The 69,573-nt window shown below is 35.9% G+C and overlaps 9 protein-coding genes, 1 long non-coding RNA gene, 2 other non-coding genes and 1 pseudogene across 29 annotated transcripts in view; 2 read left to right on the top strand and 11 right to left on the bottom strand.

Annotated features, from left to right (window-relative positions):
* LOC102612622 (chlorophyll a-b binding protein 7, chloroplastic) overlaps nt 1-1,279 on the bottom strand; it is a 4,537-nt gene extending 3,258 nt beyond the window's left edge. For 2 of the 6 annotated variants that reach the window (XM_025092224.2, XM_015534040.3), the window contains exons 1-3: nt 1,003-1,276; nt 723-889; nt 340-486 (exon numbers count right to left, since the gene is read on the bottom strand). In XM_025092224.2, coding sequence (XP_024947992.1) covers nt 340-486; nt 723-889; nt 1,003-1,176 — 488 coding nt within the window. In that variant the 5' untranslated portion in view covers nt 1,177-1,276. Of the gene's footprint in view, nt 1-339; nt 487-722; nt 890-964 lie in introns of all 6 variants that reach the window. The other 4 variants (XM_006490332.4, XM_052434365.1, XM_052434364.1 and 1 more) reach the window with 4 other exon arrangements.
* A 2,304-nt stretch (nt 1,280-3,583) lies between these two features.
* Nucleotides 3,584-11,800, top strand: LOC102611147 (DExH-box ATP-dependent RNA helicase DExH12-like; annotated as a pseudogene).
* Nucleotides 11,801-12,621: 821 nt separating this feature from the next.
* On the bottom strand, nt 12,622-14,666 carry LOC102613323 (hypothetical protein). The gene is made up of 3 exons (XM_006490335.4): nt 14,468-14,666; nt 13,402-13,728; nt 12,622-13,133 (listed from the first exon to the last, which is right to left on the bottom strand). The coding sequence occupies exons 1-3, from the start codon at nt 14,547-14,549 to the stop codon at nt 12,979-12,981; spliced, it is 564 nt and encodes a 187-aa protein (XP_006490398.1). The 5' UTR covers nt 14,550-14,666; the 3' UTR covers nt 12,622-12,978.
* Nucleotides 14,667-24,129: 9,463 nt separating this feature from the next.
* LOC107178627 (uncharacterized) lies at nt 24,130-26,062 on the bottom strand. Of its 2 annotated transcripts, none has more exons than XR_008051567.1 (2): nt 25,455-26,062; nt 24,130-25,210 (listed from the first exon to the last, which is right to left on the bottom strand). It is a non-coding gene; the product is annotated as an uncharacterized LOC107178627 (long non-coding RNA). The 2 variants fall into 2 exon arrangements; XR_001509319.3 differs by having other exon boundaries at nt 24,130-25,191.
* Nucleotides 25,474-25,647, bottom strand: MIR393B (microRNA MIR393b). The gene has a single exon (NR_161526.1). It is a non-coding gene; the product is annotated as a microRNA MIR393b (primary transcript).
* Nucleotides 26,063-30,179: 4,117 nt separating the features above from the next.
* On the bottom strand, nt 30,180-32,716 carry LOC107178625 (uncharacterized). The gene is made up of 2 exons (XM_052433427.1): nt 30,667-32,716; nt 30,180-30,583 (listed from the first exon to the last, which is right to left on the bottom strand). Exons 1-2 carry the CDS (start codon nt 32,714-32,716, stop codon nt 30,180-30,182), a joined length of 2,454 nt encoding a protein of 817 aa, XP_052289387.1.
* Nucleotides 32,717-32,851: 135 nt separating this feature from the next.
* On the bottom strand, nt 32,852-33,703 carry LOC107178626 (uncharacterized). Its single transcript, XM_015534011.2, has one exon. The coding sequence runs from the start codon at nt 33,701-33,703 to the stop codon at nt 32,852-32,854; it is 852 nt and encodes a 283-aa protein (XP_015389497.2).
* Nucleotides 33,704-36,706: 3,003 nt separating this feature from the next.
* On the bottom strand, nt 36,707-36,778 carry TRNAC-GCA (transfer RNA cysteine (anticodon GCA)). Its single transcript has one exon. It is a non-coding gene; the product is annotated as a tRNA-Cys (tRNA).
* LOC102613614 (uncharacterized) lies at nt 36,725-42,080 on the top strand. 3 transcript variants are annotated; one of them, XM_006490337.4, is made up of 14 exons: nt 36,726-36,979; nt 37,069-37,216; nt 37,423-37,541; nt 37,656-37,743; nt 37,865-38,016; nt 39,072-39,218; nt 39,291-39,395; nt 39,510-39,621; nt 40,293-40,391; nt 40,525-40,562; nt 40,663-40,755; nt 40,863-40,946; nt 41,481-41,630; nt 41,885-42,080. In XM_006490337.4, exons 1-14 carry the CDS (start codon nt 36,911-36,913, stop codon nt 42,017-42,019), a joined length of 1,539 nt encoding a protein of 512 aa, XP_006490400.1. In that variant the 5' UTR covers nt 36,726-36,910; the 3' UTR covers nt 42,020-42,080. The 3 variants fall into 3 exon arrangements, with proteins under 3 accessions (XP_006490401.1, XP_006490400.1, XP_006490399.1); XM_006490336.3 differs by having other exon boundaries at nt 36,728-36,979; nt 40,293-40,436; XM_006490338.4 differs by lacking the exon at nt 41,885-42,080 and having other exon boundaries at nt 36,725-36,979; nt 40,293-40,436; nt 40,863-40,980; nt 41,481-41,629.
* A 222-nt stretch (nt 42,081-42,302) lies between these two features.
* LOC112495602 (putative glucan endo-1,3-beta-glucosidase GVI) lies at nt 42,303-43,816 on the bottom strand. The gene is made up of 2 exons (XM_025092178.2): nt 43,698-43,816; nt 42,303-43,471 (listed from the first exon to the last, which is right to left on the bottom strand). The coding sequence occupies exons 1-2, from the start codon at nt 43,744-43,746 to the stop codon at nt 42,423-42,425; spliced, it is 1,098 nt and encodes a 365-aa protein (XP_024947946.2). The 5' UTR covers nt 43,747-43,816; the 3' UTR covers nt 42,303-42,422.
* A 738-nt stretch (nt 43,817-44,554) lies between these two features.
* Nucleotides 44,555-45,570, bottom strand: LOC112495613 (putative glucan endo-1,3-beta-glucosidase GVI). Its single transcript, XM_025092240.2, has one exon. The coding sequence runs from the start codon at nt 45,568-45,570 to the stop codon at nt 44,605-44,607; it is 966 nt and encodes a 321-aa protein (XP_024948008.1). The 3' UTR covers nt 44,555-44,604.
* A 1,576-nt stretch (nt 45,571-47,146) lies between these two features.
* LOC102614312 (uncharacterized) lies at nt 47,147-50,008 on the bottom strand. 10 transcript variants are annotated; one of them, XR_008051896.1, is made up of 4 exons: nt 49,820-50,005; nt 48,273-48,573; nt 48,017-48,143; nt 47,147-47,867 (listed from the first exon to the last, which is right to left on the bottom strand). XR_008051896.1 is itself a non-coding variant. In XM_052434222.1 (4 exons), the coding sequence occupies exons 1-4, from the start codon at nt 49,967-49,969 to the stop codon at nt 47,478-47,480; spliced, it is 540 nt and encodes a 179-aa protein (XP_052290182.1). In that variant the 5' UTR covers nt 49,970-50,005; the 3' UTR covers nt 47,147-47,477. The 10 variants fall into 10 exon arrangements, 4 of the variants coding, with proteins under 4 accessions (XP_052290182.1, XP_052290183.1, XP_006490402.1 ...); XR_003061939.2 differs by having other exon boundaries at nt 48,519-48,573; XM_052434222.1 differs by lacking the exon at nt 48,017-48,143 and having other exon boundaries at nt 47,147-47,554; nt 47,640-47,867; nt 48,519-48,564; nt 49,781-50,005.
* Nucleotides 50,009-63,478: 13,470 nt separating this feature from the next.
* LOC127900067 (uncharacterized) lies at nt 63,479-64,225 on the bottom strand. Its single transcript, XM_052434511.1, has 2 exons — nt 64,082-64,225; nt 63,479-63,981 (listed from the first exon to the last, which is right to left on the bottom strand). Exons 1-2 carry the CDS (start codon nt 64,085-64,087, stop codon nt 63,646-63,648), a joined length of 342 nt encoding a protein of 113 aa, XP_052290471.1. The 5' UTR covers nt 64,088-64,225; the 3' UTR covers nt 63,479-63,645.
* Nucleotides 64,226-69,573: the final 5,348 nt, after the last annotated feature.

The following is a 69,573-nucleotide window of genomic DNA, read 5'->3' as shown; positions in this document are numbered from 1 at the left end:
TCTGGGAAAATTAGGAGCTCTTCCCTACTACTTAGGATCAAATAGGCATGGCATTCCCAAGTTCATGACTGACTGAGATATGCAATCTAGGAAAGCACTCCTTTGGAAATATTCGTCCTTTTAAACAATTGCAGACTACAAAATGGCATCATTATATTTGGCAATATCATTTTCAAGTTATGTGAATTTGAAATCTTAATCATAGATTCATAGTGGTAAAATTCAAAGATGACTTTTGCATCCTCATTAATTCTTCAGGACCATAGACACAGATATTCAATGCAATATCAAATTCCTGACAACAAAAGAAGGTAAAAAGCAGTAGAAGATGCGACGTACTTGAAGTATTTCTGGAAAGCCATAGGATCCTTGCTCAGACCAGCAACATCAAAGCCATAATCCCCAGGTAGCTCTCCGGTAAGATATGAAGGATAGTCATACGGAATGGGACCAAGCCATCGAGGCCTCTCTTCTCCATACCACAAGCTGTAAAGTCAGAGAATTCACCACAATATGAAGCTCGGGGATAAACATGAATAGTAAGTTGCAGCTAAATTATCAAACATTTTATAAATCTGAAAATAAAGACAATTATAATTATGGTCTATACACACATATGCAGGAATTTGCCAGTTTGTGATGACTAAAAGTATTCCAATTTCCTCTGTTTAAAGAACAAAGACATTAAAACAAATGAACTGGGGTTGGCTTAAGGCTTTAACCTTTCATTTCGTGCTTGACGAGCCAAGGCTTTGAACTTGGAAGAGTCTTGGAGAGCAGCTTTCTTGGTCTCCAACATTCTGTTTTGGAGCAATTCTCCGAGAGGGCTATTTGCGATGGCTTTCACAGCCGTGAAGGGTATTGCCGAGAATACTAACACTCCCGCAAGCTGATGAAAATTAAAGTGAACCAAAATTCCAAAATTGAAGTTATACAATTTAATAATCAGGAGAAAGAAAGGAACCTTTAAGTTTAGACTGTTTAGTAGTGTCTATGGTCTACCTCTTGCCACGATGCTTTGCAGACTAAAGAAGACTTGGGTTTAAGGAGAAGATTCTTTCGTGAAGGTTTCAGGGCTAAAATCTTCCTGAGCGAGCATCCTCCACTCCAGCTCGAACAACAACTCCATGAAAGCCAATCCTCCGTTGCATGCGCCTGAAATTGAATTAGAGCCATGGCAGCAATTTTCTTTTTTCACTTATCTAAATTAACGGCCTACAACAAGTAACGCCCCTCGTTTTCAGATAGAAATGAGAAAAGGATTTTCTAACCCTTGTTTCCACCAAAATTACAAATTTATACTCCACTCTCTCATTTTATATGCATTTGTCCTAACAAGTGAGAAAAAAGAAAAATAAACTAAAACACAGTATCTTTCCTCGTATCCTCCTCCAAGCAATTACCATCACCAATATTTTATCCATTTCATCTTTCCCACCACTAATTCTTACCCTCCATTATTATTCGGTAATTAATAATATAAAACATAATTATAATCAACTACACTACAGCTAAAGGAAAACTTATAAAACATACATTTTTTTTTTCATTTTAATGTAGTATTTAATGATTTTTAAAAATTTTTAAAAATAATTTAAAAAACAAGTACTATAAAGTCTAGAAAGTGACTACTATCGAGTAATCCAATTTTTTGATATAATTTTATAAAGAGTGGGGTCTTTTACAATCTAAAAATTACTCTAAGCACCCAAATCTTAATAAAAATATGTGTTTGGGGGATTAATAAAGGAATTAAAATAGAGCGTCATGTGTCGATAAATGGACTTTAATGGCTGAGAGATAACTTCGTGAGGTACCTGACCTGCACCGAGAATACTCTCCAAATAAACTGAGACGCGGGGTACGCCCTGATAGAATTAAAGAAAATACCCAAAAAATGGCTGAGAGATAACTTCGTGAGGTACCTGACCTGCACCGAGACTACTCTCCAAATAAACTGAGACGCGGGGTATGCCCTGACAGAATTAAAGAAAATACCCAAAAATGACCATTACACGTGCTGTCTCAATCGCCCAAAAGGAATATTTAGTTTGATGAAATCAAATCGAACATATTATGTTAGAAAAAAAGAGACAACTAGATCCAAAATCAACGGCAGCCCCCAAAGGACAGTGGTCCTTAGCTGCCACAACCCTCACTGTGCAGACAGCCTCTGCATAAAGAATCTTGGACCACCTGCAGTGTACGCCACAAGCACTAAATGACAGTGCCCGCCAAAAACTATCTCCTTGCTCTCCAAACATATTCCTAATGGCTAGAAAACCGCTATAATGATAAAAGGACGTGAAAATCTCAGCAAAGACAATAAAAAATCTTCAATAAAAATGTGCTACATGGTAAGGTACCCATGCTATACTATATAAAGACCAAAAATGTTTTATCTCTCTCATTACCTTCCACACTTATACTTTCCACGTTTCATCATGAAAGCACACACAAAACCAAGGGACTGAGATTTTCTTCAACCTCCAACCACCACTTTCTAGGGAGTTTGCAAGCTCTCATCACCCGAAAAAGCTCAAGTAGTTGACTTGAGTGTTGGAGGGTGGTCAGGCCACCGCCAGCTCCACCTCTAACCTCATTTCTTTATTTTGCATATTTAGAGGCATTCCTTCAAGATCTCCAACTCTAATCCAGACCCCATGTCGATGCCTTCTCAATCCTCTTTTTCTTTAATTCCTTTGTAAGCCCCAAATAGCCCAGGCTCTACAATCCAGTGAGGTACCCTAAACCCCATAAAATAAATTTATTGTTTTGGTGAGATTTTACCCATTTGTCCTTTAACCCAAAATCCACTAAAAACAATATGTATTACATAAACACCCATCATATGAATTACTATTAAATATAAAGGCAATATATTATAACTTAATCTTATATCATTACTTTGAATACCTATATACCACACTTGTTATTAAATTTATAGTTCTCATACTTTAAACCTTAAAAAATTTTATTTTCTACTTTTTTTTGTTTGTTTTGGCGTTGGCCCTTCTTCATCTCTTTGTCTTCTCATTCTCATTCTCCTTTTTTTTTTTAAGTATTTGTGGAATATTTTTTATTACTATGTTCTTATTGCAACTTGCTCTGGGTGCAAAATTCAATATTGACGTAAAAAAATAATAATAACTAAAATTATGTTAAATAATCTATTTGCAATTTGACTAAATTATATTATTGTAATTATATGTTAAATCTCTCAAACTTAGTGTGTCAAATAATTTTATTAGGGTTTAAAGTAAATAAATTAAATAATTTTAATAATTTAAGTAAAGATATTTTTAAAATTTTAAAGAGTATGTAAAATAAAATATTTTTATAATTATTATATAAGTGCGCAGAATAATAAAATGTTTAATGTAATATTTAGCATGGAAATCGTCTAGGCCTTCTATAAAACTACTGCATGCAATTTGCCAACTAAAAAAGCCCACGAACGTGTCCTTCTCCTAGTTATATATGCCTTCCGTCTCAAGTTTTAACTTGATGAACCGCCCTGGTGAAGGCGACTCTACAAGGAGGCGCGAATAAAATTATAAGAACATCGTGAGTATATATTTTATCTTCGCTCTTTTAAGTTTCCGTTCGTTCAATCCAACTAGTTTTAGGGTTTATTTATTCTCTTTTCTGCATTGTTTAGGATTTCCTTTGCAGACACAACCGTAAGTTATTATAAACTGTAATGCAGTGAAGACCGATAAATCAATTGAATGTTTTTTTTTTTTTGGACAGTCATTGGTTTTTTCTCTAAATCTTTTCCATATAATGGAGAAGAATCTCGGTTGTGGTGATGGTGGTGCCGAGGGACACGCCCGGTCCAGACAATAGGATTACAGAGCAAACTCTAGTTTAGTTTTAACAACCGACTCTCGTCCACGTGATACTCACGAGCTGACCGGTGAGCCGGAGTCTCTATGGGGAAAGATTGATCCCAAAAGTTTTGGTGATCGGGTTTACAGAGGAAGGTCCCCTGAGTTGGAGGAGAGATTGAGGAAATCTAAGAAGCGTGACGCGGATGCCGATGATGATGCTGCGGCCCTTGTTCGTCAGAGCAAAAGACGTCGTCTCCGTCTCCATGAAGAGAGTGTACTTTTGGCGGCGTCTGAAGAAGGAACTTATAAGCCCAAAACCAACGAAACCAGGGCGGCTTATAGGGCTATGCTTAGTGTTATTCAACAACAGTTGGGTGGACAGCCACTTAGCATTGTTAGTGCTGCTGCTGATGAGATTTTGGCTGTTCTTAAGGATGATTCTGTTGAAAAACCTGATAAGAAGAAGGACATTGAGAAGTTGTTGAACCCGATTCCCAATCACGTGTTTGATCAGCTTGTTTCTATTGGGAAGCTTATTACAGATTATAACCAAGATGCGGGTTATGGTAGTACTGAGAATGATACCAGTGAGGTTCTTGATGATGATACGGTTGTGGCTGTTGAGTTTGAAGACAATGGTAATGATGAGGAACAGAGTGATTTGGATATGGTGCCGGAAGATGAAGAAGAAGAGGATGAAGATGTGGTTGAATCCAATGCTTCTGGAGGAGCTATGCAAATGGGTGTTGGGGGTGGGGATGATGATGAGTCACGTGATGCCAATGAGGGCACAGGTCTTAATGTCCAGGATATTGATGCTTATTGGCTTCAGAGGAAAATCTCTCAAGCTTTTGACCAACAGATTGACCCGCAGAGGTGCCAAAAGCTTGCAGAAGAGGTTCTTAAGGTACTTGCTGATGGGGAGGGGGATGACAGGGAACTTGAGAATAAGCTGCTTTATCATTTTCAGTTTGATAAGTTCAGTCTTTTTAAGCTTTTGTTGTCCAACAGGTTCAAGGTTGTATGGTGTACTCGTTTGGCAAGAGCCCAAGACCAAGAGGAGAGAAAGAATATCGAGGAGGAAATGATGGGTTTGGGTCCGGATTTGGCTCCAATATTGGAGCAGTTGCACGCAACAAGGGCTACTGCTAAAGAGAGGCAAAGAACCTGGAAAAGAGTATTAGAGCAGAGGCTCTCAGGCTAAAGGATGAGAGTGCTGCTGCATTGTTGACGGGGATACAAATGCAGAAGATGGTGGTTGGTTTGGCCAGCGTCAGTTGCTCGATCTGGACACCCTTGCTTTTCAACAAGGTGGGCTTTTTATGGCAAATAAAAAGTGTGTTTTTCCTAGTGGGTCTACAACAACAAGATTTACAAGGGGTATGAAGAAATTCAAGTGCCGGCTATGAAGCCTAAGCCTTTAGATCCCAATGAAAAGTTGATTAAGATATCTGAAATGCCAGAATGGGCACAGCCAGCTTTCAAAGGAATGACAGAGTTGAACAGAGTGCAGAGTAGAGTCTATGAGACCGCTCTCTTTTCAGCCGATAACATTCTATTGTGTGCGCCCACTGGGGCAGGGAAAACTAATGTTGCAGTGCTTACCATACTTGAACAGTTATCGTTGAACAAGAACAATGATGGTTCATTCAATCGTAGCAATTATAAGATAATCTATGTGGCACCTATGAAAGCTCTTGTCGCTGAAGTTGTAGGCAATTTGTCTAACCGTTTGCAAATATATGATGTTAAGGTAAGGGAGCTGAGTGGAGACCAGACACTCACTCGCCAACAAATTGAAGAAACGCAAATAATTGTGACAACTCCTGAGAAGTGGGATATTATTACAAGGAAATCTGGGGATCGGGTCTACACACAGCTTGTGAAACTGCTGATTATTGATGAAATTCATCTGCTTCATGATAATAGAGGACCTGTGCTTGAAAGTATTGTCGCCAGAACTGTTAGGCAGATTGAAACCACAGAAGAGCATATCCGGTTGGTTGGTTTATCTGCTACCCTTCCTAATTATGAAGATGTGGCACAGTTTTTACGCGTGAATTTGGAGAAAGGGTTATTCCATTTTGACAATAGTTACAGACCTGTCCCTCTTTCTCAACAATAAATTGGGATCCAAGTTAAGAAGCCACTGGAAAGGTTTAAGTTGATGAGTGAGTTATGTTATGAGAAGGTTATGGCTGTTGCTGAAAAGCATCAAGTTGTTATTTTTGTCCACTCGAGGAAGGAGACAGCAAAAACAGCTCGTGCAATACGAGATTCTGCACTTCAGGATGATGCCCTTGGTAGATTCTTAAAGGAAGACAGTGAGTCACACAGATCTGGTCAAGAGCAACGATCTTAAAGATCTTCTGCCATATGGTTTCGCAATTCATCATGCTGGGATGAAAAGGGGTGACCGTCAACTTGTTGAGGATCTTTTTTGTGATGGGCATGTACAGGTATTAGTTTCCACTGCAAATCTTGCTTGGGGCGTGAACTTGCCTGCTCATACAGTGATCATCAAAGGAACCCAGGTTTACAATCCAGAGAAAGGGGCGTGGACGGAGCTTAGTCCTCTGGATATTATGCAGATGCTTGGTCGTGCTGGAAGGCCTCAGTATGATTCATATGGGGAAGGCATCATCATTACTGGTCACTCTGAACTGCAGTACTATCTTTCTTTAATGAATCAGCAGCTCCCTATTGAAAGTCAGTTCGTGTCCAAGCTTGCTGAACTGTTGAATGCAGAAATAGTCCTTGGAACTGTACAAAATGCTAAAGAAGCCTGCAACTGGATTGAATACACTTACTTATATACTCGTATGTTACGAAATCCTGTGCTCTATGGTTTGTCACCTGAGGTTCTCGACATAACACTGGGGGAGAGGATTACTGATTTGGTAAGAGCATCGAATCTTATAATTATATATATGAATTATGTTTATACAGTTATTTTAGTTTCATTGCCTGTTATCCTGCTTTCTTTGATATGTCCTGATGCATGTAATATTATTATTTATTTTCCTGCAATTAATATATTATTGATTTTGTTATTATATTGCAGGTCTTTATTTTTATTTTTATGTATGGTGGGGGTTTGAGGGGGGGTAGGGTTGATGGTGATTAATAATCTAAATTATTTCCCTCTGTTTGATTATCACGGAATAAGTCAACAATTTTTTCTTCTTTTCAATCGTCAGTCAACCTTCATTGATATGGGCAAAGTATTTTGCTGCAGAAATGTGTAAATTTTTTTTTGTAGTATTTGTCATTTGAGGCAATTTTACACTTCTTTCACTGTCTAGTGTTTTCATAGGCACTGTTAGCAGAAAAGGTTATACAAGGATATATAAAAAGTTTGTGACTACGCATGATAGTTGCTAACCTGGATTAACTTAATCTTTTGCTTTTATTATTTGTTTGTTGAAGATTCTATTGTTTTGATTGTCTTTAGTTCCAAAAAGGATGTTTCTTTGATTCTTCTCTAGTCTGAAACCTATTATTTGTCTTATGATAGATTCATGTCCATCTTCTAGATTCCTGGAGTGGTTTTGTTTATGTTCATCAGGCCTTGTATTTGTTGATTTATTTGGATCATTCCATTTGATGGAAGTTATGTTTGTGACAATTATTTGATGTTTTTCAGATTCATACGGCTGCCAATGTCTTGGACAGAAATAATTTGGTCAAGTATGGTAGGAAAAGTGGGTATTTCCAAGTTACGGACTTGGGTCGTATTGCCAGCTATTACTACATAACTCATGGGACAATATCCACATATAACAAGCATTTGAAGCCAACAATGGGGGACATAGAGCTTTGTCGGTTGTTCTCGCTCAGCGAAGAATTTAAATATGTGACAGTCAGAGAAGATAAAGATGGAGCTGGCAAAGCTTTTAGATCGTGTTCCGATCCCTGTAAAGGAAAGCCTCGAAGAGCCTAGTGCCAAGATTAATGTTTTGCTGCAGACATATATCTCCCAGCTGAAGCTTGAAGGGCTTTCATTGACTTCTGACATGGTGTTATAACGCAGGTTAGTTTTGCTTTTGTTAGCATGTTCTTTAGTTTCTTTCCTTGTTGCTATTTGTTTTTATTTTTTGGTCTCTTAACTCAATTTTTTCCTATCTTGACCAGAGTGCCGGACGCCTTTCGCGAGCGCTTTTTGAGATTGTCTTGAAACGAGGTTGGTCACAACTAGCTGAGAAAGCATTGAAGTTGAGCAAAATGGTTACCAAGAGGATGTGGAGTGTCCAAACACCTCTCCGCCAGTTCAACGGGATCCCAAATGAAATTTTAATGAAGTTGGAGAAGAAAGATTTTTTCCTGGGAAAGGTACTATGATCTCTCATCACAGGAGCTTGGTGAACTCATTCGTTACCGCAAGATGGGCAGAACTCTTCACAAGTTCGTCCACCAATTCCCAAAACTAATACTTGCAGCACATGTCCAGCCAATTACTCGTACTGTTTTGAGGGTTGAACTTACAATAACGCCAGACTTTCAGTGGGATGACAAGGTCCATGGATATGTGGAGCTATTTTGGGTAATTGTGGAGGATAATGATGGTGATTATATTCTTCATCACGAATATTTTCTGCTGAAGAAACAGTATACAGAAGAGGACCACTCTCTGAATTTCACCGTGCCTATCTATGAACCATTGCCGCCTCAGTATTTTATCCATGTTGTTTCAGATTAATGGCTTGGGTCACAAACTCTTTTACCAATCTCATTCAGGCACCTTATTTTACCAGAAAAATTTCCACCTCCTACAGAGCTCTTGGACTTGCAACTTCTACCTGTGACAGCATTGCAAAATCCATCATACGAAGCTCTTTATCAGAACTATAAACTTTTTAATCCTATCCAGACTCAGGTTTTTGCTGTGTTGTATAATACGGAAGATAATGTCTTAGTTGCTGCCCTGTCAAGGAAGCTCATGTTTGCAAGATTACCAGCAAAGCAGAGGATAACAGCAGCAGTCACATGCAGTTACGAGTAGATGACATGGCATGCCAGCTGGAGCCTGGTGGCTAGGTAATTAGTTGTGTATATGTTAATTAGCTAAAGCTGTTATAGTTAGTTAATAGAATCAGTTAATTAGTTGCAGCTAATTACATCTATTAGTGCTGAGCTTCAGCTTAGTATAAATAGCAACAGCTTTGTACATATTAATAAGTTTGTGATTAATGAATTTCTGTTTCTAGAAAATATTCAGATCTAGTTCTTATTTTCTCAGCTGCCAAACATTATTCTCGTTCTTCAACTTGCCCCAACAGGGAGTGGAAAGACCATATGTGCAGAGTTTGCCATTTTGAGGAATCATAAAAAGGCATCTGAAACTGGTGTCATGCGTGCTGTGTATATTGCACCCATTGAAGCTCTTGCCAAACAACGTTACTGTGACTGGGAGAGAAAGTTTGGCAAGGAACTTGGAATGTGTGTGGTTGAATTGACTGTGGAAACAGCTATGGACCTGAAACTTCTTGAGAAAGGTCAAATAATTATTAGCACTCCGGAGAAATGGGATGCTTTATCACGCCGCTGGAAGCAGAGGAAATATGTCCAGCAGGTTAGTCTTTTCATCATTGATGAACTGCACTTGATTGGGGGTCAAGGCGGTCCTGTCTTGGAGGTGATTGTTGCTAGGATGAGATATATTGCCAGTCAGGTTGAGAACAAGATCCGTATTGTGGCTTTGTCAACTTCTCTTGCAAATGCCAAGGACCTTGGTGAATGGATTGGGGCTTCCTCTCACGGCGTTTTCAATTTTCCCCCTGGTGTCCGCCCTGTGCCCCTGGAAATACAGATTCAGGGAGTGGATATAACCAATTTTGAAGCAAGGATGAAAGCTATGACAAAACCCACATACACTGCAATCATGCAACATGCCAAGAATGAAAAGCCCGCTCTTGTATTTGTCCCATCAAGAAAGTATGCTAGACTCACAGCTGTTGATCTGATGATATATTCATGTAAGGACAGTGATCAGAAATCAGCCTTTCTATTGTGTTCAGCTAAAGAGGTGGAGCCACATGTGTCTATCATCCAGGAGGAGATGTTGAGAGCCACTTTACGTCTTGGAGTGGGCTACTTGCATGAGGGTTTAAATAAATCAGATCAAGAGGTTGTATCAACTCTGTTTGAAGCTGGCAAGATTAAGGTTTGTGTTATGAGTAGTTCAATGTGTTGGGAAGTCCCATTGACAGCTCATTTGGCGACGGGCAGGAAAATGCTCATATTGACTACCCTGTTACAGATGATGGGTCACGCTGGTCGACCTCTACTTGATAATTCTGAGAAATGTGTCATCCTCTGCCATGCTCCTCATAAAGAATACTACAAGAAGTTTCTGTACGAAGCTTTTCCAGTGGAAAGTCATTTGCACCATTTCCTGCATGATAATTTTAATGCAGAAATTGTGGCAGGAGTTATTGAAAACAAGCAAGATGCTGTGGACTATCTTACTTGGACGTTCAGGCTCACTCAAAATCCAAATTATTACAACCTCCAAGGTGTAAGTCACAGGCATCTCTCTGATCACCTCTCGGAGCTCGTTGAGAACACAATAAGTGATTTGGAAGCAACCAGGTCTATCATTATGGAAGACGATATGGACCTTTGTCCTTCGAATTACGGCATGATTGCTTCTTACTACTATATCAGTTATAAGACTATTGAATGTTTCAGTTCTTCTCTGACTTCCAAGACAAAGATGAAGGGTCTTCTGGAGGTTCTTGCTTCGGCATCAGAGTATGCACAACTGCCTATACGACCAGGTGAGGAAGAACTGGTTCGTAGGCTAATTAATCATCAGAGGTTCTCATTTGCGAATCCCAAATGCACGGACCCACATGTCAAGGCAAATGCTCTTCTTCAAGCTCACTTCTCTGCGCGGCATGTGGAGGGTAACCTCAAATTGGACCAGGAAAAGGTTCTCCTTTCTGCTAGTAGGTTGCTTCAGGCGATGGTTGATGTAATTTCAAGTAATGGTTGGTTGAGCCTTGCACTTCTAGCAATGGAAGTGAGTCAAATGGTGACACAAGGCATGTGGGAACATGATTCCATGCTTCTGCAGCTCCCACATTTCACAAAAGATTTGGCCAAGAGATGCCAAGAGAACCCTGGTAGAAGTATTGAGACGGTGTTTGATTTGCTGGAAATGGAGGATGATGAGAGGCGTGAACTTTTGCAAATGTCGGATGTACAGTTGCTTGATATTGCCAGGTTTTGCAACCGTTTTCCCAACATTGACATGTCGTACAAGGTGCAGGACAGTGAAAATGTAAGGGCTGGTGGGGAAGACACCACGTTGCAGGTGGTTCTTGAGCGGGATCTAGGAGGAAGGACAGAGTTGGGACCCGTTTATTCCAACAGATATCCTAAAGCCAAAGAGGAAGGCTGGTGGCTTGTTGTAGATGATGCAAAGACTAACCAATTGCTTGCCATCAAGAGGGTGTCTCTCCAAAGAAAGTCCAGGGCAAAGCTTGATTTTGCTGCTCCTGTAGAAGGTGGGAAAAAGACATACACGCTCGATTTCATGTGCGATTCATATATGGGCTGTGACCAGGAATATAGCTTTACTGTTGATGTCAAAGAAGCAGGTGAAGAGTAAAGAAAAGCTTGTCCACCTTTACTACGGAGTCTGCAATTTAATTGCAGAAGACAAAGCACGTTTGTCATTATTATCTTTGTTAGTTTTATTAACTCTTAAGCAGCAAATTAGTCCTTGCTTAAAAGCTCGAATGTCCTGGTATTGTTCTCTGTAGTCCCTTAAGTGATGCAAGTGCAATGCTCTGCTATTAGAGTTAACGGGCTTCATTTTGTATTAAATTTTGTATTAAGAAGCAATGCACAAGACAAGAGCAATGGCTTGAATAGGATGTAATAAACTATCACGGAAGCATCGATGATAGGGGCCTCCACTGGAACTTGTGCTTCAATTTCATTACATCCCCAGTTGCAGAATTTAATACAAATTACATTTATTTCTTTTATAACTTTTAATCGGGTTTCTGCTTGCTCTCGTGCTTTTGAAAACAATTATTTATATTTATAAAGCGAGAATTACTCAATTTCTAACAAATTTAAAGATTAGACTTCCGATAAAAATTAGTTTACATGACTCATGAACGATCAGAAGATATATATGTGTGTGTGTATTTTGTATAATTGCTTTTCGAAGAATTTGCTCACCTCCTTTTGAAGAATGGTTTATTATAGGTAGATTCCATTAGTTCATGAATAAGCGAAAAATTCTTCATTTTTATTAAATTTTATGAAACCTTTGGGGAGGACTTTATTGGTTTTCTTTTGTAGTGTAGTATACTCTGTATCTCATATGCCTAATTACAGTTATTGAGATAGAAATGGTCTGCAGTGTCAAGTTCATTTTTATTTCAGTAACTATTTTTAGGAAAGGAATGGTAGATATTATAATATCTAAATCCCTAATTGAATCCCAACTGATGTGGCATTATTCCATTTGATAGTAGTTTAGTGATTTTATAAACTTGAAATTTATCATTTAATAAATGAGTAACACATAGTATTGAGACTCAAAATGGAACTCAAATAGTGAGATCTCTAACATTATTGTTTTCATGATCATCCAATAACCCTCTTGATTGGAGAGCTATTTATTTTTATTTTTTAAAAAAAATATTTGTTAGTAGATTCAGATGGTTTTAGGAGTCAAAACTTTCAATATACGGGTTTGAGTCGTACTCCAAAACTTCAGTTTATATTGGCCATGATCATTGAACATTAAAATGGAATACATTCATCATAATAAGAACTTTAGTACTATCATTAATCACTTTAAATTTGCAAACCTTCTACAACAAAAAGAACAAAAGGTATAAATCCATACGCCATCATACAATCTTCTAAAACCATGTATATATGAGTTAGCTAGCCGAAAGGCAGCATCATATGAGCAAAATCTCATTGAATTCTCATGTCTCTTCAGCATATGCTCCGACCAGCTCCTCAATTCACCACCCTCCTGCATGCAATCACTATGCACACACCATAGTGACTGTGTGCACTCAAGCTTTCACGTGCATCTAAAAACCTTGGTGCACTTTCTTTATTTATTCTAACAACTACATCTTTTAAAATTATAATAATATATAGAAGCAAATTAGTACGGTGCCATTGGAGGAGCTGACAGTGGAGCTGCCAAGTAAGCCACAGACTTGAGCGGTGCCGGTGCCACATAACCGGAACTTTTGATCTCAGACATTCTCCTCCGTGCACCTTTCCCTTGTGCTTCGCATAATTTAGGAAGAAACACACCTGAAAAAGTAATTCCACCAAAAGAAAAAAAGAAAAATTAAATTCATGTTTTTTGTGCATGCACGTAAAGTACTAAGATTTTGGTTCGATACGGTGACAACGGAAATATATAAAGAACTTAAGACTTGACGGAGGCTTAAAAATAAAATTTTGCATAAGAATAACTTTTTTTTTGGGTTGATAGTGACAGATTCCAGGCCTCAATTACACAGTTCTGCCCCTACGTGAGATGTAAAATGATGTTTAAAAAAATGCACGTTATTAGTACCTTCACCGGCGGCGAGGTTGAAGTAAAGATCGACGATGTTGGGGCAGCTGCCGTAGCAGGGAGAAGAGCAAAGCTTTTGAGTGAAGCCAGACTCGAGGAGAGAGTCGGATGAGATGCCGAGGGATTTTCGGTCAAGGCCGCAGGACTTGATGCACTGATCGGTTTCAATCCAATTGTTTAATTTTTCGGCCTCAATTTCGGAGGTTTTGCATGTGTACGTTTCCTGTCCGCTCCTCTTGACTTGCTTCTCCAGCACGCACCGCTTTCCTGACGCTGATACCGCAAACGCACATGCGTTTTGGTCAAGGCTCTCGCATGTTACTTCTCCTGAGAAGAATCAATTTAATTGGGTCATTCCCCATAAATATGTAACGGAAAGCGCTAATGTAACTTACTAACGATGGTCAAAACTAAATAAATTTTTACGGCTTATTTGACTTTGAATGTGTAAAATTATCATGATTACTAACTAAACATTCAGTTGAGTGGTGTTAGGTAGAGAATTAAGTGATGTGGAAACTCCGACGAATTGGTCAATGACCAAGAATGAATTTAAATTCAACTCCTTTCTCTCTCTCTCTCTCTCTTTGATACCTTTGTCTGTAAATTGAAGGTTTTTTTTTTTTTAAAGTTTCGTTAACTTCAATTTGATGTGTCAAATAATTATTTTTAAATATTACTACTGACGGGTGGTAAAACAATAATATTGGAGTCCCCTAGTTGTAATCAGTAAAATAATATAACTCCTAAAAAAAAAACTCTGATCCATTGTAATAATAAAAATGGAATTAATATTTCTATACTAAGAACTGGAACAAATGTATATATAGAAAAGATATGAACAAATTAGTTATATGTATTATATATGGAAACATTTCTAGTATTATCTATTTAATTATGTTATGTTATTGGTAGTTTAGCAAATTTTAAATTACCTACTGGTATGTGGTACGAACAAGATTTATGAACCTTATATAGAATGACCAGCTAACTAGCTAGCAAGCCAGCAAAGTATTTGATTGAATATGATGAAAAACAAAATAGAAGTATCTTTTCCTTAACTTACCAAGAGTAGCTTGCACACAGAAAGCAATTGCAAGAGCCACCACTGCAAAGATCTTCAAGCCAGAATCAGAAGCCATGGCCATGTTTAATTAATTCTGTTACAAGAATTAAAATAAAAAAATGATGGTGGCAAATTGGCTAAAGCTAACTGTGTGCTGTGGTGGCTTCACTTACAAATGAATGTGTTGTGAGGATTCTGTAGACAGGGAGGGCAATTTATAGCATTTTGCAATCACTACTGTAGGTTGCTAAAGTCGACGGCGAAATAGAAGACTTTGTGCAACGTGTGCCAATTAATTAAAGCCCTACTTTCAGTTGGGTTGTAGTGATGGTCCGGTGACTTGAGTCCACAGTTTTGACAATCTGAGTATATGTTCAGGCATAATATTTTGAATTAAGTGCTAATTTAGCTTCTGTATTTTTTAAAATATATCAATACACTTTATTGTTAAATATATGATACTTTCACCCTTATTTTTTCTTTGTCATTACAACAATAATACCTGTGCTACAATCTTGAGAGCATTAATTAATTTATCTATAAAAAATTAACCAATAATATCAATTTAAAGAACTAATATTTTTCATTTCCATACAATAATTTTCTAATAACTGTTTAAAAGTAAATCAATACCAGCTAAGCTAACATAAAGCTATGTTTACTATCTTGTTGTGTTGTTAATAATTATTTATAATAAATTTAAATTACCAAATTAATCTTAAAAGTAAAACTAACTAAAACATTACTTTAATTTTTATTTAATTTTAGTGTTAATTTGATAAATTGATTTTTTTTTTAATAATTGTTACCAATAATTTTTTGTAAGGCCATTACCGTGAAAGCAAAGAAAAATAAGAATAAAAGTACCACACATCTAATAGTACGAGTGTCTTAAGATATTTCTTAAAATATTAAGAACTAAATAAATATTTAAATTAAAATATTAGAACTAAACGAGTATTTATTCGTTTTAACCCCACCGTATGTGCTTGCTTGATTTCTGGGTAGGTTTATTAATTTTGTTCACAAAAGAAGTTATGTGCTCACTAGTCAAAAGACTCTGCCGCTATCAGCGGCGAATATGCGTACGTTTCTAGTTGCTAGACAGTGCACATGACATTTGAGAAAGCATGCAAAACTAGCTATCATTGCTCACCTAATCTGAAATTTAATTTGATTGTGGGTGTGGTTACGGACACAATAACGATAACGTAAACTTCGGCAATTTTTATTTGAAGATATGAAAGAAAAGAAAAGGAGAGCAAAGGATAAAAGGGAAAGAAATAAAAAAAAATTGAATTCTATATCAAATTAAATAATAAAATTAAGATTTATTATTTTTTCTCTTATTTTCTTTCTCCTCTTTCCTTTCTTTTATTCTTTTTTTTTTTCGTATTTCTTCTAACCAAACACAAGTATATATAATTGAAGTTTTTTTATGGGATATTTGTGGAAGGTGACTATTTCTCTCTAAATTTTTTGTTTATGTCTCAAACTCATAATAATACATTATGTAAATTATCGTAGAATTTGGAGTGTCAGCAACTAAAACTTAGATAATGGGAAGCTTTATACCTAAGATTTTTATTTCTAATAGTCCGTTTGAGAGTGTGGTGAGTTACTAAGGTGTTTGGTAACACTTGTAATTAGGTTTTAACAGTTTAGTAAATTTTTTTTCCTAACTTCTATTGCACAGCTGTAGCTTTTACTCTACAACAGCTGCAGCTTAAAAGTTAAAACACCTCACTCTCAAACATATCCTAAATTTTCGGTGTAGCAATATTAATGAACTTTATTAAATATTGTCATAATGACATGTGAGTATTTATAATCAAATGGCTATACGTTGGAAGTTCGAGACCAACTTTGATTTCAATAAGTCTTGGATCCGACAATATTAACGAACTTTTAAAGACTAACTCACGAATAAATAAATAATTTTCCATAAACATACATGCCTATGAACCGGCCTTAATTTCGTTAAGTACGGCACATGCTTGCTCTATATTGAATGCGGCACCATTGAAAGCATGACAAATGTCTCCATGCTAGTTATTACATGTTACGCATGCTTCTCTCATTGTTTTGATTTTTCTTCCCTATCATGCCGGTAATTAAGGTCCATGGCTCACACTTTCGATTTCCTGAGCACTGATTTTTGTCCCTGATTGATCTTTCAATTCAATGAGAAGCAAATGACCTTGAAATGGACAAAGTTTCCCTGTTTGTTCAGGGCCCTGCAGATTCATGGAATTGCTGAGGAAACTCTTGAGTCTGAGATATCAAGTCACTGCACCAATGGCCTTTTATCACGTGGTCAACAGGTGCGTGTTTTGAACTTTGAACAGAACTCCGGTGGGTGAGAGTTCAATTCAATAGGATGTCGTGACAATAACTTGCAATTTTGTTCTGGTAAAAGTTCAAGTCAAGAGAAGAACTTTGGTCTAACTTCCCTAATCCTCTAGGAATTTATGTGCGATATTCTAGTACAATGACACTTAATTAGGCCTTTAATTTTGTTTTTATAATATCTCATTACATCATTAAGGTAGCGTTTATTTTTTTGTTGAAATCTAAACAGATCTTAATTTTTTTAAAATCTGAATGGGTCTGATTATGAAAATATGAATGACATGTTTGTTTTTCTTTTTTAAATATCTGAATATAAGTGGCATCTTGTTTGTTTTTACAATTAAAAAAATCTTAAAATTATTTGACATTTATGTCCTTGTAAATTAAAACAAAAAAAAAGATAATTAGATTTTATAGTTTAGGAAATAAATTATTTTACAAAGATATTTTTAAAATATAATATTTACTTGTCATTCAGACATTTTTTCATTCAGATAAAAGTCACAAAAATTTATTTTTTTTATTTAAATGTAAATGTCTAAAAATCAGACATAAGTTTCAAAAAACAAACAAACATATTTTAGAAAATGTTTGAAATTAATAAAATTTCAAACTTCAGACATTTAACAAACAACCTCTAAACATTATAATTTTTACATTTCATAATAGTCCATTACATACTTTTTGACAGATATAAAACATTAAATCAATAATAATATGTGTGTGTAATAGTAAAAGAAATTAATTTAATTAATAGCAAGGATGTAACGACGTATTAAAACTACTTTATTAGAGAGCTAAGAGTCATTAGCTCCACAATTAATCACTAAAACTTGGACTAAGATATTGCGTGTTGTGTGAGCGTTGTACTCATTCATTCTGAAGTATTTCTTGGGACAATGCGTTGCCCGTTAATCGTGTTGGGTGGGAGATTAAAAAATTGAACACGTCAGTTATGGAGCCACAAAAATTAGTTACCAAAAGAAACTTTTGTTCCAAGCCTTGTCAACTTTGAATTAAAAAGTCAAGAAAGAGCACTACCTAGATAAAAATATATTTCCACACTTGAATTCCTGATTCTCAGGAGAAGAAGACGACTAATGAAAATATAACAACTTTTTATGAGTAGTTGATTAAGGAGACTAATTCGTTATTGGTGATGTGATATCGAAAATTGTGGGTTAAGTCGGCTAAAATAAATTTTGTACTAGGGTTATTCCCGTGACTTGCGGGGGAATGATTGACTAGAGCTAAAGCGGCGGTCGAAACTTTTGCTATTAATTACTTTAGTCAATCATACTTGCTTTGCTATTAAAAAAAAAAAGTCGTATATTTGCTTTGAAGTTAGGCATTAAGCATGCAGTTCCGTTGGCTTAAGGTACAAACGTTTGATCGAGTTAGGAAGTTGGATGGAATATATGCTTTTTATGAAATTGAGTTCATACTCTTTTAATTTAAATTTCTTATTACTCTATTTTATTATTCAATAAAAAAACAAAATAAAAACTACTACATTTGTTGGAACCCAAATTGAGATTCAAATATTATTATAATTTGTGGCATTACTCAACTTTGTGGAATATAACAAACAATTTAGTTTCATGCTTTTGAAGTATTTTAACTATTTCCATGATAAATCTTGATATTTTCACTTTGTTAAAACTTTATCTTCATTGCTAATAAAATTTTAAGAATAAATATGTAAAATTAAAAGTTCTTAATATATTATGTTTAGATACGAAAAAAAATTTATATGTATATATAATTTTAGATTTATTTGAATTTCAATCAAATTTAAAATCTATTCAAATGGAAAAAAAAAACTAATATTAACGTATGCATTTTTATTAAAGTGGGAGTGGCGGAGTGCCCCTACATGAGAATAATTATTCTTTTTTTTAATTCAAGTTTTGTATTATCAAAACATTAACACATACAAGGTCGACCGAGAAGTAATATATACACAACCTTTTATAAGAAGAATGATTTGGCCCTAAACTTCATGTTGTAGATATTGTTGCGAGGTAATTTAGGGCAGCAAAAAGAAGCCATTGACTAAAGTGACATAATATAATTATGATCATCAATATAATATGTATCTAGGTATAATACAAGTGACATATGATTTGCCATTCAAGAATAAGTTAAAAAATTATCATATTAATATAGATGCGTAGTAAAATCGATCATTTGGGTGGTAGTGATGACTCTTCCCCATATTGAAGGGAATAGTTCGAATTCCCATATTAAATTCTTCCTTATAAATATTTGTTTACAAATGCAAAAACATTTCACTTATTTGCAGACAAGATTTCGAATTATGTTTGATAGACTCTTTGGAAATCTTGATTACATAAATTGAAAAATATATAAATTGAAAAAATATAGAAGTCTTACTTTAATATCCATAGCGATTTGAAAAGGTTTAAATGAAGAAGGTAAAGCCATAAATTGATGTATAAAAATAATTCACTCAGAATCATAAGGCTCTAATCCAAAGCTAGTTAAATAATAAATTAATGAAATTAATTAATGGTGTGTTTACTAATAAATAATTGGAATGGGCTGGAATCAAAATAAAGTGGAATCTAAATGGGCTAGAATCGGAATAGGAAATTAGAATCAGAATAAACTGCTTACTTTAATTGTGGGAATCCAAATAAGAATGAATTGTATTGTGATTGAAGTATTTACTTTATTTTGTAATCGAAATATATTGTTATAAGTTACTAAATTGACCTTAGTTGATTATTGTCATTATTTATTACTGTTGCTAGTAATAATAATAATAAATAATGAAACTTAATAATACTTATTATTAGTATTCCTAATAATAATAATAATAATAATAATAAAAAGAAGGATAAAATGAGAATTTCAAAATTTAAGAAGGAAATTATTATTATTATTATTATTATTATAGTAACAATAATAATGATAATAATTACCATTATAATAATATTAATTATTGATGATGACGACGACGACGACGACGATGATAACAACAATAATAATAAAGAAGGATAAAATGATAATTTTATAAGAAGAATGCTGTGGCCCTAAAATTTATGTTGTAGATATTGTTACGAGGTAATTTAGGGCAGCAAAAAGAAGCTATTGACTAAAGTGACGTAATATAATTATGATCAATATAATATGTATCTAGGTATAATACAAGTGACATATGATTTGCCATTCAAGAATAAGTTAAAAAATTATCATATTAATATAGAAGCGTAGTAAAATCGATCATTTGGGTGGTGGTGATGACTCTTCCCCATATTAAATTCTTCCTTCCCTTATGAATATTTGTTTATAAATGCAAAAAGATTTCACTTATTTTCAGACAAGATTTCGAATTATATTTGATAGACTCTTTGGAAATCTTGATTACATAAATTGAAAAATATATAGAAGTCTTACTTTAATATCCAAGCGACTTGAAAAGGTTTAAATGAAGAAGGTAAAGACATAAACTGGTGTATAAAAATAATTCAATTCACAATCATAAGGCTCTAATCCAAAGCTAGATAAATAATAAATTAATGAAATGAATTAATAGTGTGTTTACCAATCAATAATTAGAATAAGTTGAAATCAAAATAAAGAGAAATATGAATGGGTTGGAATCAAAATGAGAAATTAGAATCAGAATAAATAGTTTACTTTAATCATGGGAATCAGAATCGTAATGAATTGTATTGTCATTGATGTGTTTACTTTATTTTTTTAATCGGAATTGATTATTGCAACTTACTAAACTGACCTTAGTTGATTATTATTATTATTACTAGTAACAATAATAAATAATAATAAATAATGATACTTAATAATAATTATTATTATTCCTAATAATAATAATAAGGATAAAATGAGAATTTTAAAATCTAAATGAGGGCAATATGGTCACTTTAAAGAATGAGATTCTTATTCCCACCTACCCCAAGGGAATAGAAACTCTAGTAATCATTTTCAATTTTAGGTGGGATCCACCACTTTAATTTTCACCACCTCTATTTAAATAAAGAGAAATTATCATTGCACCATCTCTATTTTGTCCTATACTTATCCAACTACCACAAAATTTTAACATGTTTTCTGTACCACATTTATTTTTAAATTTGTATCAACTAACCACTTTTGAACTAATACTGTTAAATAATTTAAACGAAATAATAATTTTACCCTTAAATAAATTAAAAGACCATTTTATTTATAGAAACTTTGAAAAATAAGAAAATTATAATTATAAAAATACTCCTAAATTTAATAAAAAATAAATCTCAAATAGAGGTGCTCCAGCTGATTTTTATTAAATTTAGATTTTACAAAATTTTAATAATTACCTTATTTTTATTAAAAAATTATAATTTTGCAAAATTTTATTAAAATAACTGAATTTATTTATTAAAAAATAAATCCCAAAATTTTAATAATTTAGGGGATTTTTATTAAATCCCAAAATTTTACAATTATTTTTATAATTATAATTTTATTTAGATTTTTATTAAAAATAAAAATTCAAATTTTGAGATTTATTTTTTAATTAAAATTAGGGGTATGTTTATAATTATAATTTTTTATTTTTCAAAGCTTTTATAAGATAAAATGATCTTTTAATTTATTTAGAGATAAAATTATCTTTTCATTTAAATTATTTAACGGTGTTAGTGAAAAAGTGGCTAGTTGATACAAATTTAAAAAGAAATGTGGTGCATAAAACATGTTAGAATTTTGTGGTTGTTGAATGAATATAAGACAAAATAAATGTGGTGCAATAATAATTTTTCTTAAATTAATAAAACGTATCATTCATTTCTATTCTTTGATTCATTTTCCTATTATAATAAGTAAACAAACTATCAAGCTTTACGCTTCACAAACATTGAATGCCCTTCCCGAGTGCAGTAACGACTAACGACCAACGAGCATTTCATATTTGCATTTAATAAATTTTGTTTACGCTAACACCTAACTGTATTATCGTTCATTTGGAATGACGTCTTTGTAGATCATGGCAAATTTATGGTCTTATTGGGCTTTGGCTATGGCTATAAAGTTCTACACAACATGAATATTTGCTGAATTTTATTTTATTGGGATCTCGTCTTTTTAAAACTATATCTCTTAATTATTTATTTGAGTAATTCAATTATAATCGGGCTTTAAATATTCTTCGAATCTCAAATTTGGATCGGCCATGGTCTTAATATAAAAATAGCAAACCTTGTATTCATATCTTAAAATATATTAATCGGAAGTGGGTTAGGGGGTGTAATTATAAATTTACCTAGAAATGAGATAAATTTCAGTTGAACCCTTCTCCTTCCTGATATGATTTTTCCCATCGCTGACATCAAGAATTTTCTTCCAGTTTAAGAAAAAAATCATTAGTATACAAATCAAATATTTTAAGCTCTGGTAACAAATTAATCATGATTTACAAATTTAGTTGTAGACATCGAATTCATAAAACATGAATAAGTCTTCGATCCATACACAACTGAATAAGAGATTTAAATCTCATAATTCTTGTACTTTAAGACTTTAAGGTTACGTTTGGCACGAATGATTGAATTTGACTAATTATTATGATTGGACTTAATTAAATTGGATTATATTATATATTGTACTATGTTTCGTACAAAATCATATTTGACAATGTTAAATTATATTTAAATACAAAAAATATTTATGAATATTTAAGAGTAATAATTAAAATTAATTTAAAAGTAATTAACAAGAGCATTAAATATGTAGTAAATTAGTTATTGGGCAGTCATAATTATATAACCAAATATAAATTAATAAAACTATTTAATTATTTAATTAATTTTTATCAGATATTTTAGATATATTTTATTTTATCAACAAGTTAGCAAATAATGTATATATAAAATCAATTATGTACTTGTATTATTAATTTCCATGATTATTTTTAATATTACATTGGTGATTATTAAATTTAATACAATCAATTATTGTAACAAATTATTAAATAGTTAGTTTTATTAATTGGAGTAAAAGTACCAATTTAATTAGACTACAAAAACAAAATAAAAAATAAATTCAAGTAAATCATGAATAAAATAATTAATTAAGTAATTGAATTTTAAGTTACAAATAAAAAATAGTGTTATTTATGAAAGAAATATGGATAATTTTTTTTTCTCTTATTCTAATCCCATCCAAACCCACTTATAAATTGAGATTGTTAATTCCATGATTTAAGGGCTAAATTTAAATTTAATCCTCCATAATCCAATCCAATCCAATCAAAGTAGCCAAATAAAGGATAAAATATCTAATCCTAAAATTAATCTAATTCCATACTTATTCGAGAACCATTTTATGGTCCCAGGATTATATTCTCTTCTGTTAAAGTTCCATACTCAATTTATCACATTTTCCCACTATAGCTCATATATTTATAATTCATTAAGAGCCCTTTATACAGTGGCTGATGTGCCACATTTAACAGTTGTCATGCCCACAATTAAAGACATAAATCAGCAAGTAGTCCAAATTAAATATCATGTGCCCACAGGAAACTAAGAATCTGACAGCCATGGCCATGGCTGAAAGGTTTGCCACTAAAGAAGCTTACATAATGTTGCATTTTGCCCTAGTGTTTGTCGAAGAATATCTTGGAGTTTTCGAAGATTTTTTTTTCCTGGCTGTAAAATCTCTTTCATTTATATATGCTGTTTTACATTTGTAAGTTGTAAGCCCTAGATATATCAGAAAATAATATGGGGATGAATCAAGCGTCAATTGTGCATAATATGGAAGAATGATATAGGCAAATACAACGTTAATTTCTAATTAAAACGTTTCTTATGTTTATTTGATTCAACCTGTCGAGTGCTTTTACTCACGCAAAATTAAACTAATGTTCAAAAAAAGCAAGGAAAACTTCCAAAAGGCTTTATCATTTGATACAATTATTAAAAGGGATGGTTCTCTCAATTTTTTTAATTAACTTAAAATTATGATTTTATTTTTCATCCCTTCAAGAGATTCATCCAATCTAATTAATGTGTTACATATATGTATGAAAATTTAAATAAATATTATTTTTTAACTTTAAACAGGTCATTGGATTATATAAATCCAGTAATTAAAAAAATTAATAATATCAAGACATACAAATACTTTTACAAGTTTAAGCATATTATAAAGTACATAAAGAAATCTAAGAAAGTTTTGATATTAATTTTTTATTTGTTCATGATTAGACGAGAATCAAGATTCTCTCTTAATATTTTCTTAATTTTTTAATAAGATTATCACACATGACAACTATAATATTATAGGGCTTGGATTCATTTATTTAATTTTTCAGAAATAATCAACAAAGTACACATTTTTCAAAAGCAAATCTAACACCAAACTCACTGGAAAATCTGGCAGCAGATAAGAATCCCAATTTACATAAATTTTTCTTCTTCTTCTTCTTCTTCTTCTTCTATAATCTCTTAAAATTAAAGAAAGCAACTTCAATGCATCCAGGTTCATATAAATTAAACATAAAGCCCATTATAGTTTCAATATTTTCAAGAGTTCTTTTAGATTTGGTTAAAAAAAATTAAGAACACATAGTTTGGATTTGCCAACTTTATTTGTCATCACTTCAACATTAGTAAATCTTCTATTTCCATAGAAGATATTACTCAAAATTTGTTACTGAACTTGTTTTATTCAACTTTGTCTTTTATTAGAGTCCTAGAGGAGAAGAAGAAGAAGAAGCCTTCCTTTGAATAGCATGCATTGACATAAAACAAGTTAATAAAGTAAGCACGATTTTTTTTTTTGTTTCCGTCTAGAAAATCAACGTGGAGAAATAAAATAAAATAAAACTTAAATGTGGAAAGTTAGACATAATTTTGGAAGCAAAAAATTATGTCTTTTAATTTATGATTACCTAATGATTAAAGAGGAAAGTAAATGAATAAATCTCAACAACTAAATCTCACAATTACCATATGTCATGAGATCCTCAGGAGATTAGAAGAAATTAGGTTAGGAAAAGATCCTGTCTGGCCAACATCAAAGCAGCATAAACTTTATTAGTCAAAATAAAACAAAAAAGTAGCATAAACTTGAAAAGAAAAACTAATGTCTGACTAAAACCTACCCTTGATTCTTTTGGTCGAAAGCTTCAAAATTATATATTGTTTTTTTTCAATCTTAATCCAGCACAAATTTAATTTTATTAATAATCTTACATCATCATCCCTCTAATGAAACACAGTAACACACCCCATGAGTATTGAGTTCTCTGATTTATAGATCGATCCTTTCTGATGAAATCTGAGGGAAATTCCTATGGAGAGATGATGTTTTCTAATTTCTAGCAGCCCGAATCAAACCTGATAGTTGGAGATTGTCCTTGAAATTAAAATAATGAATTATAAATGCAATGAATTAACAGAAAATACTCAAATAAATCATTCTAATTCATCAATGTTGCAGTTAACATATGCCGGTACAATTTCTAATATGAATATTCATGGATAGAGTAGGCATAAAACAACTCAAGAGAAAATTAATTCTCAAATTAATTGAAAGACTGTAATAAAATAATTCCTATGAATCAACTACATGCATGAGTATATATGATTTTTTCACCTACCAGTTGGAAGAGAAAACGTATATATAAAAATTTAGAGCCATAGATGGGGAATTCCGAAGGGATCGCATGATCTAAAAATGAAAGAAATCATATATATAATAAAATCAACCCGTTTGAGTGATTAATTTAATGTTATCATCAGATCAATGCGATCCCTTTGGAACTCTCCACCTGCACTAATCAAGAACTCTCAAAGCAGCTTGTAAATTAATCAAGGAGACGTTTTCTGTTGCAGCTTGCTAGGGTTTGCTAGTTGGGTATATATGAAGAAACAGGTAGCTAAGCCAGCTATAGCTGGAGCATGTGAAAATGCAGAAACTGGGGTTTGTGTATTTATCCAAGACAAGAATGAAAGGTTGGCTGTTGTTTTCTTCTTTTGGCCACTGTCGCACTCTTTTCATTTGCTATGTTCACGGATGTGTTGTGTGAAAATATGATATAAAGTTTCAAGTAAGGCAACTAGAAATGTGAAAATCCCTCTTACATATGTGAAATTACTAAACTAGCACTTTCAAAATATTGGGTTAGCTTTAATAATTTGATCGAGTCGCTGGAACTTGCTCATGTGGCAGACGACCATTTCCATTCATAAATAATTAATCACATAAGTGAAAATATCTTCTTTATTGGTTATCATGGACGCACGATTGTTTGAAATTATTGTCATCTGCTTAATTTTATAAGGCAGACTGTCACTTTCCCGTAATGGATCATACATTTAACATTTAACATAATCATTTTCCACAGTTTCATGATAATCTGTTATTAATTAATTGATGTCAAAACCTTAACAGAAAAATTCATCAAAATGATAAAATAATTTTTTTTTTTTTTAGTTTTGATGTTAATGAAGTAACTACTAATATAAAAACTACAAAAAATAAGTGGTAGAAATAAACATGAGTAAGGGTCAAAGCGACAATCTCTTCCTTTTATAAATGTACATGTAATAACTAAAATATTTGGTAAACAATATACTTTTATTTAATAACTAATATTTACTACCCTCTTATTCACTTATATTTGATAGTTTGATTTTATTAGAAAAAAAAAATTGATAGTTAGTTTCCAGTAACTATAGATTAATTAAAAAGTTGTTTTTTAATAATACTAGATAGCATAATTTGTAAATTTTTAAAAAGGTTTCTCACTCGAATCTTTACTAGCAGTGGAAACTTTATAAATTACATATAAAGGCACTTTCATCGTGCAACTAGATCTTTCTCATTGTATGTGCCCCATACAGTTCAGGAAAAGTTGATATTGATGAATGATAAATCAATTTATATAACCAGACAAAACTCATCAACTGACCAATGAAGCAAGGAACGCAAAGCAAAGAACACTAAATAGTTTAACTTTTTTTTTTCTTTTTCAAGTTTCTTCATAGCAGAGTGATAAAGGAGCCAAGGATAAATTACTAATAAAGAAAGATAAGATATTTATGAGAATCTTATAAATTATGATATGGTTTTTAAGGCAGATAAGAGTTACAATCAAACAGCTTATGCTGCTAGGAAGAAACTCAGCACTTTGTCCACTACAGAAAATGACCCATTTAATTAATTTATTCCATTTTACAGAAAAAATGACCCCTTCAAGTATATAATCTTATATTATCCACAGATTACTTAATTTCATAATCATAAGTTTCAAGGCAGGTAACAGTTTCAATCAAATTAAATTTCATGCAGAGTTCAATTCTTTGTACAAAAATCTGAGTTATAAATTAATAATTCTTTTGTACAGAGAGTGATTCTTGTCTGCATCTTTTAAACTGTTTCATTGATTGATGGGAATCACATGTTATTTGTTGTGTTATATAATAGATAGCTTTGAGATAAGTATTAACAAAGAAACACGACATGGAGGATTTGATTATCCAACTAATGAACCAAATGAGCTACGAAAGGTCAAATAAGTGAGAGATTATGACTCTTAAGATGTTTAACGAATTTGATTTACGCAAGTCATAAAAGTAAATTACGTATGATATACATACAGTGCAAGATAAAAGACACAACGCCTCGCCTTTAGGGAAAGTTGAAAAAAAAAAAAAAACGTGTAAAGCCAGTGTCGCCGCAACCAAAATAGGGCATCAAAATGTGTCACGCACAATATTGCATTGATTGCTTGTCAATTATGGGTGGCAAGAGATCGTGACCCACTGCAAATTGCCTTGTCATTAATTAAGAAGAAAAATGCAAACAAAAGAAAAACTTCACACGCATGGCAATGGAAAAATACAACACACATTATGAGACAACCATATGCTTCATCATGTGACGCGTTGGATTTAATGTCAAACCTACCAATTGAGATCGATAGTATTATTTTGGATTTGCATCACAAATTTCACAGCAGCCACCACACACCACTTTCAAAAGCATGCACATATTGCATCAATCTGTCTCCTCGATCCGATGCCGGTGGGGTCTTTGTGTTCTCCATTTTTAGAACTAAATTGGCAAATTGTCCAAACACTTTCTTTTCTTTTCTTTATTTATTTATTTATTTTGGCCGCGACTTGACTAGGTTGTCCACTTTGATCTTTATGGTTTTTGTTTCGTTACTTTACTTTCACGTGTAAATTGTAATATAAGAAGATATGATCGTATCATTTCTATTAGAAACAGAAAAATATCTTGTCGGACTTTTTGCTTTTTAGCACTGAGTTCCTATTTAGAATTGAGGTTAAATAATTAGTGATTAAAAATTATAATATTAAAGTATTTTGGTAACTACTAACTGTTATACCTTAAAAATTAGTTAATTTAATTTTGTACTTATATGATGAAAAATCTATTATATCCTTACTAATTTTTTTAAATTATTATTTACTACATACTATTAACTATTATTTTATAGTTATAACTTTTTTCTATAGTAACTGTATCTCAATACTAAACAGAGCCTAAATTATTGATCTCACTTTCAATTAAGTAAAATTTGAACTTATACAACATGCATTAATCACATGAGTTTATAATTACGTTAGCCATTGTTCGGCACTAGTCATTGTTGGGTATTTAGTGAAGGATCGCTAATCCTACTCATGTCATAGCATGAATGGTAATAGAAGTTGAGAGAGTGGTTTTAAATCTTTACAGAAGCTCACATTTCTCATATGTCTCCTAGATATTAATATAGGGTAGAATTTGAGCTGATTCAACTTAGGCCATGTTCAGTTCCAAGAAATTAAGGCAGGAAAAGAGAGATTTTCCCTTTCCTCTGAAATTTTGTTTGTTCAGTTAGTAAAAGTGAATTAGGAATTAAATTCCGTACCCAATTTCAGTTATTTGAGGAATTCGATTTCTTTGATGAAGAGTAGGGAAATTCGAATTCCACACTGTTAAACAAATGTGTTCCTATTTTACCCTCATTTAATTTCTATTTTTTTATTTTATCCCTAAATAAATCTACATGAAAAAAAAAATCCTAATTCACTTTCTTCAAATGTCGATCCAATCTTGCTTAAAATCGACGGATTCTCTAAACTTCCGATGGTTTTCACCGGCAATAAAGAGCGCCGATGTAACTTTTGAGCGTTAGAGACCATTCACAACTTTAGTAACATCTCATCATCTGGCTTACAGTCCCAGTCTTAGCTTTTGATCTCTCACTTTCGACTTCAATCCCTCAGTAGCAGTCGCAGCTTCAATCTCTCTACCTATCTTTCAATCTGTGAGGCAAGCTCTCTCATTGATGATTCAATTTTCAAGGTCATGTGTAAATAACATTTAATGTTGATTCTTTGGTTCAATTGTGTTTATGAAATTATGATTGATAGCATTGGATTTTGTAAAGATTACGGTGATTTTGAAATCAATGTGCTACAGGCTTTTTGTTCCATGATGTGTTTATGTCATCTTGCTTTAGCTTTTGTTTGTGGGTTTGATTTGGTGAAATTGCTGGTGCTTTCGCTTTTGTGTGTGTGATGGTCTTCAATATTATAGAATCATATGTTAATGGAATCATAAGTTGTGTTATAGATTTTTTTAATGGCCAGAAAATCTTGTGTTTATGTCATCATAATTGTCAACTTTCTCTTTGCCTCAGTCAACTTTCTCTTTGTCTCCACCAACTCCATCGGTACAAGCATTGAAATAATAGAAATAACTCGTTACGTCGTCAAGACTTAATTTATCGATTTGTGTGTTATTATTGGACTTGATAGTGGCACCAGTATCTGATGCTTGGTAAAATTAAGAGGCTAAATAGATAGGATTGCATTTACGATAAATGATGATATGATTCTCTTGATTATTTTCCAATTTGTTCCCAACTTATGAAATTTACTAATTTGAGCACTTGAAATTTGACTAAGTTTTTTTGTTATGTTTTTTTATTTTTTGTTTTATAGTTTTTGTGATGAGGATAGAGAAACATGGGTTAGACTTTTCCTTAATGATAAAATTTAACTCATGCTAAGATCTTATAGTGTATTTGTCTAGCTTATGAAATTTAACTCATTTGAGAATTTGAAATTTGACTAATTTTTTTTTTTTTTATGTTCCTGTTAGACTTTTCTCTAACGCTGAAATAATATTAATGTTTCTTATTGAAAAAAAAGAAGAAAAAAAGTGGTTTTGGTAAAAGCACTTGGATAATTATTAGTAAAAGCACTTTTTGATAATAATAGTTAATTGCACTTTTAATAAAAGCACTATAAATGTTGTTTTTTTTTTTTTTTTTGAAATTGGAAACTTCATTAAAGGGCAAAGATTACAGAGAAGTAAATAACCAAGGAGGTGGAACATGATTCCACTCCTCAAAGCTTGACAAAGAACCCCCCACCCGAGCAGTAACATGGGCGGCAGTGTTCGCAGACCTTCGAACAAAAGAGAACTCAATATCTCCTATAGACTTAGCGAAAGCTAGACAATCATCAAGAATAAGACCATACCCATTAGGACAAGAATAGCTTGCTGTGAGAGCTTTAAAAACCTGAATGCAGTCCAATTCTACTACAACACAAGACAAATGCCGCTTCTTAATCCAGCTGAGGATCTCACGCACACCAAGCGCTTCAGCATCCCTTGCACCAAAACTACCCAGGACAGATGCACAGCAAGCTGCCACAAAAAGCCCATCAGAGTTGCGAATGACCCTCCATAACTCATTTTTCCCTGAGCTGAAAATGTTGCGGCATCAACATTACACTTAAGCCAACCTAACTGAGGAGGTGTCCAGCAAATTGCCCCATGACAACCTTGGAAACAAGTAGCATTATGGACCTCAGATTTCTGCCTCGCAATTTGCCGTTGAAACAAATAATTTCCAGCAGAGTTGAGGACATGACGCACACTACAGACTTTGTTATTCCAAACTTTCTCATTCCTCCGGTGCCAGATCCTCCAGCACATCATGGCAATGAGGTTACACATCTCTTTATTACAGCAAGAAAAAACAAGCTCCAACCAATTAAGAAAAGAAGGTTGAGGACCAATTAAACCAAGGGAAGAAGTCAGCCAACAAGTCTGAGCAAAAACACAGTTCACCAAAGCATGCACAACAGTTTCTTTTTGCTGATTGCAAAGGGAACAGATGGGCATTACCTCGACTCGCTTCCAAATAAGATTATCAGTGGTGGGAAGCACATTCTGCGTAGCTCGCCAAAGAAAAACCTTCACCTTACTAGGCACCTCCAAGCTCCAAATTTTCCTCCAAATACCAGAAGTTGGGGTGTTGACATAGTTATTAAGCAATCTATAACAGCTTCGAACAGTATACAACCCATGGGGGTCAGCCATCCAGTACCAAACATCCTTTTCTCTTCGAGAACTCAGCGGGATTTGCAAAATGAGGTTTCGGTCTCGAGTATCAAAGAGATCTGCCACTGCATCATAGTCCCATCTACGCTGCCCAGGGACCATCAAACTGCTGACTGGAGCTGAAGCTATACTTTCATTTAAGCTGGTGGAAATAAACCTATTATCTGGATCAGGAAGCCAATGATCCGACCCGATGAGAGTGTTCTGACCACTGCCAACCTGGATCCTACTACTGCGAACAATAATATGCTTGGTTGCCAACAGAGATCTCCACACAAAACTTGGATTATGACCTAAGACAGCCTCTACAATAGATGTGCGAGGGAAATACCGAGCTTTGAAAATTTGGCCAAGAAGAGATTCCGGATTCGTTAACAGCTTCCAAACTTGTTTCCCCAACATTGCCACATTGAAATCGTGAAGGTTTTTTAAGCCAATTCCTCCAGCGGTCTTAGGTTTACACAGCAAATTCCATTTCATCCAACGAATACCACCTCGTCCCTCACGTCTGCTTCCCCACCAGAATGAGTTCATAATGGTTTCTAATTCTTTGCAAAGGTCTAGAGGCAAAAGATAAACCTGCATAGCATAATTGGGAATAACTTGAGCCACTGTTTTTAACAGAATTTCCTTACCAGCTCCCGACAAAAAATTCATACTCCAGCTGTGAAGCTTCTGCCACACTCTATCACGAATAGAACTGAAGACTTCCTTTTTATTCCTGCCAACAAAAGAGGGTAAGCCAAGATAAGTGCCATGGTTAGCAGTAGCGTTAACCTCTAAAATATGACAAAGCTGCTCCTTAACATTTTCTTTAACATTGGAACTAAAGGAAATTGAGGATTTGCTGAAGTTCACCCTCTGGCCTGACCCCTGACCATATACCCCAAGGATGCGCTTAATCACATGAGCTTCACTGTTGTTAGCCTTGAAGAACAAAAAGCAGTCGTCCGCGAAAAATAGATGAGAAACAACAGGAGCTCCTCTAGCTACCTTAACCCCATGGAGCAAACCAGCACGCTCATTCTTGCGGATTAAAGCACTTAACCCCTCCGCACAAAGAATGAATAAGTACGGCAACAAAGGGTCCCCTTGACGAAGCCCTCTACTAGGAACAATAGGACCAATTTCCTTCCCATCCCGGATAACATGATACCGAGCCGTAGAAACACATAGCATAATCAAGGTCACCCATTTAGCATCAAAACCCAGCCTAAGCAACATAGCTTCTAAGAAATCCCATTCAATACGGTCATAAGCTTTCGACATGTCGATTTTAAGAGCAGTTGCCCCAACCTTTCCTTGACGTTTCCTCTTTAGAAAATGCATGATTTCAGAGGATATAAGGATATTATCGGTGATGGCTTGACCCGGAATAAAAGCACTCTGAGATTCAGATACTATAGAGCCCATAACAGTTTTCATATGATTTGAGAGCATTTTAGCGACAATTTTATAAAGGACATTGCATAACGCAATAGGCCTCATGTCCGAAAGAGACTCTGGTTTTGATTTCTTAGGGATCAGCACAATAGATGTGTCATTTAAGCCCTCAGGAAAGGAGCAAGTAGCAATGAAATTTAAACATGCCTCCGTCACATCCTCACCAACATGAAGCCAAAATTACTGATAAAAGGTCGGGTTCATACTGTCGAGACCTGGCGATTTGTCCGGGTGCATTTCGAAAAGGGCCCCTTTGACCTCACCGGTTGAAAAAAGCTCGAGAAGTAAATTGTTCTGCTCAACAGAAACTTTTATCTCGACACAATCTAAGGATTCTACGTTCAGACAACCATCAGAAGTAAATAAATTGGAGAAGTAGTCAGAAATCAAACCGTATATGTCAGCCGATGTGGTACACCAGTGACCTTGAGCATTGTGGAGAGTCGTAATAGAATTCCTTCGCTTTTTTGCAGTTGCCGTAGCATGGAAGAATCGGGAATTCATATCCCCTTCCTTAAGCCAAAGCAATCTTGATCTCTGCTTCCAGAAAACCTCCTGACTATGGAGAAGCTCATTAAACCGCTTCCTGACCTCCGAAAACTCCTCAAGACCAGCTGAATCACGACGCCCCCTCAAGAGAGTCATCTGCCTCCTACACTCGGAAATATGGTTTCTGAAATCCTGAGCTAAGTGACCTCCCCAACGAAGTAAAGCAGACCCACACTCTGAAATTTTTTGCTGAATTGGATACCCACGCGAGGAAGACCAGCTGGACCGAACCACCTCTGCACAGTTTGCCTCTCTCAGCCACATATTTTCAAAACGAAATCTTTTAAGCCTACGGGAATGAGCTAAAGGCTTTGGGTCCATAAAAATAGGTAAATGATCTGAGGTTGAAGACTCCAAACTCCAAACCCGAGCTTCCTTGAACCGGCTTATCCACAGATCAGTGGCTAGAACTCTGTCCAACCTTTCCTCTACCCAATTATCCGTCCCCCGAGACCGTTCCCATGTGAATTGATAACCTTCCATGCCGATGTCAAGTAATTCGCTACCCGACACAGCTTGTTTAAAACCCTGCAGCTTCTAATTGGGATGCTTATGCTTTCCTCGCTTCTCGTTTGCAACTAAAAGGTCGTTAAAATCCCCAATGCACACCCAAGGAAGAGATGACACATCAGATAAAGTGCGAAGGAGGTTCCAAGAATCACGCCGACGACTGGATTCCGGGAAACCATAGAAGCCCGTCATCCTCCGCTTACCAAGCTCCGGGTACTCTACCTCCACATCTATAAAGTTTCTAGAGAACTTTAGTAATCTCACTTTGCTGCTAGCTTTCCAAAAGAGGGCAATCCCTCCACTACGACCCAAAGGCTCAACGACAAACAGCCCCTCATAGCCCAACTTCGGTTTTAATCTTTCTAAAGTATTTCTATTACAAAGAGTTTCAATGAGGAAAATAAAAGCTGGTTTTTTACATTTGGCACATTCCTCCAGCATTTGAACTGTCCGTGGTTGGCCCAGCCCACGGCAGTTCCAGCTTAAGACACTCATTTGTCTCGGTGGGCCTGATTTACAGGGCCCACCGCTGGTCCATTTTTTGATTTAAGAGGTAAAAGCAACACTTGGGAAGATGCCTCTCCTTCAGAGCCCGTTTTGCTGCACAATCCTTCCTGTGACCTTCTCCTTTTGGAATATTTAACAATTAATCCTTCATCCATATCTTCCCCAGAATCCGGATTAATATCAAGTTCATTTATTGCCCCCGCAACTTGCTTTCCTTTCACACGAGATAGAGTCTTAGTAGACACTAAGCTGTCATCTTTCTTATTAACTACCCTACTTCCCACGTCCTCGTTCCCCTCGAGGTTTTGAGGGATGGCATACCCAAGATTTGCGGCAAGAATTGGGTCAATTGCCATGGTAGCTGCAAAGTCTCTGTACCTTCCTTTTTCCTCAGCAGCTTCCTCCGGTGGGATAGATCTCAGCCACCGATCGCCGGAGTTCATCGCATTTCTTCTATTTGGTGCCTTCATCCAGTGACCATAGGCTTTCACAATCTCCCCATAAGTGCATTCATACAATTGGGGACACTGTTTTTCAGTATGGCCAAGTAATCCACAAATAAAGCAAAAGATATTGAGGCGTTCATATTTAAAATCCACCCAAATCCAGTCTCCGCCAACCTTCTTTAGCTTCATCCTTCGCTTCAGAGGTTTCCTAACATCTATAGCCACTCGGATACGCATATAGTTTCGCCAAACCCCCATTAAGTTATGCTCATCGGACTCCAGAAAAGTGCCTATGTAGTTGCCAATGTCTTTTAGAATTTTCGCAGACATGAATCCTATTGGAAGGTTATAAACCTAGGTCCAAAATGAGGTAAAGTAAAGTGGAACATTCCTAGGATGTTCGTTCTCCTCCAACCGTTTAACAAGCAGAATAGTTGATCAAACGTCCAAGGGCCTGAGTCAAGAACCTGTTTCACATCCACTTCATGGAAGAATTGAAATAGAAAAAGCGAGGGAGATAAATCCTTAATGCAGACTCCCTTCCCTAGCCTCTATACCGAAGCCATTGTGTTCTTCATGGCAGGGAAGTTAATAACTTTATCTGTGAGAAATCTGCCCACCAGACAGAACCGAAAATCAATGCTCGTTGGACCACCCTCGTTGCCAGCGTCTCCTTCAACAATGAGCCCCCCGTCCTCCTCCTCAGCCAAACTGATATGAGCATAACCATTATTAATCTCGATCTCCGGGTTTCCTTCAGACATCGCCACTGACGAAAGGAGAGAAAGGCAAGAAAACTAAGTAGAAAATTTAAATTACGCAGGGAAGAAACTTGTCATATAGACAAGACGAGACAAACTTGTACCAAGACAAGAGGTTGAGAATCTACCTATTATTCACTCAAAAAATGAGTAAAGCACCTAGAGTGAGATTTTTACTTCGTCCACAAAGTAAACACTATAAATGTTGTTAGAACATTGAGAATGTAATATTAACCTTGAGGCTAGTTTTTAAATAGTTAAACATATTTGTAGTTTTTTAATTAATTTAATAATGAATATTAAAATCTAATAGAAGGGTAAATTCATCCAAAAATATTATTAAATTCCTTTCCTCTATTAATTCTATGTCAAATTGAACAATGAAAATTAAACTCCTCATCATTTTTTGCTCCTTTTATTTTTTCTCCTCTCTTTTCCCTTCCTCTCCTCTCTCCTCCTTTCTTGCAACCGAACATAACCTTAGTTCCCGATTATATTTATGCATATCATCATTAGGCAGGCTTCTAATAGAGCTTAATTTACTTAGTTGGTTGGAAGTAGGGGAAAAAATGAATTGAACAGAACATACGTTGTGGGTTTTGTGCTAGCATTTATAGGCTGGTTTCCGGAGCCCATATTTGTTAGTAATTTTACCAAATTATCCTTAAATATTTTCTTTTAGTGGTGAAAAACTATTTGAAAATGGTTTTTATAATAAATAAAAATCGAGCCGTAAAAAGAATAATATAGCAATTGTTGAAAATCATGGTAGGTATCATACCCTGGAGATTACAAAATAACAAAAAAGTAAAAGTGACCAAGATGCAAGGGAAAAACTTTTGTTTCACATTTCCGGAAAGACCACCTATTTGGTGGATTCCACCAAATAATACTCTCTCATTATCTTCTTTATTTCTCTCCCCTTTGTCATTTTTATAATTAACAATCCTAAATGCTCCACCCACTAATTACTATATATAATTATCCTTCCTTTGCTAATGAAAACGCGCAATTTTCATTTTCTCTTGAAAACATGTTGCTCTTGTTTCTTTAATTTTAATCTTTATAATTTAAGCATCATTTGTTCAGATATCATTTTTAAATAATTACTTATATTCGATTCCTTTAAATTATAACATTTATTTCCTCCAATTCATAACAGCAATTACATAATTAGAAGAAATGAAACTGAAAAAAAATAAAAATAAAAAACTAAAAAAAGGTTGCTAAACTTTATTGAAACATATATATAAAAAATTAGGAGGGCCCAACCGGGTTCGAACCGGTGACCTCTTGATCTGCAGTCAAATGCTCTACCACTGAGCTACGGACCCTGGATGTGGGACGGAGGAAAAATTTCAATTGATTAGGACATGTATTGAACCCTAGAAATCTCTTCCCGCCTCATCAGCCCTCTCTCACGCGTATTGAAGGAGGTCGAAGACGAAAAACAAAAAACGGTGACGATGTTGACAGAATACGGCACCAAGCACGCCGTCCACGTCATCACCAATCACTTCGGCGATCTCGTGGCTGTATTTATCTTATCATCTCATCACTTTTTATGCAAAACTCACAGCTTTTGATCATATATGTAAATCGTTTTAATTAATTACTTTTGCAGAAGGTGTGCGAATGTCTTCTTCGCAAAGGACCTCTAACGAGACAGAACGTAAAGCGATACACAGAACTCAGCGATGAACAAGTCAAGAACGCTTTGCTCGTTTTAATTCAACAGAACTGCGTCCAAGCTTTCACAACTGAGCAGCCAGGTAGGCCCCTGCTAGTCAAAATTTCTAACTTTTTAACCGTACAATAGTTTAAGTTCACTGAAATTTACTAAGTGTTTAAGTTGCTATCTGTACTTCAAGGTAAGTAAACATGGTTTCGGATATAATCATAAACACTAATTTAAAATTTAAGGACATTGACTTTTGAAAATGTAGCGACTGCTGAGGCTAAAATTTTGTCTTTGTAGATGGTTTTGCAGATGGTCCAAAAGCTAATACCCAGTATGTGGTATTGTTTGATAACATACTCCATCGCGTGAGGTTCGCGAAGTTTTTGACAATTTTGTCCCAGGAATTTGATCAGCAAGTTAGTTGTTTCATTTTTTGGTTTCATGTTCATTAATGATATGATATGGGGTGTGTGTATTACATTCAATTTTTCAAATTTTTAATTCTTAATTTCTGTTTATTTGTTTTGCAGTGTGTAGAACTCGTTCAAGGGTTACTTGAACATGGTAGACTTACGCTGAAGCAAATGTTTGATCGAGCGAAATCAAGCGAGAAAGAAGGCAAGTCTGATGAATTACTTGTTGAAGGGGCTTTTGTGCTCAAACATTTGACTCAGGTGATTTCAATTTTCTGAAGTGAAAATTTCCATTTTCAGTGAGTTTATATGATATATTCTTCCAGGAAATCTTGTGGATCTGGATTCTTTACGAGAAACCCTTGTTAAACTTGTGACTGCTCACTATGTTGAGCGCTGCCCTGCTTCTGAACCGCTTCTTATGCCAATATCTGAAGAAGAAGGTCCTGCAAGGAAGAAGGGTTCTAAGTCTGCGAAGGTACTTGCACATTCATGTCAAATTTTATAAGCTGATAAGCTGATGAGTGTTCCTGCGTAGAACAGGAGCAACAGTCATTTACTTATGTGGATGTGTTCTGTAATTATGTGCTGATTAGAGATCAGAGTGCCCGGGCAATCTTTTTCTTCTGTCTTAGCTACGACAGCAGAGCTAATTATCTTATGAAAATTGCAAGAGCAGTATGTACTCTCTCATTGCTGGGAGCATATCTGGAGTTATACTTTGATGCTTTTACATATTATAAGATGTGATCGTCTTTCCCATTTTAGTTTTGGTACTAAAGGCATCATTCTGTATGGGGTTTGCACTGGGCTTTGCTGCTGCATGATCTGACTCTACAAGAATTCGTAGTAAACCTTGTACATCATCAAATGAATTAAAATAAATACTCATTCATTTATCTTGAAAAAGATTATTTGATAATAGATCAAGTGCATTATCCTGTAGATGTCAAAATATAGTTTGCTGAATGGTTACAGTTGTCTCTTTGCAAAATGACTGGTACCACTATATTCAATGTTTGATCATTTAGAATTTCCTTTTGGCTGGGACTGGTTTGTTTGAGAGCTTATAACTATCAGTCGAGCATAAGTAAATGGAAGTGAAAAACTTTACTTTTGATCATCAAAAGAATGAACTTTATTTTCTAAAAGATGTACATTTAGAGTCTTTGGTGTCACAAGTATTCTGAGCTACCTTTTGTTATTGACCTTTTTGGGTCAAGCGGTAACTTGACATGGTATAGCGAGTTTGGTGTCTGAAACTCCCTTAGTGGTTGTATTTGATACTAGTATTGTGTCTATTTCTGTCTTTTGATTTTTGTGTGGCTAAACCACTTGACAAGCCATTGATTAATTCGTTTTTGCATGTGAGTGGGCTTGTTAGAGAGAGAGCTTAAAATACTATTGTTAGGGCCTTTAACTATCAGTTTAACCTTTTAAGTTAAGAGGTAATTCAATAGAATTGACACATTTCAGTTCTGAAAGTGTATCCATGATTGAGTTAGTCACAATATTTTTCCAACATGTACGCAGAAAATTGGAGAACCAGAAACCATAGAACAACAAGTAGTAGAAGCAGCACTGCCAATGGAAGCAATGAGATTTTCAGTTGTGACAAATGTGGAATCTGATGTTGGAGAAAAAGAGAAAAATTCCAATAATGTGACTCCTGGAGAGAAGGTTAGTCGAAATACTGTTATTCAAACTTGCAACTTTTACTCATGTTTTCATTTGCGCTTTTGTATTTTACAGCGCAAGCATGATGTCTTAGAGTTGGATGAATGTGGAGTGGCAGATGAACAATCAGTTGTCTATCGTGCCAATTTTGAGGGATTCATTCGACGTCTTAGGCATAAGGCAGGTTCTTTTTTCCTGGCTTTTGTTTTAAGCTCTAACTTCAAAATTCTTTTGTAAAAGAAGAATATATCCAGAATAATAATTGGGAACTATATTGTGTTGTCAATATTCTAGGGTTGCATAGACCATGTGAGAGCACATCTAGATGATGGAGCTGCCAATGTCTTAAGTGCTATGCTGCAGGCAACTAGCAGTGCGGAGAAGAAAGTGAAAACAAAAAATTCAGGTTCCTTCATTTCTGAATTAATTGCTTAATTGCTTTTCGATACCTATCATTACCTTCCTTATCCTGGTGAAAAGCTGTTGGTTTTTATTAGTTTCTATTTCTATTAAAAAAAAAGGGAAGAGAGAAAGAAAGCTACTAACAGTTTTCGTGAAGCAATTGAGATGTTCTGCCATTAGGATAATGTGTTACAGTTGGCAGGGATCAGTGTTGTTAAACACATAATACTACATTCGGTTTTGCCTGTTCCGGCCTGTCCAAGCTGTTATATGTATTAGCATTTTGTGAATCATTCATAAATTGTTAGACATGTCTTTTCTGCGAAATGTCAAGTAAGCTGTCTTGTTAGGTGAGGTAACTGATGAAGGATGTTTTCTGCCTGGTCTTTAACAAGATAAAAATTTAGCTGTGTTTATTTCAATTTTATCATATATTTTTTCTTATTCCTAATAAGATATTTATGCTGAAGCCAGCGCTAGCAATGGTGAATCCTTCACTTTATCTTTTTCGGTTAACTATATCTTGGGACATAACGAATTAGTGATTTTAAGATGTTAAAAAGAAATGGAAAAATAAATTACTGCTTAATAACTCGTAGCCTGCTGGTCATGTACTGGTGGGCATGCAGCTCCTTTAGCCATTACTTTTATTTATGATGATGGTAAATGTTGCAGTTCCCTTGTCATTAAGTTCCATTTATGAAGAGGTGATAAAGAGTGAAGCAGGTCGTAATATGACCCTTGATCATGTCAGAGCTTCACTTGTTCAGTTGGGTGAGCTTTCGTTTGTAGATGCATCCAGTGACTCATACAGTATCGGTATCTTATAATCTTTCCCTCATTCAATTTTGTTTTGTTGATTTCTCTATTGTTTGATTTTAATCCACATTCATTTTACTTTGCACAGATTTTGAGAAAATTATTGAAATAGCTCAGAATGAGGAGGTAATTATGCTATATTTATTGTTTTTAGACATTTAAATCATTAGTGTTTCTTTCATTATGGTTTGAGGCAGAATTCTAATAACATTTTTCCACACGGCAGGTGGAATCAGTTGTGTCGAAAAGATATGGGAGAGATGCTTATAGAATATTCAGGTTACTGTCAAAATCTGGTCGCCTACTTGAGACTGATAAGGTAATAATTTTAACTTATGGGTCTGTTCTGAATTCTTGTTGTGAGCAATGTCAAGCTATAATTTCAAGCTATAATAAATTTACGTTACTCATATTATGATTTTGTAGATATCGGATACCACATTCGTTGAAAAGAAGGATGCACCGAAGATTCTTTATAAGTTGTGGAAGGATGGCTACTTGCTTATGGAGGTACACACCTTTTCCTGCTTGTGCTGGTGTCTCTGTGAGTACTCACTGGCAGTAAACTTAATCGAATATGCAATAATTTTTTTTTACCAGTTACGGAGAGTTTTGTTAATTCTGTATTGGTTTTAGAAAACAATCTACAAGCATTTATTTCTCCCAAATTTGGTTTAGAGGTTGTTGAAGATAAGAGAAATTTCATGGAAATATGGTTCGTTATTTGCTGTTTCTGGAGGCCTTATCAGGCACATTATTTGGCCCTTAGAATTCAAAATGAATTGATTCAATTGTTCAAAAGCACCGATCTCATGTAGTTACAATGTTTCAATAATAATTGGCCTTCTGATGGCATTGCATCTTTCCTCGGAAAAATATTGAAAAGATTTCCTGATGATGTTTCAAAGTTTTGCCTCTCTTCATCTCTCAAAAGTACAATTAGAACTTCAAGTTTATTACTATATCTCATGAGCTGCTAATTAATTAGCCTGGATTATAAACTTAAGTTCATGTTCAATGATGTTTATTTATTTATTTTTCCAGAAATTAGTTGTAACTGGGGCCAGACAATCACAGTTCTTATTGTGGAAAGTGAATAGGCAAATTCTCTGGAAGCATGTCCTGGACGAGATGTTTCATGCTGCCTTAAATTTGAGCCTGCGAGTGTCATATGAGCTGGATCGAGAAAAGGAGGTTAGTAAAATATGATGTCATTAGTATTATTGCCACGGCAGATCATATTAGAAACTATGTTTATCCAGTTCGAAGTGAAGGTATCTTTTTCAAGAGCATTCATTTTTAGAATTTTGCTATGATGTGATGAGGTAACATCTTTGGATTTTCAGTACTCAACTTCCTGAATTTTTTACGGGTCTCTTTACCCTGTTGTGGCCATAGTTATTAGTTCCTAACTTGTACTAATTGTTTGTCACAAACACTTGTTTCAGCTCTTAAATCTCCCAGCTGACAAGCGTACTGGACCTCTCCAGGACAGATACAACCGAATAAGAAAAGTCAGGATACTCCTGGAATCATCACAGATGAAGCTTGACGATGCTATTTTGCTTTTTCATGACTTCTGAACGGATCTAACTACTGTAAAACCATTCGTTTAATCCAATAGAGAAATGATCTTTGTGGATATGCTCATACTGAATTTACAAGGCAGAGAGATGAAGTTGCTAACTACAGAAATGGCGAGGAACATGACTAGTTTGTCTTGCGGTTGATTAAATGACTAAATTGCCATAGTAAAATAGCCTAGTTTTTATATCTATATTTTGTCCCAAAAAGAGCAACTTGCCAAAATCAATGTTTTGCTTTCATGTAAACAATCATCACAAGGAAAGAAACTATTAACACTGCCAAACTTTCACCAAAATTAAGAAAATATACTAGTACAATGTATAATAACGAAATTCCAACAGGTACGACCATATCCATGGTACCTGAAAACTACCCAGAAACCCAGCTACCAAGTGAATCCTATGCAATACTAACAGGATAAACTGGCTTCATATCCGGATAAAACAAGCCAAAATTCTGTTCAGTACCAGCAGGCTTCTGATTCTCATTAAACATGGCAAATATGTAAGCTTCAATGGGAATTGATGGCCTCAACGGCGTGCCCTTTCCAGAAGAAACTCGTTGAATTACGTTGTTAACATAAGCTTTAGCATTGTCCATTGTAGCCAAATTCACACCAGCGCTAGGCCATCCTGTTTCTGACACCACAAGCTTAACATCCTTTCCTCCAACCTTCTCCATTGCAACATATACTGCATCAATCATCGCATCAAACATGGTGTTGTAATGTATACTCCCATCCGTAACACCCTTTGCCACATTAGCATTCCCCAATGCATAATCAGCATTGATGTTCGTAGGCTCGGCGAAATAAGGAAAGCAAGTGTACACATTAGCAAGCAAAGGGTATTGATTCTGCTGCAAAAATGATACAATCTTCTCCATTACAGCCGAAGCATCCTGACCAAATGTTGCATTTGATGGCGGGTAGGATGATCCCAACACCGAAGTAGCAACAACTGTGCTAACAGGAACATTTACATTGGCTGCTTTCAGGGCATTTTGCATGTTTTGCATCGCATCAAATACAAAATTTGCATATTGCCCAGGAATCACTTCGTTACCGAGGGTTATGTAGCTGAATTTAACTCCAGGAGAGTAAGCCACAACGTTTTCTTGAACAAATTTAGTGGCGGCAGATGGATCTGTTGCGAGGCTTTGCAGATCTTCATTACGGGTTCCGAGGGCGAGTTCAAGGTTAGAGTCCTTCAGGGCTTGCAACACAGCTTGTTTAGGCTCGAAAATTCGGACTTTGTTGATTTTGTTTGATTTGATTAGGTCTATTACTTTATCTGGGGTTGGAAGGTTGTCGCCTAATAGTCCATAATTCACACCAAGACCACCTAGTGATGATGTTCCCGCTGGTGCTGCTGCAATATTACCTTGTGTTGCTGCTCCCACTCCCACTGGTGTAGCTGTTGGTGCATTTCCTTGCGCTAGCACATTAACTACAAGAAAAAAAAAATATGCGAAAGAGTAGTTAACAAGATTGATAAGAGAAAAGCTAAAACAATATTATTCTGATGAAAAACAGAGACCCTAGAATCGCACGCTCACTTTATAGTCAGCGATAAGAACCGATTATGTATGCTCCATAAAGAGATTGACGTTTTTTTATCTGAATAAAAAATATAAGAAATGAAGAAAATATTATTGAAGAGGGATGAATAAAACCTGTTTTCAGGCATGCAACGATGAAGAAGATGAGGACCAAACGAGCCATTGTCTATTATTCACTTTTTCAGGAAAGAAACAACCACGAAGATAGCTACAAAAGAGGTGAAGGGTATAATATATATACAAGACAATGATGCAGTAAAAATGGAAATGATCATGTTCGGAAAATGCACCTAGTTCTTAGGATTAATAGATCTCTAATTTAAAGGGAAATGATCATGTTCACAAATACACCTAGTTTTTAGCATTAATGGTGGCTGAATAAAAGCGTACACGATCTTACGAGCTCGGAGAGCTTTAATTAGGAAATTTTGGATATCCAATATTAGTGCAATCTTTCTTTTCTATTTTGGTTGAAATAAATTTTTGTGTAGATTAATTTTAAATTGGTAATAACATAATTGAATATATTCATAAACCGAAGATTGATCTCCGTGTTTCCACATATATCCAGCTTTAGCAGAAATAAATATGGTCAACTTTAGTTTCTTTCGGAATATAAAAAAAAGGCCAAATTTACTTTCACCGTAAAATTGATCTCCTATTAATTTTCAACAAATCAAAAGTCAAAACTCTTTTTATAAGATAGTGTCAATTTAAAAAAGTATGGTTAAAATTTTTCATTAACTTCAATTTGCCCCTCCTTAAAATTAATATACCTCTATTAAACGTGCTTATGATATAAAATTATTGTTGATAAAAACTTAGGTTCCCATGTGTTTGAACATCATTATTTCATCTTACGTGTATTTTTATTTGATTAGTTTTGATACCTATATATTTTATACTAACTTTAAATTAATGAGTTTATTAAGTATTTTGGCGAATTCAAATATACTCGTTATTAAAAGAATCTCATGTCCATACACAAGCTGCCTGCCCAGTCTTATTATAATCAGGCAACTTATACAATATTAACAGGATAAACCGGTGTCATATCGGGATAAAACAACCCAAAATTCTGTTCAGTACCAGCAGGCTTCTGATTTTCGTTAAACAACGCAAAAATGTAAGCTTCCAAGGGAGTTTCCGGCCTCTTCGGCGTGCCCTTTCCGGTCAAAACCCGTTGAATCACATTGTTAACGTAAGTTTTAGCATTGTTGGTGGTTGCCAAATCCGCTCCAGCACTCGGCCATCCTGTTTCCGAAACCACAATCTTCACACCATTGCCTCCAACTTTTTCCAATGCAACATACATCGCATCAATCATGGCATCAAACATGTTGTTGTAACTCAGAGTCCCATCGTACACGAACGAAGCATTTGGATTCCCTAGTGCGTAATCAGCATCAATAGTTGTAGGCTCGCCAAAATAAGCAAAGCATGGATACACGTTAGCAAGCAAGGGGTACTGATTCTGCTGCAAAAACGGCACAATCTTCGACATTGCAGCTGAAGAATCCTGACCAAACGATGCATTTGATGGAGGGTAAGATGAGCCCAACACCGCATAGGAAACAACCGTCGTAACAGGAACATTTACATTGGCTGCTTTCAAGGCATTTTGCACGTTTTGCATGGGATCATATACAAAATTTGCATATTGTCCCGGAATCACTTCGTTTCCCAGGGTTATGTACCTGAATTTTACGCTAGGGATGTATGCTAAAACGTTGTCCTTAACCCAATTAGCTGCAAAAGACTGATCCGTCGCCAGTTGTTGTAGGTCTTCGTTTAGGGTTCCGAGGACAACTTCAAGGTTGGAATCTTTTAGGGTTTGTAATACACCTTGGTAAGGCTGGAAAATTCGGACCTTGTTGATTTTGTTAGATTTGATTAGGGCTATGACTTGATCTGCTGATGGAAGATTGTTGCCTAATAATCCATAGTTCACACCAATCACCTGTGCCCCTACATCAACTACGTACATACAAGTAAAAATGCACGAAGGAGTTAACCTTAGTGAATTGATCAAATTAGATTGGGAGAAAACTTATGAAATAAATGGAAAAGCCTGAATTTCAATTTTCAAGTGTCAAAACAGATGATATTAAACATGTTAATATAGGAACATTAAGAGATTAATGTTGAAGAGAATATGGAACCAAGTAACCAACCTGATTTTAAGCATGCAATGGCGTAGAAGATAAGGACAAGGCGATTCATTATTGTTGATTCACTTAACTAAGCTGGGCATCTGAAGAACTCTAAAGATACAAAAGCCACCCAACAGTCTAATAAATAGGACAATCATGCACTGAAAAAGGAATAATCTCGTTAAAAAATACAGCTGGTTTTGTTTGTGTTTGTGTTTTCTGTTTTATTTATTTATTTATTTATTTTGGTGGCTTGTTTTTCGAGTTGAAGAGATTTTGACGTATATAGCTTTATTGAATTGGCAATGGTCACACTTTTGGAATATGGCCATAATTTACTAATTCATATCCGAGATGTATTATGAAATGAAGAGTATGTAAAGAGAGAACGACACTTTCTTTCTTTTTTTTTTTCGTATAGAAAATCTTTACCATTTGTGCCCATTAGGTTTGAGTTTAGGGGTTAGGGCTGGCAATTTAAGAGTTTGGGTCTGACTTTTTTAAGTCCAAGCCCATTAAAGTAAAAGTGTAAGGGTTGGGTTTGGATCGGGTTTGGACTTTTATATTTTTTTTAATTTTTTTAAAATTATTGTAAACTTAAAATGAGTTAATAATAATTAAGTTGTTATAATTAATAATGAATTAAAAAAAATAAATATTTTAAAATAAAATAATAAGTAAATAAAATGAAGCAAGTAAGAGAATTAAATTTTTAGTACCCGATTCTCTAATTCAAACATTCTATTAATTAATTAATATTTAAAAGAGAGTTTAATATTATAATTTTAAACTTTTGATTCATTATTGATATATAAATTAGGAATTTAAGTTTTTCTTTTTATTTTTTCATTATTTTTAAATTTAAATTTATTATTCTAATTTATAAATTTATTTTTCTAATAAAAAAAAGACTTGGAGTTGGTCCAAATTTTTTTTCCTAAACCCTTGTTTAGGCCTTCACATGAGAGACCCGAGCCAAAATCCTTACGAATGAACCGGATCGGAATAGGGCCGACTCAAACTTTTTTACCATCCCTATTAGAGTTAATTGAGCAAGCCTAATACCTGAATACTGATAAACTGAATACTTATAACGTGCGCACATCACACGTCTCAATTCTTTTTTTGAAACATCACATTAACCTTTTACTTTCAACGGTATACATTTTCCAAAATATATATTAAAAGAGACCAAGTAGTAAAAATTTTTGAGATAAATTCTCTCCAAATAAATTTCATATTACTCTTTTATGAATTAAATATCTTCAAATGGCTCTTACTTTTAAAAACTTCAAATTATCTCTATATTATATAGGAGTGAATTGATGAATTTGAGGTTTTCAAAAACAAAAAAGAATGATTTGAAGATAGTCAATTCACAACAAAAAAAATCATCCGATAATAAAACTATTAAAGAGAAGATCATAATTTATATCATTCAGCACAAGCTCGGGAAGATACATGCTCTCTATCTATATTACATATATATGTGTTTGATTTCAACTTAAAATATTTAAAATGATTTGTCATTTGATATAATCCCTGTTCAAAAACAGCACAACTACCTTGCATTCCAAAGGCGGTTCCATTGAAAATTTCAAAATTCTGTAATCTGTAAACCAGATGCCTTGTGAGAGATTGGCTCTTCAAAAATTCATTCAAAAATGCTATAAGTATCAGTAATGAATTTGGAGAAAGAATAATTGTGTGTATCTGCTAAAGCGCTTTCTATCCATTTCCGTTAGCAAAAACATACTGATCCAGGCCATTTACTTGCTACACTGTGGTAGGAGACACTGTCGTCTTTGAAAATATCAGCTGCATTGGGCATATTACTTATATTTCTTCTTTTGGGTATTCCGAAATGACTTCTTACTTGCACCATAATAAACTGGTTTACTACCTGAAAATGTGATGAAGTTCCAACCAATAGCTGACCCACCCACTATATAGCTTTCCCGAGGCTGGCCAATTTCATTGAGCTTCTTATTAGAGCTGAAAGGAGGTGTTTGAGGCTTCTTTTCAGTCGACTCATCCAGGGACTGCTTTGGTTGAAGTAAATCTGATTGTTCTTCCTCTTGCTGTATCTCAGCAATCATTTGTTTGTACAAATTTACCATGACCTTCATCTCTGCAAGTAGCAATTACATGTCGTACCAACTTACCATGAACATTTTGAAAACAATACAGGGCAAGTTCATCTTGATAAATATGCATACAGTGTAACCTTGTAAAAGTCGGAGGAAACTTGGTAAACTTTAACATAGAGCATTGGCTTACCTGGCCAATTGCAGCTTTAGTAGTATAACTTTTGCATGTGCTTAGAAGCTTATCAAAATATGATATGCATATTATAACCTATTGTTGGAGGGTATCAAGCTATTCAGGTCTTGCTATCTCATCAAAGCTGATTCAATAAGCATGATCAATCTTACAAAATAAAGGAATGATAGCAGTTGGAGATGAATTGATTTATATCAGTAATCAGGAATGTTATCATTAATAGTATTCAGTCAATTCATAGTGAAACATGTACCCAGGTCATGCAAAGTGGTAGCTCATAACATTGCCAAATTAGGCTTTCTTTGCTCAGAGCTTTGATTCTGGCAGGAGGATGCTCCAGCAGAATCTGCACGAGTCTTGTAATTGTTTGCTCTGGTTTTGTAGCTTACAAGCTTCCAGGGGTAAAATGCCCATGAAATCCATGACAATGCAAGCCAACAGAGCATTGTATGGCTACACAATAGCATCAAATTGGAAATATATGTATGAGGGAACTCACGTAGTTTAATTTCATTAGCTGCTTTGCTATTCCGAAAATCAGGTGTCTGAAGAACCTACATATGAAACATAATTAGATGCAGATAGGTCTATAGAAAAGAAGAGGAAAAAAAATGGCAGAAAGAAACAAATTACAACATCAACAAGGAACAAATACTGCCAATGATAACTAAAATGGGAGTTTTGCCAAGACAAGGAGAAGCATATTGCAAGTAGCAATAGTTAAAATGTTGAAACATTTTGCATGAAAGGATTAAACGCACATCAGAAATCCACATATGCGCATAAAGAAGTGGTTAAAAATGCCAGAAATGACCATAAGCGCATGTTAGCTCCATCCCCACATGTACCAACATTAAAGGGATCCATAGTAGATTAATTATTTAAGATACTTTAAAATGTCAATCCCATGGAACTAAGGTTCTCCTAATCGGGTGGACTACCATCTAATGCGTCCGCTAACTGAAACAGGGGATGTCAACTAAACCCACCAAACTTTAGTTAATGATTAATCTCCACACTCTTATATTGTAGACATCCCAAATACAACATATATTCAAAAGTCATTAGTAAAATCAATATTCTCCATTCGAAGATTATGTTGCTACTTGATAAAGCCTAAAGGCGCATATCATTGCTCATGTATAACTGTAGCAGTACCGCAAAATTTTGAAGAACACTATCAAAACTTTTTAAAAAGTGATATTGACCACAAAATTTGGTACTTAAATCCCCTTTTACAGAGTTAGTAATACCATTTCACAGAACCTGTGGATCAAAAGTCATATCCCAAACAAGCCATAAGGAGCAGTGATCTAGTTGGTTTGCGTATTCTATGTATCTCATCCAAGCGTAATTCAAAGATTCTTTACTCTATTAAAGTCGTATCCAGTTCTAACACAAGACGAAATATCAAGAGGGTTTACAAACATAAACAATTAACCAAATCAATAGTTGCTGAAATCAAAAGAGAGCTGGACAGTGGGTGTTATTTTGATTGAGCTGGTAAAATTTCCTGGGATGGTCACAGAGGTCCGAGGTTCGAACCTGCTAACAAAAGTGGGCATAAACAACAGTAACAATGCACTAAAACTTCAAAGTTCATACAACCAGAGATCAAAGCAAATCAAATCACACTGAAAATTGTGATCAGGTCATACTTAAGAGAGATTAATGAAATTTATACCCAAAACAAAAACAGGGCCAATTAAAAAGTTAAAAAAAAAAAAGAAAAGTAACCCAATATGCAGGAAAACTACATACCCATATAGGTAGATATAAATAAAAATAAAAATATGACACCTGAATGAAGTGGGGACGAAGTTCACGAGCAAGAGAGCGGATTTTGAAGTAAGCAGAGTTGTAGAGGTCAGCATTATGAGCGAGCTTTCTTTTATTGGAATGAATCTGCATCTGCTGCGGGTCTTGCGCTGGTCCCATTTCTGCTTTCATTTCATTTGCCACCAGCCTACCGTTTGGTGTCTTTGTTGCGCTCTTTAAAGGGAATGTCCCCTGTTTTACGAAAATGACCTTCAACCGCCCAAGTGTCAAGTCAGGGAATGTACCACGTGTACCGCCAAGTAAGAACACCGTAGAAAAAGGCTGAGATGGCAAAAAAAGTTCGATGAGAGTGCTGGACCTGGGCTGTATGTCAACTGGTAGGGCCCGGCCCAAATTCTCGTATCCAATAATTTTTGTTAATAAATATCCATGTGTTTGTAGAAGTAGTGGGATGTCCGGCTTTCAAGGCGGTCCGATGGATTCAGAACTACCAAAAACTCTTCCTCATCCTGTTGAGGATGACTGATCAATGAAGAAACCGAGATTCAAGGACCAGGAGGGGATTGAGGAGACGCTTCCTGCTATGTCTTTTCAAGATAAACTACTACAGGACCATCAAGCAGAGGAGGAGGAGGAGATGATGAATAGAGAGGAAGATTTAAATGTTGATGACGAAGATGTTGTCGTTGAGAGGGATGGCCAAATCCCATCGATTTCGTTCTCACAAGGGTGCATGCACAACTTGTGAAACCGTGGCAGAATACGGTGATTGTTAAACTTCTCGAATGGATAATGGGTTACAGAGCACTTTACAATCGGCTAGAGACGCTATGGAAACAGTCGCAGGGTTTTACAGTGATTGATCTTGAAAACGATTTTTATTTAGTACGGTTTAAAACAGAATTGGATGCACATTATGTCCTCACTCAAGGTCCATAGACGATCCTCGGGCACTATTTAACGGTACAACAATGGAACCCGAGTTTTGATAGCTCTAATGATATTATTGAATCAATTGTCGCTTGGTTACGTTTACCGGGCATGCCTCTTCACTATTACCGTAAATGTATTCTTCACTTGTTGGGACAGATTATTGGGAAGGTCTTGCGGATTTATTACAACAATGAGACTGCATTAAGAGATAAATTTGCACTTATTGTTGTGGAAGTTACGCTAAATAAACCCCTTGTTTCTCATTTCTTATTGGATGGCAAGGTTTAGAAGATCGAGTATGAAAGTTTGCCCTCCATATGCTTTGGCTGTGGAATGTATGGACATATTCAGAGTGAATACCCGACAAGGGAGAAGACCAAAGATCAACCGATGAATGTCACAGGACTTCAAGGAAGTGATGGAGTGGTTGACACGACGGTGGTACTGGAGCGACCAAGAAATTGTTTAAGTTCCCCCATGTATGGACCTTGGATGATTGTTACTAAAAAAAGAAGGCAGAAGAGGGATAAGGAAAATGATAAGGGAAAAGAGTCAATTCGTTTTCAAGAGGGCAACCTTAGGAACGGATCACGGTTTTCCATCTTAGGGAATGAAGAAGATTTTGACGATGATCGTGATTATCGTACTGCAATCCCAAGCAATAATTTAAAGGAATATATACCTGAAATTACCCGCCATGTGCAAAACAGTACCCACCGGAGCCAACCTTAAGCCTAAAAGTTCTTGTCAAAAAATAAGTAGACCTGTCAGATTATTCAAAATCGATCCCAGTCACCCACAACCCACGGGCCACACCTACAAAGGCTTCTCATGAAATAGTCCTTTTAAATAACTCATCTACATGACCAAACGGTTGTGGTTCAGTCAGTGACACAGGTTAGGTAAGTGAGAAGAATTCTTAAGTTCGATCTCCACTAAATATACCATTTGGAAGGGATAAGAAGATTTAATTGTGACTACACCCCAAATCTGAGAGAAATAAGAAGATTTAATTATGACTACACCCCGAATATAAATTAGTCAGGCCCAATACGGTAGCCCGAAACCGAGTGATTTAAACCAAAAAAAAAAAAAAACTCATCTACGTCAAAACTCGATGTGACTACACCCTCAGAATACATGTATCGACATGCAACCCTATGCAAAGTTCACCAAAATTCATAAACAAAATACCTTAGCCATCTTAGACCCTTCGAAACATTATGTCATCAACCTAGTTACCTCCAATGATGCGAGGGCTATATCTTCCACGGTTACTAGGTTTAACCCTTTGTTTATCTCTCCAAATGACAAAATTCTTGGCTCAGATACTGAACCTCTTGGGGATCCCCCTGCTGCTGTGGAACATGAGGGAGCTAGTATGTTGGATGAGTCTGATGACAGTGATTATACAGCTGAGAGTGGGGATGAAGAGGCTGATTTATCGGAGTCCACAGGTTCTTTGGATGAGGAAGATGAGATGGATTTTGAACAGCAAGTCGATGTCCTTGAGAAGTAAAGGTTGTCTTTTCACTTTTTTAATTTTACTTATGACGAGTTTCCTTATCATATTTTAGAACTGTGAAGGTGTTTTTTCCTCGGCTTTTCAAAAGACTTTTTAGACTTTTGTTCAGAGTTATAAGCCTTCTATGATAGCTTTATTTGAGCCTAAGATTCGTGGGAAGAAAATTGATGATTTTATTTTCAAGAGTGGTTTTGATCGCTCCCATCATATTGAGGCGGTGGGTTTCTCGGGTGCTATTTGACTACTATAGAAGGAAGGTTTTAATGTGGAGATTACAATCAATCACAAGTAGTTCGTCCATATTAGTGTTTTTAACTCGTTTGGCTTTGTCTCTTGGATAATAGCTATTTACATCAATCCTATTCCCATGGTTAGGAGCATTTTATGGAAGGATCTTGATGAATTGGCTAAAAGGATTACAGGTCCTTGGATTCTTGGGGGGTCATTTTAACACAATTTCGCACCCCTCTGAAAAAAAAGATAGATCAGCTCGTGCTAATGGAGTTGGTTGCTCATTTAAAACTTGATTCCTTCGAAGCTATTTTTGTGATCTTAAGTTCAAAATTCCCAATTTTGCTTGAGGTCGTGGTACTCTCCTTAAGAGGTTGATAGAGTTATCTGTAATGATGATTGGTCGGTGAAGTTTCTTGAGTCTCAGATTCTCCACTTGCAGAGAGTTAATTCTGATCACTGTCCTGTATTGGCTCGTTTTACTTGGATTGCAGCGATTCCTCGTTTCTTGGCTAAGTGACAATAGGTTTCTAGGAATTTGTTGTAAAAAATTGGTAGAAAGATGGTGACTATGTACTTTCGGTCAGTACCTTTGTGATGGAGGTACAAGCCTGGAATAAAGAAGTTTTTGGCAATATTCAGAAGAGGAAGCATAGAGCTCTTGTTAGGCTGGGTGATATTCAACGGACTTTAGAGACTCATTGTTCTAGAAATTTATTACTACTAGAAGCCACTATTAAAAATAAGTTTGAGCTAATTATATTAAAAGGGGAACTCTTATGGTCTCAAAAATCTTGAAGAGAGTGGATTGTTTGGGGGGACAGAAATACATCATATTTTCATCGTCAAACTATTTAAAAGAGGAGAAGGAACAAGATTCATCGTCAAGCTCATTTTTAATAGTAGAAGCCACTATTAAAAATGAGCATGAGCTAATTATATTAAAAGAAGAACTCTTATGGTCTCAAAAATCTTGAAGAGAGTGGATTACTTGGGGGGACATAAATACATCATATTTTCATCCTCAAACTATTCAAAGGAGGAGAAGGAACAAGATTGATATGATATATGGATTATGGATCATGATATTATCAAAGAACATGTCGTGAGGTTTTTTAAAAGCCTTTTTATTATGAAAGAGGGTAGGCACAAAGTTTATTCTATTAAGGGTGCATTACCAATAGTGGAAGAATGCTAAATTGAGAAACTAACTTCGATGCTTTATGATGACAAGATCCGGCAACCCATTTTTAGAATGCACTCTTTTAAAGCTCTAATAGTGGATGATCTTCATGCTATCTTTTATCAATCGCAATGGGATACTCTTGGAGAGTCAATTTGCAATTTGGTGAAAAAGGTTTTCAATAGTGGTTGCATTTCGAAGGAGGTCAATAAAACTTTGATAGTCTTAATCCCAAAACTGGTCATCTGACGAGTTTACGGATGTACCGGCCAATTAGCCTTTGTCCAATGATCTAAAAAACCATTACAAAAATTGTGGCCAATAGAATTAAGACAATTCTTCCTTATTTAATTGGTTCGACTCAGACTATCGTTGTCTTGAGAAGATATATCACTGGGAATATAGTTATTGTTCAAGAGATCATTCATTCTATGAGGAAGAAGAAATGTAAGCGTGGTCAGATGCTTATCAAGGTTGATATAGAGAAAGCTTATGACTGTCTCAGCTGGGAGTTTGTTCATGAGACGCTACATGGAGTTGGCTTGCCTTCCGACCTCATTCATTTAATTATGGACTACATTTCTTTGGTTACTATATAGATTCTGTGGATTGGGGAATGCACTGATTGTTTTTCTCCGTTAAGAGGCCTAAGACAAGGCGATCCAATATCGCCGTATATTTTTGTGATCTGTATTGAACGGCTTAGCCACAGAATCAATAAAGCAGTTCAAAGCAAGCACTGGAAACCCATTCGTCTTTCCCGAAGAGGTATCCCTATCACTCATCTTTTTTTTTTTTTTATCTGATGATCTTCTTCTTATTGCTGAGGCTTCGTGTGATCAAGCAAATGGGATTAAGAAGGTGCTTAATACTTTTTGTAAAAGTTCGGGTAAGAAGGTTAGCAGCCAAAAGACTAAAGTGTTCTTTTCTAAGAATGTGCAACAGTTGGAAATGAAAAAGATTGGTGAAATGTTTGGCTTTTCAGTCACAAATGATTTGGGGAATTTTATAAGAATGCCAATTTCACACGTAGAGTGACAAAAGCTACATATCAGGGGTTGTTGGGGAAGATTGATTGTCGGCTTAGTGGCTGGAATGCTAAACTCTTGTCTTTTGCTAGAGGAGTTACACTAACTCAGTCCATGCTACAAGCTATTCCAATTTAATCCATGCAGACAATGAGATTGCCTACGGGTATTACTAATAGAATTGAACAAACTTACCAGAATTTCATTTAGTGTGGCACTACTGACTTTAAAAAGCTTCACATTGTTCGATGGCAGGATGTTTGTAAACCGAAATTAAGTGGCAGCCTAGGTTTGAAAAACTTGAGGACTATGAATGATGCTTTGTTAGTCAAGCTAGGATGGGGTATTTTATCTTCACCAAAAAATTACTAGGTGCAGGTCCTTTGTTCCAAGTATGCTTTTAATCCAAAGGAGCTTAGTTTGAATCTTCCCATAAGACAAGGCTCATATTTCTAGAAGGCTCTTAAGCAGGTTTGGCATAAAGTTATTGAAGGCCTGAGGTGGAATGTAAACAATGGCAGGAAAATTCGTTTTTGGTGGGACATTCGGGTGACTCAGGACAAACCACTATACAATTGGTCTATTCAGGCTATTCATGAGGATAGATAGGTTTTTTATTTTGTCAACTCTGATGGTGCCTGGAATTGGAACCTTTTTGTCCATTTGCTCCCGAATCATGGGCTTCTGATGATCACTGTCATTAAGACTCCTAGGCCTACTAATGTTGATGATCAATTTCACTAGGCTCATTCAAAGTCCAGTAATTTCATGGTAAAATTAGCTTATCAACAACTTTCGCGAAGTATGGCAAATGATGTGTGCTGGGATTTTATTTGGAAATGGAAGTGGCTGCAGAGTATTCGTACGTTTCTTTGGCTTATTGTTCAAGGCAAACTCGAATGTGGATACGGCGTGCCCTCGATGCAATGGTGCTATTGAAGATGCTCTTCATGTTCTTCGTGACTGCATTGCGGTGAAGAAAATTTGGCATAAACTGTGTCCAACTAATGACCATGGCAGCTTGTTTTCTTTATCCCTTCATGAATGGATATTCCAAAATGTGAAGAATAATGGTCTGTGGAATGGTCAATGTGAATGGTCTTGCATTTTTGGAGTTGCACTTAGAGAATTTGGCATTAGCGCAATAAGTATGTTTTTAAAGGTTATGTAATCAATGCCATTCATATGGCCATGGATATCATTTCTAGAGCGAATGAGATTTATAGAATACTTGAAACCTTTGATACAAATCAGTATATGAGAGTGGAGAAGTATTTTAGATGGAAGCCTCTTGCTTGGCCTTTTTTAAATTAAACACGGATGGTGCTCACAAGGCATTGGACTTGGGCGTCTGCTGATGGTTAATTAGAGCTGTTTATGGTGTTTGGGTTAGTTGTTTTAGTATTAATATGGGGATGTGTTCTTTTACAATGGCTAAACTTTGGGGTCTTTATCAGGGACTTATTATAGCTTAGAACAAGGATATTCTTTTACTGTATGTTGAGGTTGATAGTTTGTGTTACTCAAATCTTGCAGAGACGAAATGGTGTTACTAATGCTTCCCTTCCTCTTATTAATGGCATCCTGAAGCTCCTCTCTGGAAGCTGCCAGGTTTATGTGAATCATCTCTATTGTGAAGTGAATTGTGCAGCTGACTTCCTGGCAAATCATTCATTAACTTTACCCCTTGGGCTCCATTTTTTTCTCAATTCCCCTTCCTGGAGTCAATGTTTGGTTGTGTAGTGATAGCTTAGGGATTGCTTTCCCTCGTGTTGTAAAGCCTTGGCGTTTGTGTTAGGCTTGTCTTTTATTATCAAAATAAATATACATGTTTGTTTCCACTGTTGTTATACGTGTGTACATTTATTGCACTTAATCTTTAATTTTAAGACATTAAAACTTGTTTAAATATAATTTCTAAAATAAAAATTTTCTTTTTTCTCAGTAAATACTTTTTCTTAATAACAATCGGGCTCACGAACTCCATTACGAGAAAATTCCTCCATCAAGCTTATGAAGAAGGATAAGTTTGATCACCTACAAAAGGCCAACTCCTAACTAGAAGGGGTGGAGGAATTTATAATATAAGTAATTGGTATATGTTCAACTCTTTTGCATGGCGAAATGCTTTTGCCTAATTATAGGTAAAATACAGAAAATGTGAACGTACATCCATACTATATAAACAGGTTTACCATTATAAAAAAAATAATAATAAAAAGTTGAAACATCCAACTTGTATATAAATCTCAACTTGCCATCTATAGGGCCGGTTATAGAGTATTTGGGGTCTTATGCGAATTTTTTTTATGGAGCGTCTTTTTATTATGCAGTTTCAGTACTTAAAAAAACATGATTCATTACATATTTAATTCTTGAATTTCAATCATAATACAAAAGATCCTGAAAATTTCTTTAAAAAACCTGAAAAAAATTCAAGAAGATATCTTTTCTACATCCATTAGAATCATTACAAAAATAAACAAACAAATAAATAAGAACAATAATATTTCAAATAGAATATTTACAATGGTAGCACATAGATAGTTGAGAATATGAGTTGATGATCATATAATAGATATGAACTTTGTGTTTCAAGAAACTAATTTTTTCTTTTTTAAATGAACCAATGAATGTGATGGTTTTCTTTGTGGAGGAGGGAGCAAGAAATTTTTCTCATCTATTGATTTTTGGTTTTTAATAGAGATCAAAAGCAATATTAAAAATCAGAGTGATGATATAGCCACAAACTCTTATACAAATTTATTTTGTACAAACTGATGTGGCATTAATTCATTGGTTAAATAAAAATACAAAATAATGAAAATAAATTATGTGGGCCAAGAGATATTTAATTCAACCAATTTTATCGTGCCACATCAGTTTGTACAAGAGTTTGTGGCTATATCATTACTCTAAAAATCAAAGATTTTAACATTAAATGATTAAGTTTTTTTAGGAATCTAAAAGGGTAAAGAATTTCTTTTTTTTTTAGAAAAATTAATAATTAATTAATTAATGGTTAGATAATATTATTAATCATATCTCTTTAATATTAAGTTTACCAAATATAGGTTTTCTACACACAAAAAAAGATTTCTTTATGATACTGTATGTATTTTTATAGCATTGATAGTGGGATTAATGTGGACCATTAGTTTTAAGTGTCTTAATCTCAATGTCCATTTAATATAATGGATAATTAAATAATTAATGAAAATTTAGCAGGTAATTTACAAGTTCCTGGTAAATATTTGTTTTTTAATTTTAAATTAATATTAATTTGAAAAAAAAACCACACACCCCCCAAGGTTTGCTCAAATAGTTATACAGATCCACTTAGTTTCATAAATGGTAATACAAACGCCTTAATTTTCATAAATAACTATTATACATTTTGATTTAAACAACCTAAATAAATATACATATAGTAATAGGATAAAAATAATAATAAATATCATACGATACAAATAAAATATTACAATAAGTATAATTAATAAAATAACCTATATAATGAATTTTTTTTAAATATTAAGTTACTATTAATCTATCCCGATGGATTCATTAAAATCTACTAATTCAAAAATTAACTTTAAGATAGATATTAATATAGATATAATTAGAACAGATATTGTAAATAAAACACTATAAATTTTTATAAATTGTTGTGAGTGTTAGGTATAACTATTTCAATATTCTATATCATACATCATACTTAAGATGTTGATTTTGTTGAAGTGTTATGTTATTAAATATTAAGCTTTGCATTCATAATGTGCGACAACTTTAATGTAAAATGTAATAAAAAATATAAAGACATTTTTTTAGTAGTCAATTGTATTGTAATATGATCAAATTACGACAGAGTTATCATATTTTCACTGTTGAATATGCATACAATTCTTATTAAATACAAAGGTGGATCATTACGGATAGCACAGTTTCATCATCATCTTACATCCATTTAAAAAAAAATGGAAATATAGACCTAAAATAAGCTAATGGAGGAAGATCAACAGTCCTGAAAAATTGTTCCATAAATTTAAGCCTACGGTGATACTTATTTCTAGGCTGACACTCCAAGTAACTTAGGGCATGTTCATTATCAGTTTGTAGCCCCTATTCTTATTTTCATTTTAATAGTACATGTGTAATATATGTTCGGCGATCCTAAACCTTAAATCAAATTATAAAATGTATTAAATAGAATCTATTTGACAGTAATAAAAGTTAAAACATGTTAAACACATTTTCTATAAATTACAAAACAAATTATAAAATAATATACTACATGTCCTCCAAAGCATAGCAAATAAAATATATTTTACAAACACATATAAGGCATATGTTAAGTTAGTAGAGGCAATTTTTCTTGTAATCATTAAGACATATGAATTGATACCCCCATACACACACACATATTAAGTACTTCTATCTACCCCTATCTATCTATCTATCTATATATATATATATAAAGTTGGGACTTGAGGAGGTGATGTGGCATCATCATTTCTCATCTTTGTATATTCTCTATTATCTAATAAATAGAGAAATTATGATCCCATTAACAACCTTTAGCTTCCCTAAAATTTCCACTATCTCACAAGGAATTATGATCGATAATTTTTCATTAATTTCATGGAGTGATTATGAACTATAAAAAGAGAGCTCATCTTTTTGCTTTGTACACACACAATTGGAATGAATAAAATCACTGTATAATATATTCTCTCATTTTATTCTTTATCTTACTTTGCTTCTTTATTTGTATTTCTTTTAAATTTGGCTTTTCGTCTTCTCATAATTAATTTAATTGTTATTACATAATAACAATTATGTAAAGATTTTAATGAGACATATTCTTTATAATGAACATACAAGGGGGAGTGTTATGAATTTATTAAAATAAATGTAGATGTTCATAACATATATCCCTTAATCTCCCTACTATCTCCCATTAACAACCTTTAGCTTCCCTAAAATTTTTACTATTTCACAAGGAATTATGATCCATAATTTTTCATTAATTTCATGGAGTGATTATATAACTATAAAAAGAGAGCTCATCTTTTTGCTTTATACACACACAATTGGAATGAATAAAATCACTCTATAATATATTCTCTCATTTTATTCTTTATCTTGCTTTGCTTCTTTATTTGTATTGCTAGCTAATAACTTGTTTTATTTTTTATAAGGCTGCCTCATCTTAAAAAAAAATAATTCATATTTTTTATCAGTTTCATCAAGTGTAAAGTAAGAAAAAATGATAATATTAAATTCTTTTTTCAAAGCCGCGTGAAACGTGGTTCTATTTTCTAGTTTATTAATAGAAGGGAAATTAAAATCGTAATTACCTCGATATATTATGAATTGATATGTCACATATAAATATCAGTGAAAATTAATTTTTAGATTAATGAAGTAAACCATGTATAGACCAATGGGCATTTGGTCCAATGGGAGAAGCCTTGCACTTACAATGTTGAGTGCAAGGGTTCGAGCCTCTATAAGAGCTTTACGGGGGTTAATTTCAGTACTCCCTCAATTATCAACATAATTGAGTGGAGACAGTCTCTCCCTTATGAAATGTAATGTGAGTGGAGTAGGCACCCCTCGAATATTAGAGAGGGTTTAAAAATATATGAGCAAGTGCTTCAATATGTCAATGTATAGCGGTGGTCCCAGTTATATAGTATGATTGTAATTATTAATTGTAATGTCTGATGTAATGTCAGTAATATCTGTGTATAACAGACTTCAAAAAAAAAAAAGTAAACCATATATAGGCATTTAATTAATCTAAGGTCAAACGAAATATATCACTTGACATTTCATGCAGTAGTCCAATTTTTAACACTTGCATATAGTTTTGTATGCTAATAAGCCAATGAAATATATATACCACATGAGAAATTGAAGAGCTATTATTTATATTTCACTATTGGACAAATATGGATCTTCCAATTCTCTTCCATGGCCATAAATTAGAAAAAAAAATCACATAGTAGAGACTACATCCGTTCGCATGCTCTCAAAATAGATTTTGAAATTAGTTTTGCATGCTTTCAAAATAAATTTTGAAATTAGTTTGATTACATGATAATCAAATTCTCTTATAACATTAATGATATAATTTAAGCATTATTTTAGCAATTGTGAGTTTTACATTAAATCTTCAAATTAATTACATATTGTCACTCTTTCTTGTTTTGCTTAAAATTTCTATTTAATAAAATTACGAAAAGTTGATAATGAATAGTTTAAGATACATAGGTAAGATAAACTTTAAAAGTCTAATGAAACATTCCCATGAATGTGGGTTTTGTATGCATGTTCATATATTTAATTGAAATAATATATTTTTATTGAATTTTGTGTTATTAAATGAAATATATTATTTAAGTAAAAATGTGAGAATATTTAAAACTCTAGGGGTGGTCATTGAAATTTCTCATACTTCTACCAGCTCCACGATCCAGCACTTTTTTTAAGAATTCCCGACCACTTTGTTAACCAGTTATGTTATTTTAAAAATAATTAAAATTTTTATTAATAAATATAATGTGCACTGTTGATTAAATCTAATAGTTAATATTACTTACACTATTGATACTGTAAAAAAATTATATCATAGAGGGACCCCAAAAAAAAATCTTAATTATAAAATAATTATTAACTAAAAGATGTCTGATAGACTTTCGTATAATACCTAATTTTTTTTTAAAAAATCTTTATTAAAGCCTTCTAAAAAAATAAGACCATAGTCCATAGGCGATCGTTCTGATCACCTATTCTTAAAGACTTAAACCACCCCTTTCCAACTAACGCATGCCTTACACTTCATTTAATGTCCAACCGGTGGCTTAGTCAACCATCAGGAAAAATTGAAAAGAAAACTGTTCAAATTCATAATTTCGTGAGTTGAAAAAAATGGAAGTTCGTACCATAAATATAAAATATTTCTGTAGCAAGATTTTGCGGCCGTGGACACGACCACATGATAAATGTTGAGGCTTCAAGACTAATATATATGGTCCAAACAAGTAGAGGGGAAAAATGCGGCTTTTAATATTAAATTCCAAGTCCTTATCACAGTCTTCACAACAGTCCTCGCCATCATCGTGGTGCTAAATACTTCATTTAGCTTTTGGATCCAAAATCTTGACATAAGCTGATCAAATGATAGGTCTCTCTCAGCTCCGAGCAACAGTTATAGATTTATATGAAATTAATCATTATTCATTATTTGTACATCTTAACCGTCCACTATTCTACCTGAATCTTCTTATCAAGATGTCACAATTTTCACAACTCTTTTGGTGATGTTGGAGCATAATTTCAAACCAAAGTGTGCTGCCATGCCAAAAACGAAAATGATTCGTAATCCATTATTAAGAAGGAAAAGGCTTAACAAAAACAATTAAAAGCTTAGATAGTGCAATAAAGCCAAATTTTATAAGTAATTACTTTTTTTAAAAAAATTTTTAATTTTTTTTTTAAGAGAGAGAGAGAGATCTCCAAGTGAGTTTTTCTGGCAACTTCGCTTATTGAGTCTTGCAAGACAGACAGAGGAAGGAAGGATGGTCACAACAAGAGGGGTAGTGTGCATAGGCTTGGCAAACACACGACTCACTAAAATCAAAACATAACATAATATTTCTTAATAGCATCAGTTGAGTCACTACTATTGAAGGGGTTAATATATAGAAGGAAAATGTCCTTTTTCTCTAGTTTCTCTCTGATCAAAGTCTAATTGGAGGTTAAAATGTCTTTCGTATATATTCCTTATTATGAGCTTAACTAATAAAAGAATTCTATCATCAAATCAAAAGAAAAGCCCATTTGATCAATTCTATCATCAAATCAAATCTTGGACCTTAATCGCATGTTTCAAATGAATTATGCGAAGCTGTACGTATGTAGTGTAGATGAAATTTTACTAGAACCATGTAGGTGCTTGTAGATCATTTTTCAAACAAAGATGCAGTCATTAATTGCTGCCACTGTCGCGATCGAGCTGCTTAATTTCATGCCCAAAAAAAAAGTTATTCAACAGAGAAAGCGGATGGACTTTTAGCCATTCATGAACACATTTATGTCTATTATACGGCAGTTTCCCAATTTTGGGATAAGAGTAGGGGGTGAATTACTCATGGGGAGCAATAATAGGGTGTTTGTGGACTAAATTCTGTTAATACTAATTCATATCCGATTCATTATTTTATAAATTATAAATTTTTAATTTAATTTAATCCACACATTAGTGAAATTTAATCTAAATTCAATTTATATGTCTGTAGATTGGATGCAAATTTAACCCAATTTATGTTTAATCCACCATTTTGTAGATTGATTTGTGAATTAAAATTTTTAATTTTGTTCAACCTATGGACTAATTAAATAAAAAAAATATAAACATTATTTTACCATTGATTAAATTCAAAATTGAATAAAATTTAAATAAAATTAATTATTTAAATAAAAATAGAATAATACATTCAAAGTTTTAAAATATAACACACTAAAAAAAATCTCATTTTTTTAAAAAATAATACATGAAAGTTAACTAAATTACGAATTTAAACCTATACAAATGTTGAAACTTGAGAGCTTGAATGATCTGTCAAAATGTCTATCTCCAATTTGTATTTCATACTTTAACTTGAACAAAATAGACATAATTAAAATAAAATAAATAACAAATAAAAATATTTATTTTAATCAAAATAATTAATAAATATTTATAATCTATAAATATACCATTACTTACTGTTTGGGAGGGATACTGTTTGGGACAAATGCGTCGAAGGGACCAGGAATGACGAGCAGACATCTGATGGCGGAGTTCTGCGCACCGGTGTTTTCCGTTAAAGCCTGGCGCGTGGAAGAACAGGAGCAGAAACATCCTGCTCGTCCACGATGTTGTCGTCCGCGAGGCCAATTCCTATAAAAGGCATGAGGCCATTCCGGCTAGAGACCGAGAGGCGAGGAGACCCGGTCGACGGCAGTTGGCAAGACGCGCTCTCCAGCACGAGAACCTAGGCACAACAGCCCCGCTTTCCCCAGAACCGCGACGTAACACGCAAGATCTCACGGAGCCATGACAGCCACACTTTCCCCAGAACCGTGGCGTAACACGCAAGGTCTCACAGAGCCGTGGCAGCCACGCTTTCCCCTGAACCGTGGCGTAACACGCTAGATCCCATGTTTTGCCCATAACGCAGCAGTTGGAGTCCCATACCGTCTCGAAAAGAGCGGAAGACTGAGATTCAGAGGAAGCCTATAAAAAGGTAGCCAACGAAGGTAAAAGGGTTAGCATTTTTAAGATAAAAGAGAAAACCACAAAAAGCCATAAGACCTGTGGCAAGCGTTCCCCAAACCTTCATATCTGACTTGAGCGTCGGAGGGTTTGCGCCGGGAGAACAACCGGCGTACTCTGACTTGTCTGTGTGTGCAGGGACATCCGGAGAAGAAGCATTACTAGGAGACCTCCTGGTCGTGGTAGAGTTGATCGAGCAGGGATCCTGGTCGTAGAACGAGGAGAACCGGAATCTCGCATCAACATTTTGGCGCCGTCTGTGGGGATCCAGAGCAAAAAGCTTCTGTCGGTAGCAAGAAGAGGGGTGGAGTAAGCGAAAGTCAATGGAGATAGGAGGAAGTAGCGCACAAGGGGGTGACATAAGGCTTAACGATTCCGTGACGCTGAGGGAGGTGATCAGCGAAGCACGGGAAAAAGTCATGTTCGACCGGATGGAGCGAATGGAAAAGCAGATGGAAACCTTGACAACCATCCTGCATGAGCTGCGGAACGAGCGAAGGGTAACCCAAGAGGGAAGGGTGAGAGGCGGTGGAGCGGCACCAGGTACCGATAGTGCGGAGAGAAGTCGAACCGCTGGGAGATTTGGCGGTGAGAGAGGTAACGTACCTCTGCGGGGAGAATTTCATAGAGAAAGAGAGCAGTCCCCGGGAAGACAGACTTGTGACGGGGGCGACGGGGTGGTGAACGCAGAGGAAACAGAACTGAGGCAACACTTACATGATGCAGAGCGAGAGCGGGATCAAGCTGCAGCGCGCGACCCTGGTCGCGCAGGACAGCTGGAGGAGGAAGTGCGAAGGCTAGCGCAAATAATTGATGACATGCAAGGGAGGAACAGAGCCCCTGGTTGGAGGATAATGCTGGACGGGGAATCACCGCTCGCAGCAGAGATCATGAGGGCAGTTATTCCAAGAGATTTCCGCCTCCCCGACCTCAGATACTCGGGAAGAACTGACCCGCTGGTGCACATAGAGCGCTTCAACGACATAACGGGGGTCCAGGGATTATCTCCATCCCAAAGGTGCAGGGTGTTCCCACTATCCCTTGAGGGACGTGCACGAGAATGGTACAGGAAACTTCCTCGGGGCAGCATAAAAACCTTCGAGCAGATGTGCCAGGAATTCGCAGAGCAGTTTAGTGGGGCAATGTCGCCGGAAGATGACATGATGGAGCTGAAGAGCATGAAACAGGGGGAGCAAGAAACCCTTCGGGAATTCATCAAGAGGTTTCATCGGGCTGTCCTCGACTTGGGAGCCTTCAACCACCCTCAGGCGTTAAGGGGACTGAAAGAAGGGGTGAAGATAGGAAGGCTGTGGTACAATTTGAGAAGCCCAGCTATTCAAACGTATGCAGCCGCATACGAACAGGCTAAAAGAGACATCGAGATTGAGGAGGAGAAGGCTGCACGGATCAAGACAGACCAGTTGGAAGGGTTAGGGAGGAAAGAGAAGAAAGCATTACCAACTAATGGACCGAACAGGAGGAGGGACCACCAGATCTCCGGTAGTGGAGCAGGAGGTAGGGTAATTGCTTACCAGCCTCATCAGAGGCCGCCACAGTATCAGCGCAGCAGGGCGCCACCTCCTCGCTCCCCAGCTAGGGAGCCTTGGAGAAGACATGATTCGGCATCCGGCGACCTTCATCAACATTCCCACGGTAGCAGGACGAGCAGACCAGAAGCACTCCCACCGCCCCCAACTCACAGTGGGGCAAACAGAGAAAGAGCAGTGCATCTGGTCGACCAGAACCAGGACTATGGGCGGTACACTCCCTTGAAGATGCCCCTGGATGAGGTGTACGAGGCCATAAAGGGTCGAGGGCTGCTGCACCTCCCCACACCAATAACAAAGCTACCCAACAGGAGGGATAGAGGACGTTATTGTAAGTTCCATGGCACCCATGGCCATACCACAGCAGAGTGTAGAGATCTCAAGACCCAGGTCGAAGATTTGGTGAGAAATCGGTACCTGGACGAGTTTATGGATGGGACTTTCCCGATGGTGGCCACCATGGATGAAGGGGAGCAGAGTGATGGAATCTTGAGACGCGAGCCGCCCGCAGCGAGGGTGATAGCTGGGGGCCCAACGTTGGCTGGAGATTCGAACAGATCGAGAAAAAATTATGCCAGATACGCCATGACCAGTAAAGAGATACTCTTCAACACCCCAGCAGCCAAACGAGCAAGGGTCAGGCAAGTGCCAATCATGTGGACGGATGAGGATGAGGAAGGGATTCTATACCCCCACGAGGACGCTTTAGTCATCAAGGCCACGATCGCTAGCAAGAAGTTTGACCGGATACTGGTTGATACGGGGAGCTCAGTTGATGTGCTATTTAAATCAACTTTGGAAGAGATGGGAATAGCCGACCGGAAGTTGGAATACACCAACACCTCCTTGAAGGGGTTCGGAGGAGGGAAGCTGGTCCCTCTGGGCGTGGTCGAACTGCCTATCACAATCGGGAGCCCCCCGACAGAAAGAACAATGATACTGGACTTCGTCGTAGTGGACGAGGAAGGTCCTTACCAGATGATCCTAGGTCGGCCATTTTTAAGGATGAGCAAAGCGGTGCTGTCCAACCATTATCTGTCTCTAAAGTACCGGGTGAATGGGGTAGTCGGAGTGGTACGAGGAGACCAGAGGATCGCAAGAAGCTGCTACTCCTCGGCAGCAAGGGAGGCGATGCAGATAACATCCCTCGATACCCGAGTGGAAAACAAGACTGGCAGACAAGAACCCGTAGAGGATCTGGAAACAGTAAGCATGGGACCGGAGAACCCGGGAAAGACGATCAGAATCGGGTCGAGACTTGAGGGAGAGCAAAAGCAGGAGTTGGTGAAATGCTTACAGGCTCATGCCGACGTGTTTGCCTGGACACATGAGGACATGCCAGGGATTGACCCAGAGGTAGCATGTCATAGGCTGGCAATAAAGAAAGGTGCTCGGGCAGTAAGGCAGAAGAGGAGGTGCTTCAACCAGGAGAGGTATGAGGCTGTAAGTGATGAGGTGGAGAAGCTTCTGAGAGCAGGGTTCATTCGGGAAGTTAATTACCCAGAGTGGATATCGAACGTGGTGTTGGTAAAGAAGGCGAACGGCAAGTGGAGGATGTGTGTGGATTTCACAGACCTCAATAAGGCGTGCCCAAAAGACAGCTTCCCTTTACCAAAGATCGATCAGCTAGTAGATTCAACGGCTGGACATGGTCTGCTTAGCTTCATGGACGCATTCTCGGGATACAACCAGATCCCCATGTACGAGCCGGATGAGGAGAGCACGGCTTTCATCACTAACCAAGGTCTGTTCTGTTACAGGGTGATGCCATTCGGTCTCAAGAATGCTGGGGCCACCTATCAAAGGCTGGTGAATAAAGTCTTTAAGCCCTTGATCGGGAAAACCATGGAGGTGTACGTGGACGACATGATCACCAAGTCCAAAGTCCCGAAGGAACATGTCAGACATCTCGAGGAGACGTTCGAGCTTTTGAGGAAGTATAAGATGAAGCTCAACCCGGAGAAGTGTGCTTTCGGGGTCGAGTCCGGGAAATTCCTGGGATTCATGGTGAGCCATAGGGGGATTGAAGCAAATCCCGAGAAGATCCAGGCGATTGTGCAAATGACGTCTCCTCGAAACCTGAAGGAGATGCAGAGCCTCACGGGGAGATTGGCGGCGTTGAGCAGATTCATATCCAAGGCTACAGATAAGTGTCAGCCATTCTTTCAAGTGATAAGGAGGGGAAAGAAAACGGAATGGACCCCAGAATACGAGGAAGCCTTCCGGAACTTGAAGCATTACTTGCAGCAAGCTCCGCTACTGTCCACACCGAGGGATGGGGACAAGTTGAATCTGTATTTGGCGGTATCTGATCGGGCCGCCAGTTCCGTTCTGGTGAGAGAGGAAGAAGGAATTCAGTATCCGATATACTACACCAGCAAGGCCCTGCTCGACGCTGAGACCAGATACCCAACGATGGAGAAATGGGCACTGGCCCTTGTGGTTGCTGCTCGGAAGTTGAGGCCGTACTTTCAAGCATTCCCGGTCTCGGTAATCACCAACCAGCCATTGCGTCAAATTCTGCACAAGCCGGATGCCTCTGGTCGGCTCGTCAAATGGGCTGTAGAGCTGAGCGAATTCGACTTAGACTATAAACCCCGCGCGGCGATAAAGGCCCAGGCAATGGCCGATTTCGTAGCTGAGTTCGCGGAGCCTGAAGTATGCTTGGATCAGCAAGATGCAGATATAGGCAACGACGAAACTCAAGTATGGCAGATATCGGTGGATGGGTCATCAGGAGAGCGGGGTTCAGGAGCAGGGATTGTCCTGGAAGGCCCAGAGGGGGAGGAGATCTCTTATGCTGTAAAGTTGGAATTTGCAGCCACAAATAACCAGGCAGAATATGAAGCCTTGATAGCAGGGCTGGAATTGGCTAGGGCCGTGAAAGCGGACAGAGTTAAGATCAGAACCGATTCCCAGCTGGTTGCGAATCATGTCAGTGAAAGATTCCAACCAAGAGAGGAGAAGATGGAACAGTACCTAAGGATAGTCAGGCAGATGATGGGGAAGTTCGAAGCAGTGGAGGTGATACAAATCCCCAGGGAGCAGAATAGTCGAGCAGACATTTTGGCTAGGATGGCAGCCGTCGCCGACCCAAAAATGCCAAAGTCGGTCCCCCTAGAAGTAAAGTCTCGCCCGAGTATCGAGCAAAATTTGGGGGTGTTGCGGATAGAACAAAAAAGCTCGTGGAGGGACCCGATAGTTTCGTACCTTAGAGACGGGGTCTTACCACCAGATAAGCTACGGGCTCGGAAGATTAGAGCTCAGGCCTCGAGATACACGATGATCGATGGGGTACTGTATCGACGAGGATATACATTACCATTCCTTCGGTGTTTGGACGATGACGACGCGGATTACGTGCTGAGGGAAGTGCATGAAGGAATTTGCGGAAATCATTCTGGCGGGAGGTCCCTGGCCCACAAGGTCTTAAGGCAGGGATATTTCTGGCCGACGATGCACCAGGATGCGCAAAGGAAGACCAGGAGCTGTGCAAGCTGCCAGAGTTTTGCAAATTTTTCTAACCAACCACCAGAGAAGCTCACCTCCATGGCCTCCCCTTGGCCATTCGCTCAATGGGGAATTGATCTGATCGGCCCATTGCCAAAGGGACGAGGAGCAGCAACACATGCGATAGTCGCTATAGATTACTTCACGAAGTGGATAGAGGTAGAAGCCCTTAGCAGGATCACAGAGAAGAAAACAACAGACTTCGTGTGGAGAAACCTGGTCTGTCGATACGGGATCCCATATGCCTTGGTAACGGATAATGGCAGGCAGTTCGATAATCACAGCTTCAGGGATTTCTGCCAGAACCTCGGGATAGAGCTGAAGTATTGCTCGCCTGCTCACCCCCAATCGAATGGACAAGTAGAAGCAGCCAACAAGACAGTCAAGAGGCTTCTGAAAACCAGGCTCGGAGCAAAAAATGGTGCGTGGGTTGACGAGCTGTCAGGTGTGCTATGGGCATACAGAACAACCCACAAAACCGCAACGGGGGAGACAC

Source organism: Citrus sinensis, chromosome 9 (assembly GCF_022201045.2).
Source record: "Citrus sinensis cultivar Valencia sweet orange chromosome 9, DVS_A1.0, whole genome shotgun sequence".
In the NCBI taxonomy this organism is placed as follows: Eukaryota; Viridiplantae; Streptophyta; class Magnoliopsida; order Sapindales; family Rutaceae; genus Citrus; species Citrus sinensis.
Note: the sequence above shows the minus strand (reverse complement) of the source record. Positions and strands in the feature narration are given on the sequence as shown.

Coding starts and splice junctions, on each gene's coding strand:
- LOC102613323 (XM_006490335.4), bottom strand. CDS start 14,549: ATGGCCATGGCTTCTGATTCTGGCTTGAAGATCTTTGCAGTGGTGGCT. Junction 13,729..14,467: donor CTGTGTGCAAGCTACTCTTG/GTAAGTTAAGGA, acceptor GATTCTTCTCAG/GAGAAGTAACATGCGAGAGC. Junction 13,134..13,401: donor CAACCTCGCCGCCGGTGAAG/GTACTAATAACG, acceptor TTACTTTTTCAG/GTGTGTTTCTTCCTAAATTA.
- LOC107178625 (XM_052433427.1), bottom strand. CDS start 32,716: ATGAGGCCTATTGCGTTATGCAATGTCCTTTATAAAATTGTCGCTAAA. Junction 30,584..30,666: donor TAATGCTACTTGTTTCCAAG/GTTGTCATGGGG, acceptor TTTTCAGCTCAG/GGAAAAATGAGTTATGGAGG.
- LOC107178626 (XM_015534011.2), bottom strand. CDS start 33,703: ATGGAAGGTTATCAATTCACATGGGAACGGTCTCGGGGGACGGATAAT.
- LOC102613614 (XM_006490336.3), top strand. CDS start 36,911: ATGTTGACAGAATACGGCACCAAGCACGCCGTCCACGTCATCACCAAT. Junction 37,542..37,655: donor CCCAGGAATTTGATCAGCAA/GTTAGTTGTTTC, acceptor TTTGTTTTGCAG/TGTGTAGAACTCGTTCAAGG. Junction 40,437..40,524: donor CAGTGACTCATACAGTATCG/GTATCTTATAAT, acceptor TACTTTGCACAG/ATTTTGAGAAAATTATTGAA.
- LOC112495602 (XM_025092178.2), bottom strand. CDS start 43,746: ATGGCTCGTTTGGTCCTCATCTTCTTCATCGTTGCATGCCTGAAAACA. Junction 43,472..43,697: donor CGTTGCATGCCTGAAAACAG/GTTTTATTCATC, acceptor TTTTTCTTGTAG/TTAATGTGCTAGCGCAAGGA.
- LOC112495613 (XM_025092240.2), bottom strand. CDS start 45,570: ATGTACGTAGTTGATGTAGGGGCACAGGTGATTGGTGTGAACTATGGA.
- LOC102614312 (XM_052434221.1), bottom strand. CDS start 49,969: ATGAAAGCAGAAATGGGACCAGCGCAAGACCCGCAGCAGATGCAGATT. Junction 48,574..49,780: donor ATTTATATCTACCTATATGG/GTATGTAGTTTT, acceptor TTTCATATGTAG/GTTCTTCAGACACCTGATTT. Junction 47,868..48,518: donor AGCTAATGAAATTAAACTAC/GTGAGTTCCCTC, acceptor TGCTACTTGCAG/AGATGAAGGTCATGGTAAAT.